The sequence below is a fragment of the Micromesistius poutassou genome (genome assembly GCF_964030765.1).
Source record: "Micromesistius poutassou genome assembly, chromosome: 1".
Lineage (NCBI taxonomy): Eukaryota > Metazoa > Chordata > Actinopteri > Gadiformes > Gadidae > Micromesistius > Micromesistius poutassou.
Genome location: NC_140271.1, coordinates 17,708,391 through 17,775,756, shown reverse-complemented (window position 1 = coordinate 17,775,756; position 67,366 = coordinate 17,708,391).

The window sequence follows — 67,366 nt, the reverse complement described above, 5'->3', positions numbered from 1 at the left end:
GCTGGAGGCACGGAGGCCGGGACTGGGGGTGTGGAACGTTGTAGGGGGAGGCCTGGTCCGTGTGTGTCTGGGTCTGGGGGCTGGCCAAGTACGGGTCACGGTCCTGGTCTCCTGGGGCCTGGACCTGGGGGCCCTGTGTGGAGGTGGTGCTGTGGAGTCTGCTGGAGGCATGGAGGTCGGGACTGGGGGTGTGGAACATTGTAGGGGGAGGCCTGGTCCGTGTGGGTCTGGGGGCTGGCCCAGTACGGGTCCCGGTCCTGGTCCCCTGGGGCCTGGACCTGGGGGCCCTCATGTGGGGGTGTTTGTGGGGGGTCTGCTGGTCCATGCCTGCCTAACCCTAACCCTGGCCCAGTACGGGTCCCGGTCCTGGTCCCCTGGGGCCTGGACCTGGGGGCCCTCATGTGGGGGTGTTGCTGGGCCCTCATGTGGGGGTGTTGCTGGGGGGTCTGCTGGAGGCATGGAGGCCGGGACTGGGGGTGTGTGTCTGGGTCTGGGGGCTGGCTCAGAACGGGTCCCGGTCCTGGTCCCCTGGGGCCTGGACCTGGAGGCCCTCATGTGGGGGTGTTGCTGGGGGGTCTGCTGGAGGCATGGAGGCCGGGACTGGGGGTGTGGAACGTTGTAGGGGGAGGCCTGGTCCGTGCCTGCCTAACCCTAATCCTGGCACAGTACGGGTCCCGGTCCTGGTCCCCTGGGGCCTGGACCTGGAGGCCCTCATGTGGGGGTGTTGCTGGGGGGTCTGCTGGAGGCATGGAGGCCGGGACTGGGGGTGTGGAACGTTGTAGGGGGAGGCCTGGTCCGTGCCTGCCTAACCCTAATCCTGGCACAGTACGGGTCCCGGTCCTGGTCCCCTGGGGCCTGGACCTGGGGGCCCTCATCTGAGGGTGTTGCTGGGGGGTCTGCTGGAGGCATGCAGGCCGGGACTGGGGGTGTGGAACGTTGTAGGGGGAGGCCTGGTCCGTGTGTGTCTGGGTCTGGGGGCTGGCCAAGTACGGGTCCCGGTCCTGGTCCCCTGGGGCCTGGAACTGGGGGCCCTCATGTGGGGGTGTTGCTGGGGGGTCTACTGGAGGCATGGAGGCCGGGACTGGGGGTGTGGAACGTTTTACGGGGAGGCCTGGTCCGTGTGTGTCTGGGTCTGGGGGCTGGCCAAGTACGGGCCACGGTCCTGGTCTCCTGGGGCCTGGACCTGGGGGCCCTGTGTGGAGGTGGTGGTGGGGGTTCTGCTGGAGGCATGGAGGTCGGGACTAGGGGTGTGGAACGTTGTAGGGGGAGGCCTGGACCATGTGTGTCTGGGTCTGGGGGCTGGCCCAGTACGGGTCCCGGTCCTGGCTCCCTGGGGCCTGGACCTGGGGGCCCTCATGTGGGGGTGTTGCTGGGGGGTCTTCTGGAGGCATGGAGGCCGGGACTGGGGGTGGGGAACGTTTTACGGGGAGGCCTGGTCCGTGTGTGTCTGGGTCTGGGGGCTGGCCAAGTACGGGCCACGGTCCTGGTCTCCTGGGGCCTGGACCTGGGGGCCCTGTGTGGAGGTGGTGGTGGGGGTTCTGCTGGAGGCATGGAGGTCGGGACTAGGGGTGTGGAACGTTGTAGGGGGAGGCCTGGACCATGTGTGTCTGGGTCTGGGGGCTGGCCCAGTACGGGTCCCGGTCCTGGCTCCCTGGGGCCTGGACCTGGGGGCCCTCATGTGGGGGTGTTGCTGGGGGGTCTTCTGGAGGCATGGAGGCCGGGACTGGGGGTGGGGAACGTTGTAGGGGGAGGCCTGGTCCGTGCCTGCCTAACCCTAACCCTGGCCTAGTACGGGTCCCGGTCCAGGTCCCCTGGGGCCTGGACCTGGGGGCCCTCATGTGGGGGTGTTGCTGGGGGGTCTGCTGGAGGCATGGAGGCCGGGACTGGGGGTGTGTGTCTGGGTCTGGGGGCTGGCCCAGAACGGGTCCCGGTCCTGGTCCCCTGGGGCCTGGACCTTGGGGCGCTCATGTGGGGGTGTTGCTGGGGGTTCTGCTGGAGGCATGGAGGCCGGGACTGGGGGTGTGGAACGTTGTAGAGGGAGGCCTGGTCCGTGTGTGTCTGGGTCTGGGGGCTGGCCAAGTACGGGTCACGGTCCTGGTCTCCTGGGGCCTGGACCTGGGGGCCCTGTGTGGAGGTGGTACTGGGGGGTCTGCTGGAGGCATGGAGGTCGGGACTGGGGGTGTGGAACGTTGTAGGGGGAGGCCTGGTGCGTGCCTGCCTAACCCTAACCCTGGCCCAGTACAAGTCCCGGTCCTGGTCCCCTGGGGCCTGGACCTGAGGGCCCTGTGTGGAGGTGGTGCTGGGGGGTCTGCTGGAGGCATGGAGGTCGGGACTGGGGGTGTGGAACGTCTGCGGTGGCATGGAGGCCAGGACTGGGGTTGTGGAACGTTTTGGGGGAGGCCTAGTCCGTGTGTGTCTGGGTCTGGGGGCTGGCCAAGTTCGGGTCACGGTCCTGGTCTCCTGGGGCCTGGACCTTGGGGCCATGTCAGGAGGTGGTGCTGGGGGGTCTGCTGGAGGCATGGAGGTCGGGACTGGGGGTGTGGAACGTTGTAGGGGGAAGCCTGGACCGTGTGTGTCTGGGTCTGGGGGCTGGCCAAGTACGGGTCACGGTCCTGGTCTCCTGGGGCCTGGACCTGGGGGCCCTGTGTGGAGGTGGTGCTGTGGAGTCTGCTGGAGGCATGGAAGTCGGGACTGGGGGTGTGGAACGTTGTAGGGGGAGGCCTGGACCGTGTGTGTCTGGGTCTAAGGGCTGGCCCAGTACGGGTCCGGTCCTGGTCCCCTGGGGCCTGGACCTGGGGGCCCTCATGTGGGCTTTTTGCTGGGGGGTCTGCTGGAGGCATGGAGGCCGGGACTGGGGGTGTGGAACGTTGTAAGGGGAGGCCTGGTCCGTGCCTGCCTAACCCTAACCCTGGCCCAGTACGGGTCCCGGTCCTGGTCCACTGGGGCCTTGACCTGGGGGCCCTCATGTGGGGGTGTTGCTGGGGGGTCTGCTGGAGGCATGGAGGCCGGGACTGGGGGTGTGTGTCTGGGTCTGGGGGCTGGCTCAGAACGGGTCCCGGTCCTGGTCCCCTGGGGCCTGGACCTGGAGGCCCTCATGTGGGGGTGTTGCTGGGGGGTCTGCTGGAGGCATGGAGGCCGGGACTGGGGGTGTGGAACGTTGTAGGGGGAGGCCTGGTCCGTGCCTGCCTAACCCTAATCCTGGCACAGTACGGGTCCCGGTCCTGGTCCCCTGGGGCCTGGACCTGGGGGCCCTCATCTGAGGGTGTTGCTGGGGGGTCTGCTGGAGGCATGCAGGCCGGGACTGGGGGTGTGGAACGTTGTAGGGGGAGGCCTGGTCCGTGTGTGTCTGGGTCTGGGGGCTGGCCAAGTACGGGTCCCGGTCCTGGTCCCCTGGGGCCTGGAACTGGGGGCCCTCATGTGGGGGTGTTGCTGGGGGGTCTACTGGAGGCATGGAGGCCGGGACTGGGGGTGTGGAACGTTTTACGGGGAGGCCTGGTCCGTGTGTGTCTGGGTCTGGGGGCTGGCCAAGTAGGGGCCACGGTCCTGGTCTCCTGGGGCCTGGACCTGGGGGCCCTGTGTGGAGGTGGTGGTGGGGGTTCTGCTGGAGGCATGGAGGTCGGGACTAGGGGTGTGGAACGTTGTAGGGGGAGGCCTGGACCATGTGTGTCTGGGTCTGGGGGCTGGCCCAGTACGGGTCCCGGTCCTGGCTCCCTGGGGCCTGGACCTGGGGGCCCTCATGTGGGGGTGTTGCTGGGGGGTCTTCTGGAGGCATGGAGGCCGGGACTGGGGGTGGGGAACGTTGTAGGGGGAGGCCTGGTCCGTGCCTGCCTAACCCTAACCCTGGCCTAGTACGGGTCCCGGTCCAGGTCCCCTGGGGCCTGGACCTGGGGGCCCTCATGTGGGGGTGTTGCTGGGGGGTCTGCTGGAGGCATGGAGGCCGGGACTGGGGGTGTGTGTCTGGGTCTGGGGGCTGGCCCAGAACGGGTCCCGGTCCTGGTCCCCTGGGGCCTGGACCTTGCGGCGCTCATGTGGGGGTGTTGCTGGGGGTTCTGCTGGAGGCATGGAGGCCGGGACTGGGGGTGTGGAACGTTGTAGAGGGAGGCCTGGTCCGTGTGTGTCTGGGTCTGGGGGCTGGCCAAGTACGGGTCACGGTCCTGGTCTCCTGGGGCCTGGACCTGGGGGCCCTGTGTGGAGGTGGTACTGGGGGGTCTGCTGGAGGCATGGAGGTCGGGACTGGGGGTGTGGAACGTTGTAGGGGGAGGCCTGGTGCGTGCCTGCCTAACCCTAACCCTGGCCCAGTACAAGTCCCGGTCCTGGTCCCCTGGGGCCTGGACCTGAGGGCCCTGTGTGGAGGTGGTGCTGGGGGGTCTGCTGGAGGCATGGAGGTCGGGACTGGGGGTGTGGAACGTCTGCGGTGGCATGGAGGCCAGGACTGGGGTTGTGGAACGTTTTGGGGGAGGCCTAGTCCGTGTGTGTCTGGGTCTGGGGGCTGGCCAAGTTCGGGTCACGGTCCTGGTCTCCTGGGGCCTGGACCTTGGGGCCATGTCAGGAGGTGGTGCTGGGGGGTCTGCTGGAGGCATGGAGGTCGGGACTGGGGGTGTGGAACGTTGTAGGGGGAAGCCTGGACCGTGTGTGTCTGGGTCTGGGGGCTGGCCAAGTACGGGTCACGGTCCTGGTCTCCTGGGGCCTGGACCTGGGGGCCCTGTGTGGAGGTGGTGCTGTGGAGTCTGCTGGAGGCATGGAAGTCGGGACTGGGGGTGTGGAACGTTGTAGGGGGAGGCCTGGACCGTGTGTGTCTGGGTCTAAGGGCTGGCCCAGTACGGGTCCGGTCCTGGTCCCCTGGGGCCTGGACCTGGGGGCCCTCATGTGGGCTTTTTGCTGGGGGGTCTGCTGGAGGCATGGAGGCCGGGACTGGGGGTGTGGAACGTTGTAAGGGGAGGCCTGGTCCGTGCCTGCCTAACCCTAACCCTGGCCCAGTACGGGTCCCGGTCCTGGTCCACTGGGGCCTTGACCTGGGGGCCCTCATGTGGGGGTGTTGCTGGGGGGTCTGCTGGAGGCACGGAGGCCGGTACTGGGGGTGTGGAACGTTGTAGGGGGAGGCCTGGTCCGTGTGTGTCTGGGTCTGGGGGCTGGCCAAGTACGGGTCACGGTCCTGGTCTCCTGGGGCCTGGACCTGGGGGCCCTGTGTGGAGGTGGTGCTGTGGAGTCTGCTGGAGGCATGGAGGCCGGGACTGGGGGTGTGGAACGTTGTAAGGGGAGGCCTGGTCCGTGCCTGCCTAACCCTAACCCTGGCCCAGTACGGGTCCCGGTCCTGGTCCACTGGGGCCTGGACCTGGGGGCCCTCATGTGGGGGTGTTGCTGGGGGGTCTGCTGGAGGCATGGAGGCCGGGACTGGGGGTGTGGAACGTTGTAGGGGGAGGCCTGGTCCGTGCCTGCCTAACCCTAACCCTGGCACAGTACGGGTCCCGGTCCTGGTCCCCTGGGGCCTGGACCTGGGGGCCCTCATGTGGGCGTGTTGCTGGGGGGTCTGCTGGAGGCATGGAGGCCGGGACTGGGGGTTGTGTGTCTGGGTCTGGGGGCTGGCCCAGAACGGGTCCCGGTCCTGGTCCCCTGGGACATGGACCTGGGGGCCCTCATGTGGGGGTGTTGCTGGGGGGTCTGCTGGAGCCATGGAGGCCGGGACTTGGGGTGTGGAACGTCTGCTGGAGGCATGGAGGCCAGGTCTGTGGGTGTGGAACTTTGTAGGGGGAGGCCTGGTCCGTGTGTCACTGGGTCTGGGGGCTGGCCCAGTACGGGTCACGGTCCGGGTCTACTGGGGCCTGGACCTGGGGGCCCTGCATGGACGTGGTGCTGGGGGGTCTTCTGGAGGCATGGAGGTCGGGACTGGGGGTGTGGAACGTCTGCTGGAGGCATGGAGGCCAGGACTGGGGGTGTGGAACGTTTTGGGGGAGGCCTGGTCCGTGTGTGTCTGGGTCTGGGGGCTGGCCAAGTACGGGTCCCGGTCCTGGTCCCCTGGGGCCTGGACCTGGGGGCCCTCATGTGGGGGTGTTGCTGGGGGGTCTTCTGGAGGCATGGAGGCCGGGACTGGGGGTGTGGAACGTTGTAGGGGGAGGCCTGGTCCGTGCCTGCCTAACCCTAACCCTGGCCTAGTACGGGTCCCGGTCCGGGTCCCCTGGGGCCTGGACCTGGGGGCCCTCATGTGGGGGTGTTGCTGGGGGGTCTGCTGGAGGCATGGAGGTCGGGACTGGGGGTGTGTGTCTGGGTCTGGGGGCTGGCCCAGAACGGGTCCCGGTCCTGGTCCCCTGGGGCCTGGACCTGGGGGCCCTCATCTGGGGGTGTTGCTGGGGGGTCTGCTGGAGGCAGGGAGGCCGGGACTGGGGGTGTGGAACGTTGTAGGGGGAGGCCTGGTCCGTGCCTTCCTAACCCTAACCCTGGCCCAGTACAAGTCCCGGTCCTGGTCCCCTGGGGCCTGGACCTGGGGGCCCTGTGTGGAGGTGGTGCTGGGGGGTCTGCTGGAGGCATAGAGGTCGGGACTCGGGGTGTGGAACGTCTTCTGGAGGCATGGAGGTCGGGACTGGGGGTGTGGAACGTTGTAGGGGGAGGCCTGGACCGTGTGTGTCTGGTTCTGGGGGCTGGCCAAGTACGGGTCACGGTCCTTTTCTCCTGGGGCCTGGACCTTGGGGCCCTGTGAGGAGGTGGTGCTGGGGGGTCTGCTGGAGGCATGGAGGTCGGGACTGGGGGTGTGGAACGTTGTAGGGGGAGGCCTGGTCCGTGTGTGTCTGGGTCTGGGGGCTGGCCCAGTACGGGTCCCGGTCCTGGTCCCCTGGGGCCCGGACCTGGGGGCCCTCATGTGGGGGTGTTTGTGGGGGGTCTGCTGGTCCGTGCCTGCCTAACCCTAACCCTGGCCCAGTACGGGTCCCGGTCCTGGTCCCCTGGGGCCTGGACCTTGGGTGCCCTCATGTGGGGGTGTTGCTGGGCCCTCATGTGGGGGTGTTGCTGGGGGGTCTGCTGGAGGCATGGAGGCCGGGACTGGGGGTGTGGAATGTTGTAGGCGGAGGCCTGGTCCGTGTGTGTCTGGGTCTGGGGGCTGGCCAAGTACGGGTCACGGTCCTGGTCTCCTGGGGCCTGGATCTGGGGGCCCTGTGTGGAGGTGGTGGTGGGGGTTCTGCTGGAGGCATGGAGGTCGGGAATAGGGGTGTGGAACGTTGTAGGGGGAGGCCTGGTCCGTGTGTGTCTGGGTCTGGGGGCTGGCCAAGTACGGGTCACGGTCCTGGTCTCCTGGGGCCTGGACCTGGGGGCCCTCATCTGGGGGTGTTGCTGGGGGGTCTGCTGGAGGCATAGAGGCCGGAACTGGGGGTGTGGAACGTTGTAGAGGGAGGCCTGGTCCGTGCCTGCCTAACCCTAACCCTGGCCCAGTACAAGTCCCGGTCCTGGTCCCCTGGGGCCTGGACCTGGGGGCCCTGTGAGGAGGTGGTGCTGGGGGGTCTGCTGGAGTCATGGAGGTCGGGACTGGGGGTGTGGAACGTTGTAGGGGGAGGCCTGGTCCGTGTGGGTCTGGGGGCTGGCCCAGTACGGGTCCCGGTCCTGGTCCCCTGGGGCCTGGTCCCCGTGTGTCTGGGTCTGGGGGCTGGCCCAGTACGGGTCCCGGTCCTGGTCCCCTGGGGCCCGGACCTGGGGGCCCTCATGTGGGGGTGTTTGTGGGGGAGGTGGTGCTGGGGGGTCTGCTGGAGTCATGGAGGTCGAGACTGGGGGTGTGGAACGTTGTAGGGGGAGGCCTGGTCCGTGTGGGTCTGGGGGCTGGCCCAGTACGGGTCCCGGTCCTGGTCCCCTGGGGGCTGGCCCAGTACGGGTCCCGGTCCTGGTCCCCTGGGGGCTGGCCCAGTACGGGTCCCGGTCCTGGTCCCCTGGGGCCTGGTCCCCGTGTGTCTGGGTCTGGGGGCTGGCCCAGTACGGGTCCCGGTCCTGGTCCCCTGGGGCCCGGACCTGGGGGCCCTCATGTGGGGGTGTTTGTGGGGGGTCTGCTGGTCCGTGCCTGCCTAACCCTAACCCTGGCCCAGTACGGGTCCCGGTCCTGGTCCCCTGGGGCCTGGACCTGGGGGCCCTCATGTGGGGGTGTTGCTGGGCCCTCATGTGGGGGTGTTGCTGGGGGGTCTGCTGGAGGCAAGGAGGCCGGGACTGGGGGTGTGGAATGTTGTAGGCGGAGGCCTGGTCCGTGTGTGTCTGGGTCTGGGGGCTGGCCAAGTACGGGTCACGGTCCTGGTCTCCTGGGGCCTGGATCTGGGGGCCCTGTGTGGAGATGGTGGTGGGGGTTCTGCTGGAGGCATGGAGGTCGGGAATAGGGGTGTGGAACGTTGTAGGGGGAGGCCTGGTCCGTGTGTGTCTGGGTCTGGGGGCTGGCCAAGTACGGGTCACGGTCCTGGTCTCCTGGGGCCTGGACCTGGGGGCCCTCATCTGGGGGTGTTGCTGGGGGGTCTGCTGGAGGCATAGAGGCCGGAACTGGGGGTGTGGAACGTTGTAGAGGGAGGCCTGGTCCGTGCCTGCCTAACCCTAACCCTGGCCCAGTACAAGTCCCGGTCCTGGTCCCCTGGGGCCTGGACCTGGGGGCCCTGTGAGGAGGTGGTGCTGGGGGGTCTGCTGGAGTCATGGAGGTCCGGACTGGGGGTGTGGAACGTTGTAGGGGGAGGCCTGGTCCGTGTGGGTCTGGGGGCTGGCCCAGTACGGGTCCCGGTCCTGGTCCCCTGGGGCCTGGACCTGGGGGCCCTCATGTGGGGGTGTTTGTGGGGGGTCTGCTGGTCCGTGCCTGCCTAACCCTAACCCTGGCCCAGAACGGGTCCCGGTCCTGGTCCCCTGGGGCCTGGACCTGGGGGCCCTCATGTGGGGGTGTTGCTGGGGGGTCTGCTGGAGGCATGGAGGCCGGGACTGGGGTTGTGGAACGTTTTGGGGGAGGCCAAGTCCGTGTGTGTCTGGGTCTGGGGGCTGGCCAAGTACGGGTCCCGGTCCTGGTCCCCTGGGGCCTGGACCTGGGGACCCTCATGTGGGGGTGTTTGTGGGGGGTCTGCTGGACCGTGCCTGCCTAACCCTAACCCTGGCCCAGTACGGGTCCCGGTCCTGGTCCCCTGGGGCCTGGACCTGGGGGCCCTCATGTGGGTGTGTTGATGGGCCCTCATGTGGGGGTGTTGCTGGGGGGTCTGCTGGAGGCATGGAGGCCGGGACTGGGGGTGTGTGTCTGGGTCTGGGGGCTGGCCCAGAACGGGTCCCGGTCCTGGTCCCCTGGGGCCTGGACCTGGAGGCCCTCATGTGGGGGTGTTGCTGGGGGGTCTGCTGGAGGCATGGAGGCCGGGACTGGGGGTGTGGAACGTTGTAGGGGGAGGCCTGGTCCGTGCCTGCCTAACCCTAATCCTGGGACAGTACGGGTCCCGGTCCTGGTCCCCTGGGGCCTGGACCTGGGGGCCCTCATCTGGGGGTGTTGCTGGGGGGTCTGCTGGAGGCATGCAGGCCGGGACTGGGGGTGTGGAACGTTGTAGGGGGAGGCCTGGTCCGTGTGTGTCTGGGTCTGGGGGCTGGCCAAGTACGGGTCCCGGTCCTGGTCCCCTGGGGCCTGGAACTGGGGGCCCTCATGTGGGGGTGTTGCTGGGGGGTCTACTGGAGGCATGGAGGTCGGGACTGGGGGTGTGGAACGTCTGCTGGAGGCATGGAGGCCAGGTCTGGGGGTGTGGAACGTTGTAGGGGGAGGCCTGGTCCGTGTGTGTCTGGGTCTGGGGGCTGGCCAAGTACGGGTCACGGTCCTGGTCTCCTGGGGCCTGGACCTTGGGGCCCTGTGAGGAGGTGGTGCTGGGGGATCTGCTGGAGGCATGGAGGTCGGGACTGGGGGTGTGGAACGTTGTAGGGGGAGGCCTGGACCGTGTGTGAATTGGTCTGGGGGCAGGCCCAGTACGGGTCACGGTCCGGGTCTACGGGGGCCTGGACCTGGGGGCCCTGCGTGGACGTGGTGCTGGGGGGTCTTCTGGAGGCATGGAGGTCGGGACTGGGGGTGTGGAACGTTGTAGGGGGAGGCCTGGACCGTGTGTGTCTGGGTCTGGGGGCTGGCCAAGTACGGGTCACGGTCCTTTTCTCCTGGGGCCTGGACCTTGGGGCCCTGTGAGGAGGTGGTGCTGGGGGGTCTGCTGGAGGCATGGAGGTCGGGACTGGGGGTGTGGAACGTTGTAGGGGGAGGCCTGGTCCGTGTGTGTCTGGGTCTGGGGGCTGGCCCAGTACGGGTCCCGGTCCTGGTCCCCTGGGGCCTGGACCAGGGGGCCCTCATGTGGGGGTGTTTGTGGGGGGTCTGCTGGTCCGTGCCTGCCTAACCCTAACCCTGGCCCAGTACGGGTCCCGGTCCTGGTCCCCTGGGGCCTGGACCTGGTGGCCCTCAAGTGGGGGTGTTGCTGGGCCCTCATGTGGGGGTGTTGCTGGGGGGTCTGCTGGAGGCATGGAGGCCGGGACTGGGGGTGTGTGTCTGGGTCTGGGGGCTGGCCCAGTACGGGTCCCGGTCCTGGTCCCCTGGGGCCCGGACCTGGGGGCCCTCATGTGGGGGTGTTTGTGGGGGGTCTGCTGGTCCGTGCCTGCCTAACCCTAACCCTGGCCCAGTACGGGTCCCGGTCCTGGTCCCCTGGGGCCTGGACCTGGGGGCCCTCATGTGGGGGTGTTGCTGGGCCCTCATGTGGGGGTGTTGCTGGGGGGTCTGCTGGAGGCATGGAGGCCGGGACTGGGGGTGTGGAATGTTGTAGGCGGAGGCCTGGTCCGTGCCTGCCTAACCCTAACCCTGGCCCAGTACAAGTCCCGGTCCTGGTCCCCTGGGGCCTGGACCTGAGGGCCCTGTGTGGAGGTGGTGCTGGGCGGTCTGCTGGAGGCATGGAGGTCGGGACTGGGGGTGTGGAACGTCTGCTGGAGGCATGGAGGCCAGGTCTGGGGGTGTGGAACTTTGTAGGGGGAGGCCTGGTCCGTGTGTGTCTGGGTCTGGCGGCTGGCCAATTACGGGTCACGGTCCTGGTCTCCTGGGGCCTGGACCTTGGGGCCCTGTGAGGAGGTGGTGCTGGGGGGTCTGCTGGAGGCATGGAGGTCGGGATTGGGGGTGTGGAACGTTGTAGGGGGAGGCCTGGTCCGTGTGTGTCTGGGTCTGGGGGCTGGCCCAGTACGGGTCCCGGTCCTGGTCCCCTGGGGCCTGGACCTGGGGGCCCTCATGTGGGGGTGTTTCTGGGGGGTCTGCTGGAGGCATGGAGACCGGGACTGGGGGTGTGGAACGTTGAAGGGGGAGGCCTGGTCCGTGTGTGTCTGGGTCTGGGGGCTGGCCAAGTACGGGTCACGGTCCTGGTCCCCTGGGGCCTGGACCTGGGGGCCCTCATGTGGGAGTGTTGTTGGGGGGTCTGCTGGAGGCATGGAGACCGGGACTGGGGGTGTGGAACGTTGTAGGGGGAGGCCTGGTCCGTGTGTGTCTGGGTCTGGGGGCTGGCCAAGTACGGGTCACGGTCCTGGTCTCCTGGGGCCTGGACCTGGGGGCCCTGTGTGGAGGTGTTGCTGGGGGGTCTGCTGGAGGCATGGAGGTCGGGACTGGGGGTGTGGAACGTTGTAGGGGGAGGCCTGGTCTGTGCCTGCCTAACCCTAACCCTGGCCCAGTACAAGTCCCGGTCCTGGTCCCCTGGGGCCTGGACCTGAGGGCCCTGTGTGGAGGTGGTGCTGGGGGGTCTGCTGGAGGCATGGAGGTCGGGACTGGGGGTGTGGAACGTCTGCTGGAGGCATGGAGGCCAGGTCTGGGGGTGTGGAACGTTGTAGGGGGAGGCCTGGTCCGTGTGTGAATGGGTCTGGGGGCTGGCCCAGTACGGGTCCCGGTCCTGGTCCCCTGGGGCCTGGACCTGGGGGCCCTCATGTGGGGGTGTTGCTGGGGGGTCTGCTGGAGGCATGGAGGCCGGGACTGGGGGTGTGGAACGTTGTAGGGGGAGGCCTGGTCCGTGTGTGTCTGGGTCTGGGGGCTGGCCAAGTACGGGTCACGGTCCTGGTCTCCTGGGGCCTGGACCTGGGGGCCCTGTGTGGAGGTGGTGCTGGGGGGTCTGCTGGAGGCATGGAGGTCGGGACTGGGGGTGTGGAACGTTGTAGGGGGAGGCCTGGGCCGTGTGTGTCTGGGTCTGGGGGCTGGCCAAGTACGGGTCCCGGTCCTGGTCCCCTGGGGCCTGGACCTGGGGGCCCTCATGTGGGGGTGTTTGTGGGGGGTCTGCTGGTCCGTGCCTGCCTAACCCTAACCCTGGCCCAGTACGGGTCCTGGTCCTGGTCCCCTGGGGCCTGGACCTGGGGGCCCTCATGTGGGGTTGTTGCTGCGCCCTCATGTGGGGGTGTTGCTGGGGGGTCTGCTGAAGGCATGGAGGCCGGGAATGGGGGTGTGTGTCTGGGTCTGGGGGCTGGCCCAGAACGGGTCCCGGTCCTGGTCCCCTGGGGCCTGGTCCTGGGGGCCCTCATGTGGGGGTGTTGCTGGGGGGTCTGCTGGAGGCATGGAGGACGGGACTGTGGGTGTGGAATGTTGTAGGGGGAGGCCTGGTCCGTGCCTGCCTAACCCTAAACCTGGCCCAGTACGGGTCCCGGTCCTGGTCCCGTGGGGCCTGGACCTGGGGGCCCTCATCTAGGGGTGTTGCTGGGGGGTCTGCTGGAGGCATGGAGGCCGGGACTGGGGGTGTGGAACGTTGTAGGGGGAGGCCTGGTCCGTGTGTGTCTGGGTCTGGGGGCTTGCCCAGTACGGGTCCCGGTCCTGGTCCCCTGGGGCCTGGACCTGGGGGCCCTCATGTGGGGGTGTTGCTGGGGGGTCTACTGGAGGCATGGAGGCCGGGACTGGGGGTGTGGAACGTTTTACGGGGAGGCCTGGTCCGTGTGTGTCTGGGTCTGGGGGCTGGCCAAGTACGGGTCAAGGTCCTGGTCTCCTGGGGCCTGGACCTGGGGGCCCTGTGTGGAGGTGTTGCTGGGGGGTCTGCTGGAGGCATGGAGGTCGGGACTGGGGGTGTGGAACGTTGTAGGGGGAGGCCTGGTCCGTGCCTGCCTAACCCTAACCCTGGCCCAGTACAAGTCCCGGTCCTGGTCCCCTGGGGCCTGGACCTGAGGGCCCTGTGTGGAGGTGGTGCTGGGGGGTCTGCTGGAGGCATGGGGTTTGGAACGTCTGCTGGAGGCATGGAGGCCAGGTCTGGGGGTGTGGAACATTGTAGGGGGAGGCCTGGTCCGTGTGTGTCTGGGTCTGGGGGCTGGCCAAGTACGGGTCACGGTCCTGGTCTCCTGGGGCCTGGACCTTGGGGCCCTGTGAGGAGGTGGTGCTGGGGGATCTGCTGGAGGCATGGAGGTCGGGACTGGGGGTGTGGAACGTTGTAGGGGGAGGCCTGGACCGTTTTTGAATGGGTCTGGGGGCTGGCCCAGTACGGGTCCCGGTCCTGGTCCCCTGGGGCCTGGACCTGGGGGCCCTCATGTGGGGGTGTTGCTGGGGGGTCTGCTGGAGGCATGGAGGCCGGGACTGGGGTTGTGGAACGTTGTAGGGGGAGGCCTGGTCCGTGCCTGCCTAACCCTAACCCTGGCCCAGTGCGGGTCCCGGTCCTGGTCCCCTGGGGCCTGGACCTGGGGGCCCTCATGTGGGCGTGTTGCTGGGGGGTCTGCTGGAGGCATGGAGGCCGGGACTGGGGGTTGTGTCTCTGGGTCTGGGGGCTGGCCCAGAACGGGTCCCGGTCCTGGTCCCCTGGGACATGGACCTGGGGGCCCTCATGTGGGGGTGTTGCTGGGGGGACTGCTGGAGCCATGGAGGCCGGGACTGGGGGTGTGGAACGTTGTAGGGGGAGGCCTGGTCCGTGCCTGCCTAACCCTAACCCTTGCCCAGTACGGGTCCCGGTCCTGGTCCCCTGGGGCCTGGACCTGGGGGCCCTCATCTGGGGGTGTTGCTGGGGGGTCTGCTGGAGGCATGGAGGCCGGGACTGGGGGTGTGGAACGTTGTAGGGGGAGGCCTGGTCCGTGCCTTCCTAACCCTACCCCTGGCCCAGTACAATTCCCGGTCCTGGTCCCCTGGGGCCTGGACCTGGGGGCCCTGTGTGGAGGTGGTGCTGGGGGGTCTGCTGGAGGCATGGAGGTCGGGACTCGGGGTGTGGAACGTCTGCTGGAGGCATGGAGGCCAGGTCTGGGGGTGTGGAACGTTGTAGGGGGAGGCCTGGTCCGTGTGTCACTGGGTCTGGGGGTTGGCCCAGTACGGGTCACGGTCCGGGTCTACTGGGGCCTGGACCTGGGGGCCCTGCGTGGACGTGGTGCTGGGGGGTCTTCTGGAGGCATGGAGGTCGGGACTGGGGGTGTGGAACGTTGTAGGGGGAGGCCTGGACCGTGTGTGTCTGGGTCTGGGGGTTGGCCAAGTACGGGTCACGGTCCTTTTCTCCTGGGGCCTGGACCTTGGGGCCCTGTGAGGAGGTGGTGCTTGGGGGTCTTCTGGAGGCATGGAGGTCGAGACTGGGGGTGTGGAACGTTGTAGGGGGAGGCCTGGTCCGTGTGTGTCTGGGTCTGGGGGCTGGCCCAGTACGGGTCCCGGTCCTGGTCCCCTGGGGCCTGGACCAGGGGGCCCTCATGTGGGGGTGTTTGTGGGGGGTCTGCTGGTCCGTGCCTGCCTAACCCTAACCCTGGCCCAGTACGGGTCCAGGTCCTGGTCCCCTGGGGCCTGGACCTGGTGGCCCTCATGTGGGGGTGTTGCTGGGCCCTCATGTGGGGGTGTTGCTGGGGGGTCTGCTGGAGGCATGGAGGCCGGGACTGGGGGTGTGTGTCTGGGTCTGGGGGCTGGCCCAGTACGGGTCCCGGTCCTGGTCCCCTGGGGCCCGGACCTGGGGGCCCTCATGTGGGGGTGTTTGTGGAGGGTCTGCTGGTCCGTGCCTGCCTAACCCTAACCCTGGCCCAGTACGGGTCCCGGTCCTGGTCCCCTGGGGCCTGGACCTGGGGGCCCTCATGTGGGGGTGTTGCTGGGGGGTCTGCTGGAGGCATGGAGACCGGGACTGGGGGTGTGGAACGTTGTAGGGGGAGGCCTGGTCCGTGTGTGTCTGGGTCTGGGGGCTGGCCAAGTACGGGTCACGGTCCTGGTCTCCTGGGGCCTGGACCTGGGGGCCCTGTGTGGAGGTGTTGCTGGGGGGTCTGCTGGAGGCATGGAGGTCGGGACTGGGGGTGTGGAACGTCTGCTGGAGGCATGGAGGCCAGGTCTGGGGGTGTGGAACGTTGTAGGGGGAGGCCTGGTCCGTGTGTGTCTGGGTCTGGGGGCTGGCCAAGTACGGGTCACGGTCCTGGTCTCCTGGGGCCTGGACCTTGGGGCCCTGTGAGGAGGTGGTGCTGGGGGATCTGCTGGAGGCATGGAGGTCGGGACTGGGGGTGTGGAACGTTGTAGGGGGAGGCCTGGACCGTGTGTGTCTGGGTCTGGGGGCTGGCCAAGTACGGGTCACGGTCCTTTTCTCCTGGGGCCTGGACCTTGGGGCCCTCATGTGGGGGTGTTGCTGGGGGGTCTGCTGGAGGCATGGAGGCCGGGACTGGGGGTGTGGAACGTTGTAGGGGGAGGCCTGGTCCGTGCCTGCCTAACCCTAACCCTGGCCCAGTACAAGTCCCGGTCTTGGTCCCCTGGGGCCTGGACCTGGGGGCCCTGTGAGGAGGTGGTGCTGGGGGGTCTGCTGGAGGCATTGAGGTCGGGACTGGGGGTGTGGAACGTCTGCTGGAGGCATGGAGGCCGGGACTGGGGGTGTGGAACGTTTTGGGGGAGGCCTGGTCCGTGTGTGTCTGGGGGCTGGCCAAGTACGGGTCATGGTCCTGGTTTCCTGGGTCCTGGACCTGGGGGCCCTCTTTGGAGGTGGTGCTCTGGAGTCTGCTGGAGGCATGGAGGCCGGGACTGGGGGTGTGGAACGTTGTAGGGGGAGGCCTGGTCCGTGTTTGTCTGGGTCTGGGGGCTGGCCATGTACGGGTCACGGTCCTGGTCTCCTGGGGCCTGGACCTGGGGGCCCTGTCTGGAGGTGGTGCTGGGGGGTCTGCTGGAGGCATGGAGGTCGGGACTGGGGATGTGGAACGTTGTAGGGGGAGGCCTGGTCCGTGTTTGTCTGGGTCTGGGGGCTGGCCAAGTACGGGTCACGGTCCTGGTCTCTTGGGGCCTGGACCTGGGGGCCCTGTGTGAAGGTGGTGCTGGGGGGTCTGCTGGAGGCATGGAGTTTGGGACTGGGGGTGTGGAACGTTGTAGGAGGAGGCCGGGACCGTGTGTGTCTGGGTCTGGGGGCTGGCCAAGTACGGGTCCCGGTCCTGGTCCCCTGGGGCCTGGACCTGGGGGCCCTCATCTGGGGGTGTTGCTGGGGGGTCTGCTGGAGGTATAGAGGCCGGAACTGGGGGTGTGGAACGTTGTAGAGGGAGGCCTGGTCCGTGCCTGCCTAACCCTAACCCTGGCCCAGTACAAGTCCCGGTCCTGGTCCCCTGGGGCCTGGACCTGGGGGCCCTGTGAGGAGGTGGTGCTGGGGGGTCTGCTGGAGTCATGGAGGTCGGGACTGGGGGTGTGGAACATTGTAGGGGGCGGCCTGGTCCGTGTGGGTCTGGGGGCTGGCCCAGTACGGGTCCCGGTCCTGGTCCCCTGGGGCCTGGACCTGGGGGCCCTCATGTGGGGGTGTTTGTGGGGGGTCTGCTGGTCCGTGCCTGCCTAACCCTAACCATGGCCCAGTACGGGTCCCGGTCCTGGTCCCCTGGGGCCTGGACCTGGGGGCCCTCATGTGGGGGTGTTGCTGGGCCCTCATGTGGGGGTGTTGCTGGGGGGTCTGCTGGAGGCATGGAGGCCGGGACTGGGGGTGTGTGTCTGGGTCTGGGGGCTGGCCCAGAACGGGTCCCGGTCCTGGTCCCCTGGGGCCTGGACCTGGAGGCCCTCATGTGGGGGTGTTGCTGGGGGGTCTGCTGGAGGCATGGAGGCCGGGACTGGGGGTGTGGAACATTGTAGGGGGAGGCCTGGTCCGTGTGTGTCTGGGTCTGGGGGCTGGCCAAGTACGGGTCACGGTCCTGGTCTCCTGGGGCCTGGACCTTGGGGCCATGTCAGGAGCTGGTGCTGGGGGGTCTGCTGGAGGCATGGAGGTCGGGACTGGGGGTGTGGAACGTTGTAGTTGGAGGCCTGGACCGTGTGTGTCTGGGTCTGGGGGCTGGCCAAGTACGGGTCAAGGTCCTGGTCTCCTGGGGCCTGGACCTGGGGGCCCTGTGTGGAGGTGGTGCTGGGGGGTCTGCGGGAGGCATGGAGGTCGGGACTGGGGGTGTGGAACATTGTAGGGGGAGGCCTGGTCCGTGTGTGTCTGGGTCTGGGGGCTGGCCAAGTACGGGTCACGGTCCTGGTCTCCTGGGGCCTGGACTTGGGGGCCTTGTGGAGGTGGTGCTGGGGGGTCTGCTGGAGGCATGGAGGTCGGGACTGGGGGTGTGGAACGTTGTAGGGGGAGGCCTGGACCGTGTGTGTCTGGGTCTGGGGGCTGGCCCAGTACGGGTCCCGGTCCTGGTCCCGTGGGGCCTGGACCTGGGGGCCCTCATGTGGGGGTGTTGCTGGGGGGTCTGCTGGAGGCATGGAGGCCGGGACTGGGGGTATGGAACGTTGTAGGGGGAGGCCTGGTCAGTGCCTGCCTAACCCTAACCCTGGCCCAGTACGGGTCCGGTCCTGGTCCCCTGGGGCCTGGACCTGGGGGCCCTGTGAGGAGGTGGTGCTGGGGGGTCTGCTGGAGGCATGGAGGTCGGGACTGTGGGTGTGGAACGTTGTAGGGGGAGGCCTGATCCGTGTGTGTCTGGGTCTGGGGGCTGGCCCAGTACGGGTCCCGGTCCTGGTCCCCTGGGGCCTGGACCAGGGGGCCCTCATGTGGGGGTGTTTGTGGGGGGTCTGCTGGTCCGTGCCTGCCTAACCCTAACCCTGGCCCAGTACGGGTCCTGGTCCCCTGGGGCCTGGACCTGGTGGCCCTCATGTGGGGGTGTTGCTGGGCCCTCATGTGGGGGTGTTGCTGGGGGGTCTGCTGGAGGCATGGAGGCCGGGACTGGGGGTGTGTGTCTGGGTCTGGGGGCTGGCCCAGTACGGGTCCCGGTCCTTGTCCCCTGGGGCCCGGACCTGGGGGCCCTCATGTGGGGGTGTTTGTGGGGGGTCTGCTGGTCCGTGCCTGCCTAACCCTAACCCTGGCCCAGTACGGGTCCCGGTCCTGGTCCCCTGGGGCCTGGACCTGGGGGCCCTCATGTGGGGGTGTTGCTGGGCCCTCATGTGGGGGTGTTGCTGGGGGGTCTGCTGGAGGCATGGAGGCCGGAACTGGGGGTGTGGAACGTTGTAGTGGGAGGCCTGGTCCGTGCCTGCCTAACCCTAACCCTGGCTCAGTACAAGTCCCGGTCCTGGTCCCCTGGGGCCTGGACTTGGGGGCCCTGTGAGGAGGTGGTGCTGGGGGGTCTGCTGGAGGCATGGAGGTCGGGACTGGGGGTGTGGAACGTCTGCTGGAGGCATGGAGGCCAGGACTGGGGGTGTGGAACGTTTTGGGGGAGGCCTGGTCCGTGTTTGTCTGGGTCTGGGGGCTGGCCAAATACGGGTCACGGTCCTGGTCTCCTGGGGCCTGGACCTGGGGGCGCTCATCTGGGGGTATTGCTGGGGGGTCTGCTGGAGGCATGGAGGCCGGGACTGGGGGTATGGAACGTTGTAGGGGGAGGCCTGGTCCGTGCCTGCCTAACCCTAACCCTGGCCCAGTACGGGTCCTGGTCCTGGTCCCCTGGGGCCTGGACCTGGGGGCCCTCATGTTGTGTTGTTGCTGGGCCCTCATGTGGGGGTGTTGCTGGGGGGTCTGCTTAAGGCATGGAGGCCGGGAATGGGGGTGTGTGTTGGGGTCTGGGGGGTGGCCCAGAACGGGTCCCGGTCCTGGTCATCTGGGGCCTGGACCTGGGGGCCCTCATGTGGGGGTGTTGCTGGGGGGTCTGCTGGAGGCATGGAGGTCGGGACTGGGGGTGTGGAACGTTGTAGGGGGAGGCCTGGACCGTGTGTGTCTGGGTCTGGGGGCTGGCCCAGTACGGGTCCCGGTCCTGGTCCCGTGGGGCCTGGACCTGGGGGCCCTCATGTGGGGGTGTTGCTGGGGGGTCTGCTGGAGGCATGGAGGCCGGGACTGGGGGTATCGAACGTTGTAGGGGGAGGCCTGGTCCGTGCCTGCCTAACCCTAACCCTGGCCCAGTACGGGTCCCGGTCCTGGTCCCCTGGGGCCTGGACCTGGGGGCCCTCATGTGGGGGTGTTGCTGGGGGGTCTGCTGGAGGCATGGAGGCCGGGACTGGGGGTGTGGAACGTTGTAGGGGGAGGCCTGGTCCGTGTGTGTCTGGGTCTGGGGGCTGGCCAAGTACGGGTCACGGTCCTGGTCTCCTGGGGCCTGGACCTGGACCTGGGGGCCCTGTGTGGAGGTGGTGCTGGGGGGTCTGCTGGAGGCATGGAGGTCGGGACTGGGGGTGTGGAACGTTGTAGGGGGAGGCCTGGTCCGTGTTTGTCTGGGTCTGGGGGCTGGCCAAGTACGGGTCACGGTCCTGGTCTCCTGGGGCCTGGACCTGGGGGCCCTGTGTGAAGGTGGTGCTGGGGGGTCTGCTGGAGGCATGGAGTTCGGGACTGGGGGTGTGGAACGTTGTAGGAGGAGGCCTGGACCGTGTGTGTCTGGGTCTGGGGGCTGGCCCAGTACGGGTCCCGGTCCTGGTCCCCTGGGGCCTGGACCTGGGGGCCCTCATCTGGGGGTGTTGCTGGGGGGTCTGCTGGAGGCATAGAGGCCGGAACTGGGGGTGTGGAACGTTGTAGAGGGAGGCCTGGTCCGTGCCTGCCTAACCCCAACCCTGGCCCAGTACAAGTCCCGGTCCTGGTCCCCTGGGGCCTGGACCTGGGGGCCCTGTGAGGAGGTGGTGCTGGGGGGTCTGCTGGAGTCATGGAGGTCGGGACTGGGGGTGTGGAACGTTGTAGGGGGAGGCCTGGTCCGTGTGGGTATGGGGGCTGGCCCAGTACGGGTCCCGGTCCCTGTCCCCTGGGGCCTGGACCTGGGGGCCCTCATGTGGGGGTGTTTGTGGGGGGTCTGCTGGTCCATGCCTGCCTAACCCTAACCCTGGCCCAGTACGGGTCCCGGTCCTGGTCCCCTGGGGCCTGGACCTGGGGGCCCTCATGTGGGGGTGTTGCTGGGCCCTCATGTGGGGGTGTTGCTGGGGGGTCTGCTGGAGGCATGGAGGCCGGGACTGGGGGTGTGTGTCTGGGTCTGGGGGCTGGCCCAGAACGGGTCCCGGTCCTGGTCCCCTGGGGCCTGGACCTGGAGGCCCTCATGTGGGGGTGTTGCTGGGGGGTCTGCTGGAGGCATGGAGGCCGGGACTGGGGGTGTGGAACGTTGTAGGGGGAGGCCTGGTCCGTGCCTGCCTAACCCTAATCCTGGCACAGTACGGGTCCCGGTCCTGGTCCCCTGGGGCCTGGACCTGGGGGCCCTCATCTGGGGTTGTTGCTGGGGGGTCTGCTGGAGGCATGCAGGCCGGGACTGGGGGTGTGGAATGTTGTAGGCTGAGGCCTGGTCCGTGTGTGTCTGGGTCTGGGGGCTGGCCAAGTACGGGTCCCGGTCCTGGTCCCCTGGGGCCTGGAACTGGGGGCCCTCATGTGGGGGTGTTGCTGGGGGGTCTACTGGAGGCATGGAGGTCGGGACTGGGGGTGTGGAACGTCTGCTGGAGGCATGGAGGCCAGGTCTGGGGGTGTGGAACGTTGTAGGGGGAGGCCTGGTCCGTGTGTGTCTGGGTCTGGGGGCTGGCCAAGTACGGGTCACGGTCCTGGTTTCCTGGGGCCTGGACCTTGGGGCCCTGTGAGGAGGTGGTGCTGGGGGATCTGCTGGAGGCATGGAGGTCGGGACTGGGGGTGTGGAACGTTGTAGGGGGAGGCCTGGACCGTGTGTGAATGGGTCTGGGGGCAGGCCCAGTACGGGTCCCGGTCCTGGTCCCCTGGGGCCTGGACCTGGGGGCCCTCATGTGGGGGTGTTGCTGGGGGGTCTGCTGGAGGCATGGAGGCCGGGACTGGGGGTGTGGAACGTTGTAGGGGGAGGCCTGGTCCGTGTGTGTCTGGGTCTGGGGGCTGGCCCAGTACGGGTCCCGGTCCTGGTCCCCTGGGGCCTGGACCTGGGGGCCCTCATGTGGGGGTGTTGCTGGGGGGTCTGCTGGAGGCATGGAGGCCGGGACTGGGGTTGTGGAACGTTGTAGGGGGAGGCCTGGTCCGTGCCTGCCTAACCCTAGCCTGGCCCAGTACAAGTCCCGGTCTTGGTCCCCTGGGGCCTGGACCTGGGGGCCCTGTGAGGAGGTGGTGCTGGGGGGTCTGCTGGAGGCATTGAGGTCGGGACTGGGGGTGTGGAACGTCTGCTGGAGGCATGGAGGCCGGGACTGGGGGTGTGGAACGTTTTGGGGGAGGCCTGGTCCGTGTGTGTCTGGGGGCTGGCCAAGTACGGGTCATGGTCCTGGTTTCCTGGGTCCTGGACCTGGGGGCCCTCTTTGGAGGTGGTGCTGTGGAGTCTGCTGGAGGCATGGAGGCCGGGACTGGGGGTGTGGAACGTTGTAGGGGGAGGCCTGGTCCGTGTTTGTCTGGGTCTGTGGGCTGGCCAAGTACGGGTCACGGTCCTGGTCTCCTGGGGCCTGGACCTGGGGGCCCTGTGTGGAGGTGGTGCTGGGGGGTCTGCTGGAGGCATTGAGGTCGGGACTGGGGGTGTGGAACGTTGTAGGGGGAGGCCTGGTCCGTGTTTGTCTGGGTCTGGGGGCTGGCCAAGTACGGGTCACGGTCCTGGTCTCCTGGGGCCTGGACCTGGGGGCCCTGTGTGAAGGTGGTGCTGGGGGGTCTGCTGGAGGCATGGAGGCCGGGACTGGGGGTGTGGAACGTTGTAGGGGGAGGCCTGGTCCGTGTTTGTCTGGGTCTGGGGGCTGGCCAAGTACGGGTCACGGTCCTGGTCTCCTGGGGCCTGGACCTGGGGGCCCTGTGTGGAGGTGGTGCTGGGGGGTCTGCTGGAGGCATGGAGGTCGGGACTGGGGGTGTGGAACGTTGTAGGGGGAGGCCTGGTCCGTGTTTGTCTGGGTCTGGGGGCTGGCCAAGTACGGGTCACGGTCCTGGTCTCTTGGGGCCTGGACCTGGGGGCCCTGTGTGAAGGTGGTGCTGGGGGGTCTGCTGGAGGCATGGAGTTTGGGACTGGGGGTGTGGAACGTTGTAGGAGGAGGCCTGGACCGTGTGTGTCTGGGTCTGGGGGCTGGCCCAGTACGGGTCCCGGTCCTGGTCCCCTGGGGCCTGGACCTGGGGGCCCTCATCTGGGGGTGTTGCTGGGGGGTCTGCTGGAGGCATAGAGGCCGGAACTGGGGGTGTGGAACGCTGTAGAGGGAGGCCTGGTCCGTGCCTGCCTAACCCTAACCCTGGCCCAGTACAAGTCCCGGTCCTGGTCCCCTGGGGCCTGGACCTGGGGGCCCTGTGAGGAGGTGGTGCTGGGGGGTCTGCTGGAGTCATGGAGGTCGGGACTGGGGGTGTGGAACGTTGTAGGGGGAGGCCTGGTCCGTGTGGGTCTGGGGGCTGGCCCAGTACGGGTCCCGGTCCTGGTCCCCTGGGGCCTGGACCTGGGGGCCCTCATGTGGGGGTGTTTGTGGGGGGTCTGCTGGTCCGTGCCTGCCTAACCCTAACCCTGGCCCAGTACGGGTCCCGGTCCTGGTCCCCTGGGGCCTGGACCAGGGGGCCCTCATGTGGGGGTGTTGCTGGGCCCTCATGTGGGGGTGTTGCTGGGGGGTCTGCTGGAGGCATGGAGGCCGGGACTGGGGGTGTGTGTCTGGGTCTGGGGGCTGGCCCAGAACGGGTCCCGGTCCTGGTCCCCTGGGGCCTGGACCTGGAGGCCCTCATGTGGGGGTGTTGCTGGGGGGTCTGCTGGAGGCATGGAGGCCGGGACTGGGGGTGTGGAACGTTGTAGGGGGAGGCCTGGTCCGTGCCTGCCTAACCCTAATCCTGGCACAGTACGGGTCCCGGTCCTGGTCCCCTGGGGCCCGGACCTGGGGGCCCTCATCTGGGGTTGTTGCTGGGGGGTCTGCTGGAGGCATGCAGGCCGGGACTGGAGGTGTGGAACGTTGTAGGCGGAGGCCTGGTCCGTGTGTGTCTGGGTCTGTGGGCTGGCCAAGTACGGGTCCCGGTCCTGGTCCCCTGGGGCCTGGAACTGGGGGCCCTCATGTGGGGGTGTTGCTGGGGGGTCTACTGGAGGCATGGAGGTCGGGACTGGGGGTGTGGAACGTCTGCTGGAGGCATGGAGGCCAGGTCTGGGGGTGTGGAACGTTGTAGGGGGAGGCCTGGTCCGTGTGTGTCTGGGTCTGGGGGCTGGCCAAGTACGGGTCACGGTCCTGGTCTCCTGGGGCCTGGACCTTGGGGCCCTGTGAGGAGGTGGTGCTGGGGGATCTGCTAGAGGCATGGAGGTTGGGACTGGGGGTGTGGAACGTTGTAGCGGGAGGCCTGGACCGTGTGTGAATGGGTCTGGGGGCAGGCCCAGTACGGGTCCCGGTCCTGGTCCCCTGGGGCCTGGACCTGGGGGCCCTCATGTGGGGGTGTTGCTGGGGGGTCTGCTGGAGGCATGGAGGCCGGGACTGGGGGTGTGGAACGTTGTAGGGGGAGGCCTGGTCCGTGTGTGTCTGGGTCTGGGGGCTGGCCAAGTACGGGTCACGGTCCTGGTCTCCTGGGGCCTGGACCTGGGGGCCCTGTGTGGAGGTGGTGCTGGGGGGTCTGCTGGAGGGTCCCGGTCCTGGTCCCCTGGGGCCTGGACCTGGGGGCCCTCATGTGGGGGTGTTGCTGGGGGGTCTGCTGGAGGCATGGAGGCCGGGACTGGGGTTGTGGAACGTTGTAGGGGGAGGCCTGGTCCGTGCCTGCCTAACCCTAGCCTGGCCCAGTACAAGTCCCGGTCTTGGTCCCCTGGGGCCTGGACCTGGGGGCCCTGTGAGGAGGTGGTGCTGGGGAGTCTGCTGGAGGCATTGAGGTCGGGACTGGGGGTGTGGAACGTCTGCTGGAGGCATGGAGGCCGGGACTGGGGGTGTGGAACGTTTTGGGGGAGGCCTGGTCCGTGTGTGTCTGGGGGCTGGCCAAGTACGGGTCATGGTCCTGGTTTCCTGGGTCCTGGACCTGGGGGCCCTCTTTGGAGGTGGTGCTGTGGAGTCTGCTGGAGGCATGGAGGCCGGGACTGGGGGTGTGGAACGTTGTAGGGGGAGGCCTGGTCCGTGTTTGTCTGGGTCTGGGGGCTGGCCAAGTACGGGTCATGGTCCTGGTCTCCTGGGTCCTGGACCTGGGGGCCCTGTGTGAAGGTGGTGCTGGGGGGTCTGCTGGAGGCATGGAGGCCGGGACTGGGGGTGTGGAACGTTGTAGGGGGAGGCCTGGTCCGTGTTTGTCTGGGTCTGGGGGCTGGCCAAGTACGGGTCACGGTCCTGGTCTCCTGGGGCCTGGACCTGGGGGCCCTGTGTGGAGGTGGTGCTGGGGGGTCTGCTGGAGGCATGGAGGTCGGGACTGGGGGTGTGGAACGTTGTAGGGGGAGGCCTGGTCCGTGTTTGTCTGGGTCTGGGGGCTGGCCAAGTACGGGTCACGGTCCTGGTCTCTTGGGGCCTGGACCTGGGGGCCCTGTGTGAAGGTGGTGCTGGGGGGTCTGCTGGAGGCATGGAGTTTGGGACTGGGGGTGTGGAACGTTGTAGGAGGAGGCCTGGACCGTGTGTGTCTGGGTCTGGGGGCTGGCCCAGTACGGGTCCCGGTCCTGGTCCCCTGGGGCCTGGACCTGGGGGCCCTCATCTGGGGGTGTTGCTGGGGGGTCTGCTGGAGGCATAGAGGCCGGAACTGGGGGTGTGGAACGCTGTAGAGGGAGGCCTGGTCCGTGCCTGCCTAACCCTAACCCTGGCCCAGTACAAGTCCCGGTCCTGGTCCCCTGGGGCCTGGACCTGGGGGCCCTGTGAGGAGGTGGTGCTGGGGGGTCTGCTGGAGTCATGGAGGTCGGGACTGGGGGTGTGGAACGTTGTAGGGGGAGGCCTGGTCCGTGTGGGTCTGGGGGCTGGCCCAGTACGGGTCCCGGTCCTGGTCCCCTGGGGCCTGGACCTGGGGGCCCTCATGTGGGGGTGTTTGTGGGGGGTCTGCTGGTCCGTGCCTGCCTAACCCTAACCCTGGCCCAGTACGGGTCCCGGTCCTGGTCCCCTGGGGCCTGGACCAGGGGGCCCTCATGTGGGGGTGTTGCTGGGCCCTCATGTGGGGGTGTTGCTGGGGGGTCTGCTGGAGGCATGGAGGCCGGGACTGGGGGTGTGTGTCTGGGTCTGGGGGCTGGCCCAGAACGGGTCCCGGTCCTGGTCCCCTGGGGCCTGGACCTGGAGGCCCTCATGTGGGGGTGTTGCTGGGGGGTCTGCTGGAGGCATGGAGGCCGGGACTGGGGGTGTGGAACGTTGTAGGGGGAGGCCTGGTCCGTGCCTGCCTAACCCTAATCCTGGCACAGTACGGGTCCCGGTCCTGGTCCCCTGGGGCCCGGACCTGGGGGCCCTCATCTGGGGTAGTTGCTGGGGGGTCTGCTGGAGGCATGCAGGCCGGGACTGGGGGTGTGGAACGTTGTAGGCGGAGGCCTGGTCCGTGTGTGTCTGGGTCTGTGGGCTGGCCAAGTACGGGTCCCGGTCCTGGTCCCCTGGGGCCTGGAACTGGGGGCCCTCATGTGGGGGTGTTGCTGGGGGGTCTACTGGAGGCATGGAGGTCGGGACTGGGGGTGTGGAACGTCTGCTGGAGGCATGGAGGCCAGGTCTGGGGGTGTGGAACGTTGTAGGGGGAGGCCTGGTCCGTGTGTGTCTGGGTCTGGGGGCTGGCCAAGTACGGGTCACGGTCCTGGTCTCCTGGGGCCTGGACCTTGGGGCCCTGTGAGGAGGTGGTGCTGGGGGATCTGCTAGAGGCATGGAGGTTGGGACTGGGGGTGTGGAACATTGTAGGGGGAGGCCTGGACCGTGTGTGAATGGGTCTGGGGGCAGGCCCAGTACGGGTCCCGGTCCTGGTCCCCTGGGGCCTGGACCTGGGGGCCCTCATGTGGGGGTGTTGCTGGGGGGTCTGCTGGAGGCATGGAGGCCGGGACTGGGGATGTGGAACGTTGTAGGGGGAGGCCTGGTCCGTGTGTGTCTGGGTCTGGGGGCTGGCCAAGTACGGGTCACGGTCCTGGTCTCCTGGGGCCTGGACCTGGGGGCCCTGTGTGGAGGTGGTGCTGGGGGGTCTGCTGGAGGAATGGAGGTCGGGACTGGGGGTGTGGAACATTGTAGGGGGAGGCCTGGGCCGTGTGTGTCTGGGTCTGGGGGCTGGCCAAGTACGGGTCCCGGTCCTGGTCCCCTGGGGCCTGGACCTGGGGGCCCTCATGTGGGGGTGTTTGTGGGGGGTCTGCTGGTCCGTGCCTGCCTAACCCTAACCCTGGCCCAGTACGGGTCCTGGTCTTGGTCCCCTGGGGCCTGGACCTGGGGGCCCTCATGTGGGGTTGTTGCTGGGCCCTCATGTGGGGGTGTTGCTGGGGGGTCTCCTGAAGGCATGGAGGCCGGGAATGGGGGTGTGTGCCTGGGTCTGGGGGCTGGCCCAGAACGGGTCCCGGTCCTGGTCCCCTGGGGCCTGGTCCTGGGGGCCCTCATGTGGGGGTGTTGCTGGGGGGTCTGCTGGAGGCATGGAGGCCGGGACTGGGGGTGTGGAACGTTGTAGGGGGAGGCCTGGTCCGTGCCTGCCTAACCCTAACCCTGGCCCAGTACAAGTCCCGGTCTTGGTCCCCTGGGGCCTGTACCTGGGGGCCCTGTGAGGAGGTGGTGCTGGGTGGTCTGCTGGAGGCATTGAGGTCGGGACTGGGGGTGTGGAACGTCTGCTGGAGGCATGGAGGCCGGGACTGGGGGTGTGGAACGTTTTGGGGGAGGCCTGGTCCGTGTGTGTCTGGGGGCTGGCCAAGTACGGGTCATGGTCCTGGTTTCCTGGGTCCTGGACCTGGGGGCCCTCTTTGGAGGTGGTGCTGTGGAGTCTGCTGGAGGCATGGAGGCCGGGACTGGGGGTGTGGAACGTTGTAGGGGGAGGCCTGGTCCGTGTTTGTCTGGGTCTGTGGGCTGGCCAAGTACGGGTCACGGTCCTGGTCTCCTGGGGCCTGGACCTGGGGGCCCTGTGTGGAGGTGGTGCTGGGGGGTCTGCTGGAGGCATGGAGGTCGGGACTGGGGGTGTGGAACGTTGTAGGGGGAGGCCTGGTCCGTGTTTGTCTGGGTCTGGGGGCTGGCCAAGTACGGGTCACGGTCCTGGTCTCCTGGGGCCTGGACCTGGGGGCCCTGTGTGAAGGTGGTGCTGGGGGGTCTGCTGGAGGCATGGAGGCCGGGACTGGGGGTGTGGAACGTTGTAGGGGGAGGCCTGGTCCGTGTTTGTCTGGGTCTGGGGGCTGGCCATGTACGGGTCACGGTCCTGGTCTCCTGGGGCCTGGACCTGGGGGCCCTGTGTGGAGGTGGTGCTGGGGGGTCTGCTGGAGGCATGGAGGTCGGGACTGGGGATGTGGAACGTTGTAGGGGGAGGCCTGGTCCGTGTTTGTCTGGGTCTGGGGGCTGGCCAAGTACGGGTCACGGTCCTGGTCTCTTGGGGCCTGGACCTGGGGGCCCTGTGTGAAGGTGGTGCTGGGGGGTCTGCTGGAGGCATGGAGTTTGGGACTGGGGGTGTGGAACGTTGTAGGAGGAGGCCTGGACCGTGTGTGTCTGGGTCTGGGGGCTGGCCCAGTACGGGTCCCGGTCCTGGTCCCCTGGGGCCTGGACCTGGGGGCCCTCATCTGGGGGTGTTGCTGGGGGGTCTGCTGGAGGCATAGAGGCCGGAACTGGGGGTGTGGAACGTTGTAGAGGGAGGCCTGGTCCGTGCCTGCCTAACCCTAACCCTGGCCCAGTACAAGTCCCGGTCCTGGTCCCCTGGGGCCTGGACCTGGGGGCCCTGTGAGGAGGTGGTGCTGGGGGGTCTGCTGGAGTCATGGAGGTCGGGACTGGGGGTGTGGAACTTTGTAGGGGGAGGCCTGGTCCGTGTGGGTCTGGGGGCTGGCCCAGTACGGGTCCCGGTCCTGGTCCCCTGGGGCCTGGACCTGGGGGCCCTCATGTGGGGGTGTTTGTGGGGGGTCTGCTGGTCCGTGCCTGCCTAACCCTAACCCTGGCCCAGTACGGGTCCCGGTCCTGGTCCCCTGGGGCCTGGACCTGGAGGCCCTCATGTGGGGGTGTTGCTGGGGGGTCTGCTGGAGGCATGGAGGCCGGGACTGGGGGTGTGGAACGTTGTAGGGGGAGGCCTGGTCCGTGCCTGCCTAACCCTAATCCTGGCACAGTACGGGTCCCGGTCCTGGTCCCCTGGGGCCTGGACCTGGGGGCCCTCATCTGGGGTTGTTGCTGGGGGGTCTGCTGGAGGCATGCAGGCCGGGACTGGGGGTGTGGAACGTTGTAGGCGGAGGCCTGGTCCGTGTGTGTCTGGGTCTGGGGGCTGGCCAAGTACGGGTCCCGGTCCTGGTCCCCTGGGGCCTGGAACTGGGGGCCCTCATGTGGGGTTGTTGCTGGGCCCTCATGTGGGGGTGTTGCTGGGGGGTCTGCTGAAGGCATGGAGGCCGGGAATGGGGGTGTGTGCCTGGGTCTGGGGGCTGGCCCAGAACGGGTCCCGGTCCTGGTCCCCTGGGGCCTGGTCCTGGGGGCCCTCATGTGGGGGTGTTGCTGGTGGGTCTGCTGGAGGCATGGAGGACGGGACTGTGGGTGTGGAATGTTGTAGGGGGAGGCCTGGTCCGTGCCTGCCTAACCCTAACCCTGGCCCAGTACGGGTCCCGGTCCTGGTCCCCTGGGGCCTGGACCTGGGGGCCCTCATCTAGGGGTGTTGCTGGGGGGTCTGCTGGAGGCATGGAGGCCGGGACTGGGGGTGTGGAACGTTGTAGGGGGAGGCCTGGTCCGTGTGTGTCTGGGTCTGGGGGCTTGCCCAGTACGGGTCCCGGTCCTGGTCCCCTGGGGCCTGGACCTGGGGGCCCTCATGTGGGGGTGTTGCTGGGGGGTCTACTGGAGGCATGGAGGCCGGGACTGGGGGTGTGGAACGTTTTACGGGGAGGCCTGGTCCGTGTGTGTCTGGGTCTGGGGGCTGGCCAAGTACGGGTCAAGGTCCTGGTCTCCTGGGGCCTGGACCTGGGGGCCCTGTGTGGAGGTGGTGCTGGGGGGTCTGCGGGAGGCATGGAGGTCGGGACTGGGGGTGTGGAACATTGTAGGGTGAGGCCTGGTCCGTGTGTGTCTGGGTCTGGGGGCTGGCCAAGTACGGGTCACGGTCCTGGTCTCCTGGGGCCTGGACTTGGGGGCCTTGTGGAGGTGGTGCTGGGGGGTCTGCTGGAGGCATGGAGGTCGGGACTGGGGGTGTGGAACGTTGTAGGGGGAGGCCTGATCCGTGTGTGTCTGGGTCTGGGGGCTGGCCCAGTACGGGTCCCGGTCCTGGTCCCCTGGGGCCTGGACCAGGGGGCCCTCATGTGGGGGTGTTTGTGGGGGGTCTGCTGGTCCGTGCCTGCCTAACCCTAACCCTGGCCCAGTACGGGTCCTGGTCCCCTGGGGCCTGGACCTGGTGGCCCTCATGTGGGGGTGTTGCTGGGCCCTCATGTGGGGGTGTTGCTGGGGGGTCTGCAGGAGGCATGGAGGCCGGGACTGGGGGTGTGGAACGTTGTAGGGGGAGGCCTGATCCGTGTGTGTCTGGGTCTGGGGGCTGGCCCAGTACGGGTCCCGGTCCTGGTCCCCTGGGGCCTGGACCAGGGGGCCCTCATGTGGGGGTGTTTGTGGGGGGTCTGCTGGTCCGTGCCTGCCTAACCCTAACCCTGGCCCAGTACGGGTCCTGGTCCCCTGGGGCCTGGACCTGGTGGCCCTCATGTGGGGGTGTTGCTGGGCCCTCATGTGGGGGTGTTGCTGGGGGGTCTGCAGGAGGCATGGAGGCCGGGACTGGGGGTGTGTGTCTGGGTCTGGGGGCTGGCCCAGTACGGGTCCCGGTCCTGGTCCCCTGGGGCCCGGACCTGGGGGCCCTCATGTGGGGGTGTTTGTGGGGGGTCTGCTGGTCCGTGCCTGCCTAACCCTAACCCTGGCCCAGTACGGGTCCCGGTCCTGGTCCCCTGGGGCTGGACCTGGGGGCCCTCATGTGGGGGTGTTGCTGGGCCCTCATGTGGGGGTGTTGCTGGGGGGTCTGCTGGAGGCATGGAGGCCGGAACTGTGGGTGTGGAACGTTGTAGGGGGAGGCCTGGTCCGTGCCTGCCTAACCCTAACCCTGGCTCAGTACAAGTCCCGGTCCTGGTCCCCTGGGGCCTGGACCTGGGGGCCCTGTGAGGAGGTGGTGCTGGGGGGCTGCTGGAGGCATGGAGGTCGGGACTGGGGGTGTGGAACGTCTGCTGGAGGCATGGAGGCCAGGACTGGGGGTGTGGAACGTTTTGGGGGAGGCCTGGTCCGTGTTTGTCTGGGTCTGGGGGCTGGCCAAGTACGGGTCACGGTCATGGTCTCCTGGGGCCTGGACCTGGGGGCGCTCATCTGGGGGTGTTGCTGGGGGGTCTGCTGGAGGCATGGAGGCCGGGACTGGGGGTATGGAACGTTGTAGGGGGAGGCCTGGTCCGTGCCTGCCTAACCCTAACCCTGGCCCAGTACGGGTCCTGGTCCTGGTCCCCTGGGGGCTGGACCTGGGGGCCCTCATGTTGTGTTCTTGCTGGGCCCTCATGTGGGGGTTTTGCTGGGGGGTCTGCTTAAGGCATGGAGGCCGGGAATGGGGGTGTGTGTTGGGGTCTGGGGGGTGGCCCAGAACGGGTCCCGGTCCTGGTCCCCTGGGGCCTGGACCTGGGGGCCCTCATGTGGGGGTGTTGCTGGGGGGTCTGCTGGAGGCATGGAGGTCGGGACTGGGGGTGTGGAACGTTGTAGGGGGAGGCCTGGACCGTGTGTGTCTGGGTCTGGGGGCTGGCCCAGTACGGGTCCCGGTCCTGGTCCCGTGGGGCCTGGACCTGGGGGCCCTCATGTGGGGGTGTTGCTGGGGGGTCTGCTGGAGGCATGGAGGCCGGGACTGGGGGTATGGAACGTTGTAGGGGGAGGCCTGGTCCGTGCCTGCCTAACCCTAACCCTGGCCCAGTACGGGTCCCGGTCCTGGTCCCCTGGGGCCTGGACCTGGGGGCCCTCATCTGGGGGTGTTGCTGGGGGGTCTGCTGGAGGCATGGAGGCCGGAACTGGGGGTGTGGAACGTTGTAGGGGGAGGCCTGGTCCGTGCCTGCCTAACCCGAACCCTGGCTCAGTACAAGTCCCGGTCCTGGTCCCCTGGGGCCTGGACCTGGGGGCCCTGTGAGGAGGTGGTGCTGGGGGGTCTGCTGGAGGCATGGAGGTCGGGACTGGGGGTGTGGAACGTTGTAGGGGGAAGCCTGGACCGTGTGTGTCTGGGTCTGGGGGCTGGCCAAGTACGGGTCACGGTCCTGGTCTCCTGGGGCCTGGACCTGGGGGGCTGTGGAGTCTGCTGGAGACATGGAAGTCGGGACTGGGGTGTGGAACGTTGTAGGGGGAGGCCTGGACCGTGTGTGTCTGGGTCTGAGGGCTGGCCCAGTACGGGTCCGGTCCTGGTCCCCTGGGGCCTGGACCTGGGGGCCCTCATGTGGGGGTGTTGCTGGGGGGTCTGCTGGAGGCATGGAGGCCGGGACTGGGGGTGTGGAACGTTGTAGGGGGAGGCCTGGTCCGTGCCTGCCTAACCCTAATCCTGGCCCAGTACGGGTCCCGGTCCTGGTCCCCTGGGGCCTGGACCTGGGGGCCCTCATCTGGGGGTGTTGCTGGGGGGTCTGCTGGAGGCATGGAGGCCGGAACTGGGGGTGTGGAACGTTGTAGGGGGAGGCCTGGTCCGTGCCTGCCTAACCCTAACCCTGGCCCAGTACAAGTCCCGGTCTTGGTCCCCTGGGGCCTGGACCTGGGGGCCCTGTGAGGAGGTGGTGCTGGGGGGTCTGCTGGAGGCATCGAGGTCGGGACTGGGGGTGTGGAACGTCTGCTGGAGGCATGGAGGCCGGGACTGGGGGTGTGGAACGTTTTGGGGGAGGCCTGGTCCGTGTGTGTCTGGGGGCTGGCCAAGTACGGGTCATGGTCCTGGTTTCCTGGGTCCTGGACCTGGGGGCCCTCTTTGGAGGTGGTGCTGTGGAGTCTGCTGGAGGCATGGAGGCCGGGACTGGGGGTGTGGAACGTTGTAGGGGGAGGCCTGGTCCGTGTTTGTCTGGGTCTGGGGGCTGGCCAAGTACGGGTCACGGTCCTGGTCTCCTGGGGCCTGGACCTGGGGGCGCTCATCTGGGGGTGTTGCTGGGGGGTCTGCTGGAGGCATGGAGGCCGGGACTGGGGGTATGGAACGTTGTAGGGGGAGGCCTGGTCCGTGCCTGCCTAACCCTAACCCTGGCCCAGTACGGGTCCTGGTCCTGGTCCCCTGGGGCCTGGACCTGGGGGCCCTCATGTTGTGTTGTTGCTGGGCCCTCATGTGGGGGTGTTGCTGGGGGGTCTGCTTAAGGCATGGAGGCCGGGAATGGGGGTGTGTGTCTGGGTCTGGGGGGTGGCCCAGAACGGGTCCCGGTCCTGGTCCCCTGGGGCCTGGACCTGGGGGCCCTCATGTGGGGGTGTTGCTGGGGGGTCTGCTGGAGGCATGGAGGTCGGGACTGGGGGTGTGGAACGTTGTAGGGGGAGGCCTGGAACGTGTGTGTCTGGGTCTGGGGGCTGGCCCAGTACGGGTCCCGGTCCTGGTCCCGTGGGGCCTGGACCTGGGGGCCCTCATGTGGGGGTGTTGCTGGGGGGTCTGCTGGAGGCATGGAGGCCGGAACTGGGGGTGTGGAACGTTGTAGGGGGAGGCCTGGTCCGTGCCTGCCTAACCCGAACCCTGGCTCAGTACAAGTCCCGGTCCTGGTCCCCTGGGGCCTGGACCTGGGGGCCCTGTGAGGAGGTGGTGCTGGGGGGTCTGCTGGAGGCATGGAGGTCGGGACTGGGGGTGTGGAACGTTGTAGGGGGAAGCCTGGACCGTGTGTGTCTGGGTCTGGGGGCTGGCCAAGTACGGGTCACGGTCCTGGTCTCCTGGGGCCTGGACCTGGGGGGCTGTGGAGTCTGCTGGAGACATGGAAGTCGGGACTGGGGTGTGGAACGTTGTAGGGGGAGGCCTGGACCGTGTGTGTCTGGGTCTGAGGGCTGGCCCAGTACGGGTCCGGTCCTGGTCCCCTGGGGCCTGGACCTGGGGGCCCTCATGTGGGGGTGTTGCTGGGGGGTCTGCTGGAGGCATGGAGGCCGGGACTGGGGGTGTGGAACGTTGTAGGGGGAGGCCTGGTCCGTGCCTGCCTAACCCTAATCCTGGCCCAGTACGGGTCCCGGTCCTGGTCCCCTGGGGCCTGGACCTGGGGGCCCTCATCTGGGGGTGTTGCTGGGGGGTCTGCTGGAGGCATGGAGGCCGGAACTGGGGGTGTGGAACGTTGTAGGGGGAGGCCTGGTCCGTGCCTGCCTAACCCTAACCCTGGCCCAGTACAAGTCCCGGTCTTGGTCCCCTGGGGCCTGGACCTGGGGGCCCTGTGAGGAGGTGGTGCTGGGGGGTCTGCTGGAGGCATCGAGGTCGGGACTGGGGGTGTGGAACGTCTGCTGGAGGCATGGAGGCCGGGACTGGGGGTGTGGAACGTTTTGGGGGAGGCCTGGTCCGTGTGTGTCTGGGGGCTGGCCAAGTACGGGTCATGGTCCTGGTTTCCTGGGTCCTGGACCTGGGGGCCCTCTTTGCAGGTGGTGCTGTGGAGTCTGATGGAGGCATGGAGGCCGGGACTGGGGGTGTGGAACGTTGTAGGGGGAGGCCTGGTCCGTGTTTGTCTGGGTCTGGTGGCTGGCCAAGTACGGGTCACGGTCCTGGTCTCCTGGGGCCTGGACCTGGGGGCCCTGTGTGAAGGTGGTGCTGGGGGGTCTGCTGGAGGCATGGAGTTCGGGACTGGGGGTGTGGAACGTTGTAGGAGGAGGCCTGGACCGTGTGTGTCTGGGTCTGGGGGCTGGCCCAGTACGGGTCCCGGTCCTGGTCCCCTGGGGCCTGGACCTGGGGGCGCTCATCTGGGGGTGTTGCTGGGGGGTCTGCTGGAGGCATAGAGGCCGGAACTGGGGGTGTGGAACGTTGTAGAGGGAGGCCTGGTCCGTGCCTGCCTAACCCTAACCCTGGCCCAGTGCGGGTCCCGGTCCTGGTCCCCTGGGGCCTGGACCTGGGGGCCCTCATGTGGGCGTGTTGCTGGGGGGTCTGCTGGAGGCATGGAGGCCGGGACTGGGGGTTGTGTCTCTGGGTCTGGGGGCTGGCCCAGAACGGGTCCCGGTCCTGGTCCCCTGGGACATGGACCTGGGGGCCCTCATGTGGGGGTGTTGCTGGGGGGTCTGCTGGAGGCATGGAGACCGGGACTGGGGGTGTGGAACGTTGTAGGGGGAGGCCTGGTCCGTGTGTGTCTGGGTCTGGGGGCTGGCCAAGTACGGGTCACGGTCCTGGTCTCCTGGGGCCTGGACCTGGGGGCCCTGTGTGGAGGTGTTGCTGGGGGGTCTGCTGGAGGCATGGAGGTCGGGACTGGGGGTGTGGAACGTTGTAGGGGGAGGCCTGGTCCGTGTGTGTCTGGGTCTGGGGGCTGGCCAAGTACGGGTCACGGTCCTGGTCTCCTGGGGCCTGGACCTGGGGGCCCTGTTTGGAGGTGGTGCTGGGGGGTCTGTTGGAGGCATGGAGGTCGGGACTGGGGGTGTGGAACGTTGTAGGGGGAGGCCTGGACCGTGTGTGTCTGAGTCTGGGGGCTGGCCCAGTACGGGTCCGGTCCTGGTCCCCTGGGGCCTGGACCTGGGGGCCCTCATGTGGGGGTGTTGCTGGGGGGTCTGCTGGAGGCATGGAGGCCGGGACTGGGGGTGTGGAACGTTGTAAGGGGAGGCCTGGTCCCTGCCTGCCTAACCCTAACCCTGGCCCAGTACGGGTCCCGGTCCTGGTCCACTGGGGCCTGGACCTGGGGGCCCTCATGTGGGGGTGTTGCTGGGGGGTCTGCTGGAGGCATGGAGGCCGGGACTGGGGGAGTGGAACGTTGTAGGGGGAGGCCTGGTCCGTGCCTGCCTAACCCTAACCCTGGCCCAGTGCGGGTCCCGGTCCTGGTCCCCTGGTGCCTGGACCTGGGGGCCCTCATGTGGGCGTGTTGCTGGGGGGTCTGCTGGAGGCATGGAGGCCGGGACTGGGGGTTGTGTCTCTGGGTCTGGGGGCTGGCCCAGAACGGGTCCCGGTCCTGGTCTCCTGGGGCCTGGACCTGGGTGCCCTGTGTGGAGGTGTTGCTGGGGGGTCTGCTGGAGGCATGGAGGTCGGGACTGGGGGTGTGGAACGTCTGCTGGAGGCATGGAGGCCAGGTCTGGGGGTGTGGAACGTTGTAGGGGGAGGCCTGGTCCGTGTGTGTCTGGGTCTGGGGGCTGGCCAAGTACGGGTCACGGTCCGGGTCTCCTGGGGCCTGGACCTTGGGGCCCTGTGAGGAGGTGGTGCTGGGGGATCTGCTGGAGGCATGGAGGTCGGGACTGGGGGTGTGGAACGTTGTGGGGGGAGGCCTGGACCGTGTGTGAATGGGTCTGGGGGCTGGCCCAGTACGGGTCCCGGTCCTGGTCCCCTGGGGCCTGGACCTGGGGGCCCTCATGTGGGGGTGTTGCTGGGGGGTCTGCTGGAGGCATGGAGGCCGGGATTGGGGGTGTGGAACGTTGTAGGGGGAGGCCTGGGCCGTGTGTGTCTGGGTCTGGGGGCTGGCCAAGTACGGGTCCCGGTCCTGGTCCCCTGGGGCCTGGACCTGGGGGCCCTCATTTGGGGGTGTTTGTGGGGGGTCTGCTGGTCCGTGCCTGCCTAACCCTAACCCTGGCCCAGTACGGGTCCTGGTCCTGGTCCCCTGGGGCCTGGACCTGGGGGCCCTCATGTGGGGTTGTTGCTGGGCCCTCATGTGGGGGTGTTGCTGGGGGGTCTGCTGAAGGCATGGAGGCCGGGAATGGGGGTGTGTGTCTGGGTCTGGGGGCTGGCCCAGAACGGGTCCCGGTCCTGGTCCCCTGGAGCCTGGTCCTGGGGGCCCTCATGTGGGGGTGTTGCTGGGGGGTCTGCTGGAGGCATGGAGGACGGGACTGTGGGTGTGGAATGTTGTAGGGGGAGGCCTGGTCCGTGCCTGCCTAACCCTAACCCTGGCCCAGTACGGCTCCCGGTCCTGGTCCCGTGGGGCCTGGACCTGGGGGCCCTCATGTGGGGGTGTTGCTGGGGGGTCTGCTGGAGGCATGGAGGCCGGGACTGGGGGTATGGAACGTTGTAGGGGGAGGCCTGGTCCGTGCCTGCCTAACCCTAACCCTGGCCCAGTACGGGTCCTGGTCCTGGTCCCCTGGGGCCTGGACCTGGGGGCCCTCATGTTGTGTTGTTGCTGGGCCCTCATGTGGGGGTGTTGCTGGGGGGTCTGCTTAAGGCATGGAGGCCGGGAATGGGGGTGTGTGTCTGGGTCTGGGGGGTGGCCCAGAACGGGTCCCGGTCCTGGTCCCCTGTGGCCTGGACCTGGGGGCCCTCATGTGGGGGTGTTGCTGGGGGGTCTGCTGGAGGCATGGAGGTCGGGACTGGGGGTGTGGAACGTTGTAGGGGGAGGCCTGGACCGTGTGTGTCTGGGTCTGGGGGCTGGCCCAGTACGGGTCCCGGTCCTGGTCCCGTGGGGCCTGGACCTGGGGGCCCTCATGTGGGGGTGTTGCTGGGGGGTCTGCTGGAGGCATGGAGGCCGGGACTGGGGGTATGGAACGTTGTAGGGGGAGGCCTGGTCCGTGCCTGCCTAACCCTAACCCTGGCCCAGTACGGGTCCCGGTCCTGGTCCCCTGGGGCCTGGACCTGGGGGCCCTCATCTGGGGGTGTTGCTGGGGGGTCTGCTGGAGGCATGGAGGCCGGAACTGGGGGTGTGGAACGTTGTAGGGGGAGGCCTGGTCCGTGCCTGCCTAACCCGAACCCTGGCTCAGTACAAGTCCCGGTCCTGGTCCCCTGGGGCCTGGACCTGGGGGCCCTGTGAGGAGGTGGTGCTGGGGGGTCTGCTGGAGGCATGGAGGTCGGGACTGGGGGTGTGGAACGTCTGCTGGAGGCATGGAGGCCAGGACTGGGGGTGTGGAACGTTTTGGGGGAGGCCTAGTCCGTGTGTGTCTGGGTCTGGGGGCTGGCCAAGTACGGGTCACGGTCCTGGTCTCCTGGGGCCTGGACCTGGGGGGCTGTGGAGTCTGCTGGAGGCATGGAAGTCGGGACTGGGGGTGTGGAACGTTGTAGGGGGAGGCCTGGACCGTGTGTGTCTGGGTCTGAGGGCTGGCCCAGTACGTGTCCGGTCCTGGTCCCCTGGGGCCAGGACCTGGGGGCCCTCATGTGGGGGTGTTGCTGGGGGGTCTGCTGGAGGCATGGAGGCCGGGACTGGGGGTGTGGAATGTTGTAAGGGGAGGCCTGGTCCGTGCCAGCCTAACCCTAACCCTGGCCCAGTACGGGTCCCGGTCCTGGTCCACTGGGGCCTGGACCTGGGGGCCCTCATGTGGGGGTGTTGCTGGGGGCCTGCTGGAGGCATGGAGGCCGGGAATGGGGGTTGTGGAACGTTGTAAGGGGAGGCCTGGTCCGTGTGTGTCTGGGTCTGGGGGCTGGCCAAGTACGGGTCACGGTCCTGGTCTCCTGGGGCCTGGACCTTGGGGCCCTGTGAGGAGGTGGTGCTGGGGGGTCTGCTGGAGGCATGGAGGTCGGGACTGGGGGTGTGGAACGTTGTAGGGGGAGGCCTGGTCCGTGTGTGTCTGGGTCTGGGGGCTGGCCAAGTACGGGTCACGGTCCTGGTCTCCTGGGGCCTGGACCTGGGGGCCCTGTGTGGAGGTGGTGCTGTGGAGTCTGCTGGAGGCATGGAGGCCAGGACTGGGGGTGTGGAACGTTGTAGGGGGAGGCCTGGTCCGTGTGTGTCTGGGTCTGGGGGCTGGCCAAGTACGGGTCACTGGTCCTGGTCTCCTGGGGCCTGGACCTGGGGGCCCTGTGTGGTGCTGGGGGGTCTGCTGGAGGCATGGAGGTCGGGACTGGGGGTGTGGAACGTTGAAGGGGGAGGCCTGGTCCGTGTGTGTCTGGGTCTGGGGGCTGGCCCAGTACGGGTCCCGGTCCTGGTCCCCTGGGGCCTGGACCTGGGGGCCCTCATGTGGGGGTGTTGCTGGGGGGTCTGCTGGAGGCATGGAGACCGGGACTGGGGGTGTGGAACGTTGTAGGGGGAGGCCTGGTCCGTGTGTGTCTGGGTCTGGGTGCTGGCCAAGTACGGGTCCCGGTCCTGGTCCCGTGGGGCCTGGACCTGGGGGACCTCATCTGGGGGTGTTGCAGGGGGGTCTGCTGGAGGCATGGAGGCCGGAACTGGGGGTGTGGAACATTGTAGGGGGAGGCCTGGTCCGTGCCTGCCTAACCCTAACCCTGGCTCAGTACAAGTCCCGGTCCTGGTCCCCTGGGGCCTGGACCTGGGGGCCCTGTGAGGAGGTGGTGCTGGGGGGTCTGCTGGAGGCATGGAGGTCGGGACTGGGGGTGTGGAACGTCTGCTGGAGGCATGGAGGCCAGGACTGGGGGTGTGGAACGTTTTGGGGGAGGCCTAGTCCGTGTGTGTCTGGGTCTGGGGGCTGGCCAAGTTCGGGTCACGGTCCTGGTCTCCTGGGGCCTGGACCTTGGGGCCATGTCAGGAGGTGGTGCTGGGGGGTCTGCTGGAGGCATGGAGGTCGGGACTGGGGGTGTGGAACGTTGTAGGGGGAAGCCTGGACCGTGTGTGTCTGGGTCTGGGGGCTGGCCAAGTACGGGTCACGGTCCTGGTCTCCTGGGGCCTGGACCTGGGGGCCCTGTGTGGAGGTGGTGCTGTGGAGTCTGCTGGAGGCATGGAAGTCGGGACTGGGGGTGTGGAACGTTGTAGGGGGAGGCCTGGACCGTGTGTGTCTGGGTCTGAGGGCTGGCCCAGTACGGGTCCCGGTCCTGGTCCCCTGGGGCCTGGACCTGGGGGCCCTCATCTGGGGGTGTTGCTGGGGGGTCTGCTGGAGGCATGGAGGCTGGAACTGGGGGTGTGGAACGTTGTAGGGGGAGGCCTGGTCCGTGCCTGCCTAACCCTAACCCTGGCCCAGTACAAGTCCCGGTCCTGGTCCCCTGGGGCCTGGACCTGGGGGCCCTGTGAGGAGGTGGTGCTGGGGGGTCTGCTGGAGGCATGGAGGTCGGGACTGGGGGTGTGGAACGTCTGCTGGAGGCATGGAGGCCGGGTCTGGGGGTGTGGAACGTTGTAGGGGGAGGCCTGGTCCGTGCCTGCCTAACCCTAACCCTGGCCCAGTACGGGTCCCGGTCCTGGTCCCCTGGGGCCTGGACTTGGGGGCCCTCATCTGGGGGTGTTGCTGGGGGGTCTGCTGGAGGCATGGAGTGCGGGACTGGGGGTGTGGAACGTTGTAGGGGGAGGCCTGGTCCGTGTGTGTCTGGGTCTGGGGGCTGGCCCAGTACGGGTCCCGGTCCTGGTCCCCTTGGGCTTGGACCTGGGGGCCCTCATGTGGGGGTGTTGCTGGGGGGTCTGCTGATGGCATGGAGGCCGGGACTGGGGGTGTGGAACGTTGTAGGGGGAGGCCTGGTCCGTGTGTGTCTGGGTCTAGGGGCTGGCCCAGTACGGGTCCCGGTCCTGGTCCCCTGGGGCCTGGACCTGGGGGCACTCATGTGAGGGTGTTGCTGGGGGGTCTGCTGGAGGCATGCAGGCCGGGACTGGGGGTGTGGAACGTTGTAGGGGGAGGCCTGGTCCGTGCCTGCCTAACCCTAACCCTGGCCCAGTACAAGTCCCGGTCTTGGTCCCCTGGGGCCTGGACCTGGTGGCCCTGTGAGGAGGTGGTGCTGGGGGGTCTGCTGGAGGCATTGAGGTCGGGACTGGGGGTGTGGAACGTTGTAGGAGGAGGCCTGGACCGTGTGTGTCTGGGTCTGGGGGCTGGCCAAGTACGGGTCATGGTCCTGGTTTCCTGGGTCCTGGACCTGGGGGCCCTCTTTGGAGGTGGTGCTGTGGAGTCTGCTGGAGGCATGGAGGCCGGGACTGGGGGTGTGGAACGTTGTAGGGGGAGGCCTGGTCCGTGTTTGTCTGGGTCTGGGGGCTGGCCAAGTACGGGTCACGGTCCTGGTCTCCTGGGGCCTGGACCTGGGGGCCCTGTGTGGAGGTGGTGCTGGGGGGTCTGCTGGAGGCATGGAGGTCGGGACTGGGGGTGTGGTACGTTGTAGGGGGAGGCCTGGTCCGTGTTTGTCTGGGTCTGGTGGCTGGCCAAGTACGGGTCACGGTCCTGGTCTCCTGGGGCCTGGACCTGGGGGCCCTGTGTGAAGGTGGTGCTGGGGGGTCTGCTGGAGGCATGGAGTTCGGGACTGGGGGTGTGGAACGTTGTAGGAGGAGGCCTGGACCGTGTGTGTCTGGGTCTGGGGGCTGGCCCAGTACGGGTCCCGGTCCTGGTCCCCTGGGACATGGACCTGGGGGCCCTCATGTGGGGTTTTTGCTGGGGGGTCTGCTGGAGGCATGGAGGCCGGGACTGGGGGTGTGGAACGTTGTAAGGGGAGGCCTGGTCCGTGCCTGCCTAACCCTAACCCTGGCCCAGTACGGGTCCCGGTCCTGGTCCACTGGGGCCTGGACCTGGGGTCCCTCATGTGGGGGTGTTGCTGGGGGGTCTGCTGGAGGCACGGAGGCCGGGACTGGGGGTGTGGAACGTTGTAGGGGGAGGCCTGGTCCGTGTGTGTCTGGGTCTGGGGGCTGGCCAAGTACGGGTCACGGTCCTGGTCTCCTGGGGCCTGGACCTGGGGGCCCTGTGTGGAGGTGGTGCTGTGGAGTCTGCTGGAGGCATGGAGGTCGGGACTGGGGGTGTGGAACGTCTGCTGGAGGCATGGAGGCCAGGACTGGGGGTGTGGAACGTTTTGGGGGAGGCCTGGTCCGTGTGTGTCTGGGTCTGGGGGCTGGCCAAGTACGGGTCACAGTCCTGGTCTCCTGGGGTCTGGACCTTGGGGCCATGTCAGGAGGTGGTGCTGGGGGGTGTGCTGGAGGCATGGAGGTCGGGACTGGGGGTGTGGAACGTTGCAGGGGGAGGCCTGGACCGTGTGTGTCTGGGTCTGAGAGCTGGCCCAGTACGGGTCCGGTCCTGGTCCCCTGGGGCCTGGACCTGGGGGCCCTCATGTGGGGGTGTTGCTGGGCGGTCTGCTGGAGGCATGGAGGCCGGGACTGGGGGTGTGGAACGTTCTAAGGGGAGGCCTGGTCCGTGCCTGCCTAACCCTAACCCTGGCCCAGTACGGGTCCTGGTCCTGGTTCACTGGGGCCTGGACCTGGGGGCCCTCATGTGGGGGTGTTGCTGGGGGGTCTGCTGGAGGCATGGAGGCCGGGACTGGGGGTGTGGAACGTTGTAGGGGGAGGCCTGGTCCGTGTGTGTCTGGGTCTGGGGGCTGGCCAAGTACGGGTCACGCTCCTGGTCTCCTGGGGCCTGGACCTGGGGGCCCTGTGTGGAGGTGGTGCTGTGGAGTCTGATGGAGGCATGGAGGTCGGGACTGGGGGTGTGGAACGTTGTAGGGGGAGGCCTGGTCCGTGTGGGTCTGGGGGCTGGCCCAGTACGGGTCCCGGTTCTGGTCCCCTGGGGCCTGGACCTGGGGGCCCTCATGTGGGGGTGTTTGTGGGGGGTCTGCTGGTCCGTGCCTGCCTAACCCTAACCCTGGCCCAGTACGGGTCCCGGTCCTGTTCCCCTGGGGCCTGGACCTGGGGGCCCTCATGTGGGGGTGTTGCTGGGCCCTCATGTGGGGGTGTTGCTGGGGGGTCTGCTGGAGGCATGGAGGCCGGGACTGGGGGTGTGTGTCTGGGTCTGGGGGCTGGACCAGAACGGGTCCCGGTCCTGGTCCTCTGGGGCTTGGACCTGGGGGCCCTCATGTGGGGGTGTTGCTGGGGGTCTGCTGGAGGCATTGAGGCCGGGTCTGGGGGTGTGGAACGTTGTAGGGGGAGGCCTGGTCCGTGCCTGCCTAACCCTAACCCTGGCCCAGTACGGGTCCCGGTCCTGGTCCCCTGGGGCCTGGACTTGGGGGCCCTCATCTGGGGTTGTTGCTGGGGGGTCTGCTGGAGGCATGGAGGCCGGGACTGGGGGTGTGGAACGTTGTAGGGGGAGGCCTGGTCCGTGTGTGTCTGGGTCTGGGGGCTGGCCCAGTACGGGTCCCGGTCCTGGTCCCCTTGGGCTTGGACCTGGGGGCCCTCATGTGGGGGTGTTGCTGGGGGGTCTGCTGATGGCATGGAGGCCGGGACTGGGGGTGTGGAACGTTGTAGGGGGAGGCCTGGTCCGTGTGTGTCTGGGTCTAGGGGCTGGCCCAGTACGGGTCCCGGTCCTGGTCCCCTGGGGCCTGGACCTGGGGGCACTCATGTGGGGGTGTTGCTGGGGGGTCTGCTGGAGGCATGCAGGCCGGGACTGGGGGTGTGGAACGTTGTAGGGGGAGGCCTGGTCCGTGCCTGCCTAACCCTAACCCTGGCCCAGTACAAGTCCCGGTCTTGGTCCCCTGGGGCCTGGACCTGGGGGCCCTGTGAGGAGGTGGTGCTGGGGGGTCTGCTGGAGGCATTGAGGTCGGGACTGGGGGTGTGGAACGTCTGCTGGAGGCATGGAGGCCGGGACTGGGGGTGTGGAACGTTTTGGGGGAGGCCTGGTCCGTGTGTGTCTGGGGGCTGGCCAAGTACGGGTCATGGTCCTGGTTTCCTGGGTCCTGGACCTGGGGGCCCTAATTGGAGGTGGTGCTGTGGAGTCTGCTGGAGGCATGGAGGCCGGGACTGGGGGTGTGGAACGTTGTAGGGGGAGGCCTGGTCCGTGTTTGTCTGGGTCTGGGGGCTGGCCAAGTACGGGTCACGGTCCTGGTCTCCTGGGGCCTGGACCTGGGGGCCCTGTGTGGAGGTGCTGCTGGGGGGTCTGCTGGAGGCATGGAGGTCGGGACTGGGGGTGTGGAACGTTGTAGGGGGAGGCCTGGTCCGTGTTTGTCTAGGTCTGGTGGCTGGCCAAGTACGGGTCACGGTCCTGGTCTCCTGGGGCCTGGACCTGGGGGCCCTGTGTGAAGGTGGTGCTGGGGGGTCTGCTGGAGGCATGGAGTTCGGGACTGGGGGTGTGGAACGTTGTAGGAGGAGGCCTGGACCGTGTGTGTCTGGGTCTGGGGGCTGGCCCAGTACGGGTCCCGGTCCTGGTCCCCTGGGACATGGACCTGGGGGCCCTCATGTGGGGTTTTTGCTGGGGGGTATGCTGGAGGCATGGAGGCCGGGACTGGGGGTGTGGAACGTTGTAAGGGGAGGCCTGGTCCGTGCCTGCCTAACCCTAACCCTGGCCCAGTACGGGTCCCGGTCCTGGTCCACTGGGGTCTGGACCTGGGGGCCCTCATGTGGGGGTGTTGCTGGGGGGTCTGCTGGAGGCACGGAGGCCGGGACTGGGGGTGTGGAACGTTGTAGGGGGAGGCCTGGTCCGTGTGTGTCTGGGTCTGGGGGCTGGCCAAGTACGGGTCACGGTCCTGGTCTCCTGGGGCCTGGACCTGGGGGCCCTGTGTGGAGGTGGTGCTGTGGAGTCTGCTGGAGGCATGGAGGTCGGGACTGGGGGTGTGGAACATTGTAGGGGGAGGCCTGGTCCGTGTGGGTCTGGGGGCTGGCCCAGTACGGGTCCCGGTCCTGGTCCCCTGGGGCCTGGACCTGGGGGCCCTCATGTGGGGGTGTTTGTGGGGGGTCTGCTGGTCCATGCCTGCCTAACCCTAACCCTGGCCCAGTACGGGTCCCGGTCCTGGTCCCCTGGGGCCTGGACCTGGGGGCCCTCATGTGGGGGTGTTGCTGGGCCCTCATGTGGGGGTGTTGCTGGGGGGTCTGCTGGAGGCATGGAGGCCGGGACTGGGGGTGTGTGTCTGGGTCTGGGGGCTGGCTCAGAACGGGTCCCGGTCCTGGTCCCCTGGGGCCTGGACCTGGAGGCCCTCATGTGGGGGTGTTGCTGGGGGGTCTGCTGGAGGCATGGAGGCCGGGACTGGGGGTGTGGAACGTTGTAGGGGGAGGCCTGGTCCGTGCCTGCCTAACCCTAATCCTGGCACAGTACGGGTCCCGGTCCTGGTCCCCTGGGGCTTGGACCTGGGGGCCCTCATCTGAGGGTGTTGCTGGGGGGTCTGCTGGAGGCATGCAGGCCGGGACTGGGGGTGTGGAACGTTGTAGGGGGAGGCCTGGTCCGTGTGTGTCTGGGTCTGGGGGCTGGCCAAGTACGGGTCCCGGTCCTGGTCCCCTGGGGCCTGGAACTGGGGGCCCTCATGTGGGGGTGTTGCTGGGGGGTCTACTGGAGGCATGGAGGCCGGGACTGGGGGTGTGGAACGTTTTACGGGGAGGCCTGGTCCGTGTGTGTCTGGGTCTGGGGGCTGGCCAAGTACGGGCCACGGTCCTGGTCTCCTGGGGCCTGGACCTGGGGGCCCTGTGTGGAGGTGGTGGTGGGGGTTCTGCTGGAGGCATGGAGGTCGGGACTAGGGGTGTGGAACGTTGTAGGGGGAGGCCTGGACCATGTGTGTCTGGGTCTGGGGGCTGGCCCAGTACGGGTCCCGGTCCTGGCTCCCTGGGGCCTGGACCTGGGGGCCCTCATGTGGGGGTGTTGCTGGGGGGTCTTCTGGAGGCATGGAGGCCGGGACTGGGGGTGGGGAACGTTGTAGGGGGAGGCCTGGTCCGTGCCTGCCTAACCCTAACCCTGGCCTAGTACGGGTCCCGGTCCAGGTCCCCTGGGGCCTGGACCTGGGGGCCCTCATGTGGGGGTGTTGCTGGGGGGTCTGCTGGAGGCATGGAGGCCGGGACTGGGGGTGTGTGTCTGGGTCTGGGGGCTGGCCCAGAACGGGTCCCGGTCCTGGTCCCCTGGGGCCTGGACCTTGGGGCGCTCATGTGGGGGTGTTGCTGGGGGTTCTGCTGGAGGCATGGAGGCCGGGACTGGGGGTGTGGAACGTTGTAGAGGGAGGCCTGGTCCGTGTGTGTCTGGGTCTGGGGGCTGGCCAAGTACGGGTCACGGTCCTGGTCTCCTGGGGCCTGGACCTGGGGGCCCTGTGTGGAGGTGGTACTGGGGGGTCTGCTGGAGGCATGGAGGTCGGGACTGGGGGTGTGGAACGTTGTAGGGGGAGGCCTGGTGCGTGCCTGCCTAACCCTAACCCTGGCCCAGTACAAGTCCCGGTCCTGGTCCCCTGGGGCCTGGACCTGAGGGCCCTGTGTGGAGGTGGTGCTGGGGGGTCTGCTGGAGGCATGGAGGTCGGGACTGGGGGTGTGGAACGTCTGCGGTGGCATGGAGGCCAGGACTGGGGTTGTGGAACGTTTTGGGGGAGGCCTAGTCCGTGTGTGTCTGGGTCTGGGGGCTGGCCAAGTTCGGGTCACGGTCCTGGTCTCCTGGGGCCTGGACCTTGGGGCCATGTCAGGAGGTGGTGCTGGGGGGTCTGCTGGAGGCATGGAGGTCGGGACTGGGGGTGTGGAACGTTGTAGGGGGAAGCCTGGACCGTGTGTGTCTGGGTCTGGGGGCTGGCCAAGTACGGGTCACGGTCCTGGTCTCCTGGGGCCTGGACCTGGGGGCCCTGTGTGGAGGTGGTGCTGTGGAGTCTGCTGGAGGCATGGAAGTCGGGACTGGGGGTGTGGAACGTTGTAGGGGGAGGCCTGGACCGTGTGTGTCTGGGTCTAAGGGCTGGCCCAGTACGGGTCCCGGTCCTGGTCCCCTGGGGCCTGGACCTGGGGGCCCTCATCTGGGGGTGTTGCTGGGGGGTCTGCTGGAGGCATGGAGGCTGGAACTGGGGGTGTGGAACGTTGTAGGGGGAGGCCTGGTCCGTGCCTGCCTAACCCTAACCCTGGCCCAGTACAAGTCCCGGTCCTGGTCCCCTGGGGCCTGGACCTGGGGGCCCTGTGAGGAGGTGGTGCTGGGGGTCTGCTGGAGGCATGGAGGTCGGGACTGGGGGTGTGGAACGTCTGCTGGAGGCATGGAGGCCAGGACTGGGGGTGTGGAACGTTTTGGGGGAGGCCTGGTCCGTGTGTGTCTGGGTCAGGGGGCTGGCCAAGTACGGGTCACGGTCCTGGTCTCCTGGGGCCTGGACCTTGGGGCCATGTCAGGAGGTGGTGCTGGGGGGTGTGCTGGAGGCATGGAGGTCGGGACTGGGGGTGTGGAACGTTGTAGGGGAAGGCCTGGACCGTGTGTGTCTGGGTCTGGGGGCTGGCCAAGTACGGGTCACGGTCCTGGTCTCCTTTGGCCTGGACCTTGGGGCCCTGTGTGGAGGTGGTGCTGTGGAGTCTGCTGGAGGCATGGAGGCTGGGACTGGGGGTGTGGAACGTTGTAGGGGGAGGCCTGGTCCATGTGTCTGGGTCTGGGGGCTGGCCAAGTACGGGTCACGGTCCTGGTCTCCTGGGGCCTGGACCTGGGGGCCCTGTGTGGAGTTGGTGCTGGGGGGTCTGCTGGAGGCATGGAGGTCGGGACTGGGGGTGTGGAACGTTTTGGGGGAGGCCTGGTCCGTGTGTGTCTGGGTCTGGGGGCTGGCCAAGTACGGGTCACAGTCCTGGTCTCCTGGGGTCTGGACCTTGGGGCCATGTCAGGAGGTGGTGCTGGGGGGTGTGCTGGAGGCATGGAGGTCGGGACTGGGGGTGTGGAACGTTGCAGGGGGAGGCCTGGACCGTGTGTGTCTGGGTCTGAGAGCTGGCCCAGTACGGAACCGGTCCTGGTCCCCTGGGGCCTGGACCTGGGGGCCCTCATGTGGGGGTGTTGCTGGGGGGTCTGCTGGAGGCATGGAGGCCGGGACTGGGGGTGTGGAATGTTGTAAGGGGAGGCCTGGTCCGTGCCTGCCTAACCCTAACCCTGGCCCAGTACGGGTCCCGGTCCTGGTTCACTGGGGCCTGGACCTGGGGGCCCTCATGTGGGGGTGTTGCTGGGGGGTCTGCTGGAGGCATGGAGGCCGGGACTGGGGGTGTTGAACGTTGTAGGGGGAGGCCTGGTCCGTGTGTGTCTGGGTCTGGGGGCTGGCCAAGTACGGGTCACGCTCCTGATCTCCTGGGGCCTGGACCTGGAGGCCCTGTGTGGAGGTGGTGCTGTGGAGTCTGATGGAGGCATGGAGGTCGGGACTGGGGGTGTGGAACGTTGTAGGGGGAGGCCTGGTCCGTGTGGGTCTGGGGGCTGGCCCAGTACGGGTCCCGGTTCTGGTCCCCTGGGGCCTGGACCTGGGGGCCCTCATGTGGGGGTGTTTGTGGGGGGTCTGCTGGTCCGTGCCTGCCTAACCCTAACCCTGGCCCAGTACGGGTCCCGGTCCTGGTCCCCTGGGGCCTGGACCTGGGGGCCCTCATGTGGGGGTGTTGCTGGGCCCTCATGTGGGGGTGTTGCTGGGGGGTCTGCTGGAGGCATGGAGGCCGGGACTGGGGGTGTGTGTCTGGGTCTGGGGGCTGGCCCAGAACGGGTCCCGGTCCTGGTCCTCTGGGGCTTGGACCTGGGGGCCCTCATGTGGGGGTGTTGCTGGGGGTCTGCTGGAGGCATGGAGGCCGGGTCTGGGGGTGTGGAACGTTGTAGGGGGAGGCCTGGTCCGTGCCTGCCTAACCCTAACCCTGGCCCAGTACGGGTCCCGGTCCTGGTCCCCTGGGGCCTGGACCTGGGGGCCCTCATCTGGGGGTGTTGCTGGGGGGTCTGCTGGAGGCATGGAGGCCGGGACTGGGGGTGTGGAACGTTGTAGTGGGAGGCCTGCTCCGTGTGTGTCTGGGTCTGGGGGCTGGCCCAGTACGGGTCCCGGTCCTGGTCCCCTGGGGCTTGGACCTGGGGGCCCTCATGTGGGGGTGTTGCTGGGGGGTCTGCTGATGGCATGGAGGCCGGGACTGGGGGTGTGGAACGTTGTAGGGGGAGGCCTGGTCCGTGTGTGTCTGGGTCTGGGGGCTGGCCCAGTACGGGTCCCGGTCCTGGTCCCCTGGGGCCTGGACCTGGGGGCACTCATGTGGGGGTGTTGCTGGGGGGTCTGCTGGAGGCATGCAGGCCGGGACTGGGGGTGTGGAACGTTGTAGGGGGAGGCCTGGTCCGTGCCTGCCTAACCCTAACCCTGGCCCAGTACAAGTCCCGGTCTTGGTCCCCTGGGGCCTGGACCTGGGGGCCCTGTGAGGAGGTGGTGCTGGGGGGTCTGCTGGAGGCATTGAGGTCGGGACTGGGGGTGTGGAACGTCTGCTGGAGGCATGGAGGCCGGGACTGGGGGTGTGGAACGTTTTGGGGAAGGCCTGGTCCGTGTGTGTCTGGGGGCTGGCCAAGTACGGGTCATGGTCCTGGTTTCCTGGGTCCTGGACCTGGGGGCCCTCTTTGGAGGTGGTGCTGTGGAGTCTGCTGGAGGCATGGAGGCCGGGACTGGGGGTGTGGAACGTTGTAGGGGGAAGCCTGGACCGTGTGTGTCTGGGTCTGGGGGCTGGCCAAGTACGGGTCACGGTCCTGGTCTCCTGGGGCCTGGACCTGGGGGTTCTGTGTGGAGGTGGTGCTGTGGAGTCTGCTGGAGGCATGGAAGTCGGGACTGGGGGTGTGGAACGTTGTAGGGGGAGGCCTGGTCCGTGCCTGCCTAACCCTAACCCTGGCCCAGTGCGGGTCCCGGTCCTGGTCCCCTGGTGCCTGGACCTGGGGGCCCTCATGTGGGCGTGTTGCTGGGGGGTCTGCTGGAGGCATGGAGGCCGGGACTGGGGGTGTGGAACGTTGTAGGGGGAGGCCTGGTCCGTGTGTGTCTGGGTCTGGGGGCTGGCCCAGTACGGGTCACGGTCCTGGTCTCCTGGGGCCTGGACCTGGGGGTTCTGTGTGGAGGTGGTGCTGTGGAGTCTGCTGGAGGCATGGAAGTCGGGACTGGGGGTGTGGAACGTTGTAGGGGGAGGCCTGGACCGTGTGTGTCTGGGTCTGAGGGCTGGCCCAGTACGGGTCCCGGTCCTGGTCCCCTGGGGCCTGGACCTGGGGGCCCTCATCTGGGGGTGTTGCTGGGGGGTCTGCTGGAGGCATGGAGGCTGGAACTGGGGGTGTGGAACGTTGTAGGGGGAGGCCTGGTCCGTGCCTGCCTAACCCTAACCCTGGCCCAGTACAAGTCCCGGTCCTGGTCCCCTGGGGCCTGGACCTGGGGGCCCTATGAGGAGGTGGTGCTGGGGGGTCTGCTGGAGGCATGGAGGTCGGGACTGGGGGTGTGGAACGTCTGCTGGAGGCATGGAGGCCAGGACTGGGGGTGTGGAACGTTTTGGGGGAGGCCTGGTCCGTGTGTGTCTGGGTCAGGGGGCTGGCCAAGTACGGGTCACGGTCCTGGTCTCCTGGGGCCTGGACCTTGGGGCCATGTCAGGAGGTGGTGCTGGGGGGTGTGCTGGAGGTATGGAGGTCGGGACTGGGGGTGTGGAACGTTGTAGGGGAAGGCCTGGACCGTGTGTGTCTGGGTCTGGGGGCTGGCCAAGTACGGGTCACGGTCCTGGTCTCCTGGGGCCTGGACCTGGGGGCCCTGTGTGGAGTTGGTGCTGGGGGGTCTGCTGGAGGCATGGAGGTCGGGACTGGGGGTGTGGAACGTCTGCTGGAGGCATGGAGGCCAGGACTGGTGGTGTGGAACGTTTTGGGGGAGGCCTGGTCCGTGTGTGTCTGGGTCTGGGGGCTGGCCAAGTACGGGTCACAGTCCTGGTCTCCTGGGGTCTGGACCAGGGGGCCCTCATCTGGGGGTGTTGCTGGGGGGTCTGCTGGAGGCATGGAGGCCGGGACTGGGGGTGTGGAACGTTGTAGGGGGAGGCCTGGTCCGTGCCTGCCTAACCCTAACCCTGGCCCAGTACGGGTCCCGGTCCTGGTCCCCTGGGGCCTGGACCTGGGGGCCCTCATCTGGGGGTGTTGCTGGGGGGTCTGCTGGAGGCATGGAGGCCGGGACTGGGAGTGTGGAACGTTGTAGGGGGAGGCCTGGTCCGTGTGTGTCTGGGTCTGGGGGCTGGCCCAGTACGGGTCCCGGTCCTGGTCCCCTGGGGCCTGGACCTGGGGGCCCTCATGTGGGGGTGTTGCTGGGGGGTCTGCTGGAGGCATGGAGGCCGGGACTGGGGGTGTGGAACGTTGTAGGGGGAGGCCTGGTCCGTGCCTGCCTAACCCTAACCCTGGCCCAGTACAAGTCCCGGTCTTGGTCCCCTGGGGCCTGGACCTGGGGGCCCTGTGAGGAGGTGGTGCTGGGGGGTCTGCTGGAGGCATTGAGGTCGGGACTGGGGGTGTGGAACGTCTGCTGGAGGCATGGAAGCCGGGACTGGGGGTGTGGAACGTTTTGGGGGAGGCCTGGTCCGTGTGTGTCTGGGGGCTGGCCAAGTACGGGTCATGGTCCTGGTTTCCTGGGTCCTGGACCTGGGGGCCCTCTTTGGAGGTTGTGCTGTGGAGTCTGCTGGAGGCATGGAGGCCGGGACTGGGGGTGTGGAACGTTGTAGGGGGAGGCCTGGTCCGTGTTTGTCTGGGTCTGGGGGCTGGCCAAGTACGGGTCACGGTCCTGGTCTCCTGGGGCCTGGACCTGGGGGCCCTGTGTGGAGGTGGTGCTGGGGGGTCTCCTGGAGGCATGGAGTTCGGGACTGGGGGTGTGGAACATTGTAGGAGGAGGCCTGGACCGTGTGTGTCTGGGTCTGGGGGCTGGCCCAGTACGGGTCCCGGTCCTGGTCCCCTGGGACATGGACCTGGGGGCCCTCATGTGGGGTTTTTGCTGGGGGGTCTGCTGGAGGCATGGAGGCCGGGACTGGGGGTGTGGAACGTTGTAAGGGGAGGCCTGGTCCGTGCCTGCCTAACCATAACCCTGGCCCAGTACGGGTCCCGGTCCTGGTCCACTGGGGCCTGGACCTGGGGGCCCTCATGTGGGGGTGTTGCTGGGGGGTCTGCTGGAGGCACGGAGGCCGGGACTGGGGGTGTGGAACGTTGTAGGGGGAGGCCTGGTCCGTGTGTGTCTGGGTCTGGGGGCTGGCCAAGTACGGGTCACGGTCCTGGTCTCCTGGGGCCTGGACCTGGGGGCCCTATGTGGAGGTGGTGCTGTGGAGTCTGCTGGAGGCATGGAGGTCGGGACTGGGGGTGTGGAACGTTGTAGGGGGAGGCCTGGTCCGTGTGGGTCTGGGGGCTGGCCCAGTACGGGTCCCGGTCCTGGTCCCCTGGGGCCTGGACCTGGGGGCCCTCATGTGGGGGTGTTTGTGGGGGGTCTGCTGGTCCGTGCCTGCCTAACCCTAACCCTGGCCCAGTACGGGTCCCGGTCCTGGTCCCCTGGGGCCTGGACCTGGGGGCCCTCATGTGGGGGTGTTGCTGGGCCCTCATGTGGGGGTGTTGCTGGGGGGTCTGCTGGAGGCATGGAGGCCGGGACTGGGGGTGTGTGTCTGGGTCTGGGGGCTGGCCCAGAACGGGTCCCGGTCCTGGTCCCCTGGGGCCTGGACCTGGGGGCCCTCATGTGGGGGTGTTGCTGGGGGGTCTGCTGGAGGCATGGAGGCCGGGACTGGTGGTGTGGAACGTTGTAGGGGGAGGCCTGGTCCGTGCCTGCCTAACCCTAACCCTGGCCCAGTACAAGTCCCGGTCCTGGTCCCCTGGGGCCTGGACCTGGGGGCCCTGTGAGGAGGTGGTGCTGGGGGGTCTGCTGGAGGCATGGAGGTCGGGACTGGGGGTGTGGAACGTCTGCTGGAGGCATGGAGGCCAGGACTGGGGGTGTGGAACGTTTTGGGGGAGGCCTGGTCCGTGTGTGTCTGGGTCAGGGGGCTGGCCAAGTACGGGTCACGGTCCTGGTCTCCTGGGGCCTGGACCTTGGGGCCATGTCAGGAGGTGGTGCTGGGGGGTGTGCTGGAGGCATGGAGGTCTGGACTGGGGGTGTGGAACGTTGTAGGGGAAGGCCTGGACCGTGTGTGTCTGGGTCTGGGGGCTGGCCAAGTACGGGTCACGGTCCTGGTCTCCTGGGGCCTGGACCTGGGGGCCCTGTGTGGAGGTGGTGCTGTGGAGTCTGCTGGAGGCATGGAGGCCGGGACTGGGGGTGTGGAACATTGTAGGGGGAGGCCTGGTCCATGTGTGTCTGGGTCTGGGGGCTGGCCAAGTACGGGTCACGGTCCTGGTCTCCTGGGGCCTGGACCTGGGGGCCCTGTGTGGAGTTGGTGCTGGGGGGTCTGCCTGAGGCATGGAGGTCGGGACTGGGGGTATGGAACGTCTGCTGGAGGCATGGAGGCCAGGACTGGGGGTGTGGAACGTTTTGGGGGAGGCCTGGTCCGTGTGTGTCTGGGTCTGGGGGCTGGCCAAGTACGGGTCACGGTCCTGGTCTCCTGGGGCCTGGACCTGGGGGCCCTCATGTGGGGGTGTTGCTGGGGGGTCTGCTGGAGGCATGGAGGCCGGGACTGGGGGTGTGGAACGTTGTAAGGGGAGGCCTGGTCCGTGCCTGCCTAACCCTAACCCTGGCCCAGTACGGGTCCCGGTCCTGGTCCACTGGGGCCTGGACCTGGGGCCCTCATGTGGGGGTGTTGCTGGGGGGTCTGCTGGAGGCATGGAGGCCAGGTCTGTGGGTGTGGAACGTTGTAGGGGGAGGCCTGGTCCGTGTGTCACTGGGTCTGGGGGCTGGCCCAGTACGGGTCACGGTCCGGGTCTACTGGGGCCTGGACCTGGGGGCCCTGCATGGACGTGGTGCTGGGGGGTCTTCTGGAGGCATGGAGGTCGGGACTGGGGGTGTGGAACGTTGTAGGGGGAGGCCTGGACCGTGTGTGTCTGGGTCTGGGGGCTGGCCAATTACGGGTCACGGTCCTGGTCTCCTGGGGCCTGGACCTTGAGGCCCTGTGAGGAGGTGGTGCTGGGGGGTCTGCTGGAGGCATGGAGGTCGGGACTGGGGGTGTGGAACGTTGTAGGGGGAGGCCTGGTCCGTGTGTGTCTGGGTCTGGGGGCTGGCCCAGTAAGGGTCCCGGTCCTGGTCCCCTGGGGCCTGGACCAGGGGGCCCTCATGTGGGGGTGTTTGTGGGGGGTCTGCTGGTCCGTGCCTGCCTAACCCTAACCCTGGCCCAGTACGGGTCCAGGTCCTGGTCCCCTGGGGCCTGGACCTGGTGGCCCTCATGTGGGGGTGTTCCTGGGCCCTCATGTGGGGGTGTTGCTGGGGGGTCTGCTGGAGGCATGGAGGCCGGGACTGGGGGTGTGTGTCTGGGTCTGGGGGCTGGCCCAGTACGGGTCCCGGTCCTGGTCCCCTGGGGCCTGGACCTGGGAGCCCTCATGTGGGGGTGTTTGTGGGGGGTCTGCTGGTCCGTGCCTGCCTAACCCTAACCCTGGCCCAGTACGGGTCCCGGTCCTGGTCCCCTGGGGCCTGGACCTGGGGGCCCTCATGTGGGGGTGTTGCTGGGCCCTCATGTGGGGGTGTTGCTGGGGGGTCTGCTGGAGGCATGGAGGCCGGGACTGGGGGTGTGGAACGTTGTAGGGGGAGGCCTGGTCCGTGCCTGCCTAACCCTAACCCTGGCCCAGTACGGGTCCCGGTCCTGGTCCCCTGGGGCCTGGACCTGGGGGCCCTCATTTGGGGGTGTTGCTGGGGGGTCTGCTGGAGGCATGGAGGCCGGGACTGGGGGTGTGGAACGTTGTAGGTGGAGGCCTGGTCTGTGCCTGCCTAACCCTAAACCTGGCCCAGTACGGGTCCCGGTCCTGGTCCCCTGGGGCCTGGACCTGGGGGCCCTCATCTGGGGGTGTTGCTGGGGGGTCTGCTGTAGGCATGGAGGCCGGAACTGGGGGTGTGGAACGTTGTAGGGGGAGGCCTGGTCCGTGCCTGCCTAACCCTAACCCTGGCCCAGTACAAGTCCCGGTCCTGGTCCCCTGGGGCCTGGACCTGGGGGCCCTGTGAGGAGGTGGTGCTGGGGGGTCTGCTGGAGGCATGGAGGTCAGGACTGGGGGTGTGGAACGTCTGCTGGAGGCATGGAGGCCAGGACTGGGGGTGTGGAACGTTTTGGGGGAGGCCTGGTCCGTGTGTGTCTGGGTCTGGGGGCTGGCCAAGTACGGGTCACGGTCCTGGTCTCCTGGGGCCTGGACCTGGGGGCCCTCTGTGGAAGTGGTGCTGTGGAGTCTGCTGGAGGCATGGAGGCCGGGACTGGGGGTGTGGAACGTTGTAGGGGGAGGCCTGGTCCGTGTGTGTCTGGGTCTGGGGGCAGGCCAAGTACGGGTCACGGTCCTGGTCTCCTGGGGCCTGGACCTGGGGGCCCTGTTTGGAGGTGGTGCTGAGGGGTCTGCTGGAGGCATGGAGGTCGGGACTGGGGGTGTGGAACGTTGTAGGGGGAGGCCTGGGCCGTGTGTGTCTGGGTCTGGGGGCTGGCCCAGTACGGGTCCGGTCCTGGTCCCCTGGGGCCTGGACCTGGGTGCCCTCATGTGGGGGTGTTGCTGGGGGGTCTGCTGGAGGCATGGAGGCTGGGACTGGGGGTGTGGAACGTTGTAAGGGGAGGCCTGGTCCGTGCCTTCCTAACCCTAACCCTGGCCCAGTACGGGTCCCGGTCCTGGTCCACTGGGGCCTGGACCTGGGGGCCCTCATGTGGGGGTGTTGCTGGGGGGTCTGCTGGAGGCATGGAGGCCGGGACTGGGGGTGTGGAACGTTGTAGGGGGAGGCCTGGTCCGTGCCTGCCTAACCCTAACCCTGGCACAGTACGGGTCCCGGTCCTGGTCCCCTGGGGCCTGGACCTGGGGGCCCTCATGTGGGCGTGTTGCTGGGGGGTCTGCTGGAGCCATGGAGGCCGGAACTGGGGGTTGTGTGTCTGGGTCTGGGGGCTGGCCCAGAACAGGTCCCGGTCCTGGGCCCTCATGTGGGGGTGTTGCTGGGGGGTCTGCTGGAGCCATGGAGGCCGGGACTGGGGGTGTGGAACGTTGTAGGGGGAGGCCTGGTCCGTGCCTGCCTAACCCTATCCCTGGCCCAGTACGGGTCCCGGTCCTGGTCCCCTGGGGCCTGGACCTGGGGGCCCTCATCTGGGGGTGTTGCTGGGGGGTCTGCTGGAGGCATGGAGGCCGGGACTGGGGGTGTGGAACGTTGTAGGGGGAGGCCTGGTCCGTGCCTTCCTAACCCTAACCCTGGCCCAGTACAAGTCCCGGTCCTGGTCCCCTGGGGCCTGGACCTGGGGGCCCTGTGTGGAGGTGGTGCTGGGGGGTCTGCTGGAGCCATGGAGGTCGGGACTCGGGGTGTGGAACGTCTGCTGGAGGCATGGAGGCCAGGTCTGTGGGTGTGGAACGTTGTAGGGGGAGGCCTGGTCCGTGTGTCACTGGGTCTGGGGGCTGGCCCAGTACGGGTCACGGTCCGGGACTACTGGGGCCTGGACCTGGGGGCCCTGCATGGACGTGGTGCTGGGGGGTCTTCTGGAGGCATGGAGGTCGGGACTGGGGGTGTGGAACGTTGTAGGGGGAGGCCTGGACCGTGTGTGTCTGGGTCTGGGGGCTGGCCAAGTACGGGTCACGGTCCTGGTCTCCTGGGGCCTGGACCTTGGGGCCCTGTGAGGAGGTGGTGCTGGGGGGTCTGCTGGAGGCATGGAGGTCGGGACTGGGGGTGTGGAACGTTGTAGGGGGAGGCCTGGTCCGTGTGTGTCTGGGTCTGGGGGCTGGCCCAGTACGGGTCCCGGTCCTGGTCCCCTGGGGCCTGGACCAGGGGGCCCTCATGTGGGGGTGTTTGTGGGGGGTCTGCTGGTCCGTGCCTGCCTAACCCTAACCCTGGCCCAGTATGGGTCCAGGTCCTGGTCCCCTGGGGCCTGGACCTGGTGGCCCTCATGTGGGGGTGTTGCTGGGCCCTCATGTGGGGGTGTTGCTGGGGGGTCTGCTGGAGGCATGGAGGCCGGGACTGGGGGTGTGTGTCTGGGTCTGGGGGCTGGCCCAGTACGGGTCCCGGTCCTGGTCCCCTGGGGCCTGGACCTGGGGGCCCTCATGTGGGGGTGTTTGTGGGGGGTCTGCTGGTCCGTGCCTGCCTAACCCTAACCCTGGCCCAGTACGGGTCCCGGTCCTGGTCCCCTGGGGCCTGGACCTGGGGGCCCTCATGTGGGGGTGTTGCTGGGCCCTCATGTGGGGGTGTTGCTGGGGGGTCTGCTGGAGGCATGGAGGCCGGGACTGGGGCTGTGGAACGTTGTAGGGGGAGGCCTGGTCGGTGCCTGCCTAACCCTAACCCTGGCCCAGTACGGGTCCCGGTCCTGGTCCCCTGGGGCCTGGACCTGGGGGCCCTCATGTGGGGGTGTTGCTGGGCCCTCATGTGGGGGTGTTGCTGGGGGGTCTGCTGGAGGCATGGAGGCCGGGACTGGGGGTGTGGAACGTTGTAGGGGGAGGCCTGGTCGGTGCCTGCCTAACCCTAACCCTGGCCCAGAACGGGTCCCGGTCCTGGTCCCCTGGGGCCTGGACCTGGGGGCCCTCATTTGGGGGTGTTGCTGGGTGGTCTGCTGGAGGCATGGAGGCCGGGACTGGGGGTGTGGAACGTTGTAGGGGGAGGCCTGGTCCTTGTGTGTCTGGGTCTGGGGGCTGGCCCAGTACGGGTCCCGGTCCTGGTCCTCCTGGGGCCTGGACCTGGGGGCCATCATGTGGGGGTCTTGCTGGGGGGTCTGCTGGAGGCATGGAGGCCGGGACTGGGGGTGTGGAACGTTTTAGGGGGAGGCCTGGTCCGTGTGTGTCTGGGTCTGGGGGCTGGCCAAGTACGGGTCACGGTCCTGGTATCCAGGGGCCTGGACCTGGGGGACCTGTTTGGAGGTGGTGCTGGGGGGTCTTCTGGAGGCATGGAGGTCGGGACTGGGGTTGTCGAACCTTGTAGGGGGAGGCCTGGTCCGTGTGTGTCTGGGTCTGGGGGCTGGCCCAGTACGGGTCCCGGTCCTGGTCCCCTGGGGCCTGGACCTGGGGGCCCTCATCTGGGGTTGTTGCTGGGGGTTCTGCTGGAGGCATTGAGGCCAGGACTGGGGGTGTGGAACGTTGTAGGGGGAGGCCTGGTCCGTGTGTGTCTGGGTCTGGGGGCTGGCCAAGTACGGGTCACGGTCCTGGTCTCCTGGGGCCTGGACCTGGGGGCCCTGTGTGGAGGTGGTGCTGTGGAGTCTGCTGGAGGCATGGAGGCCGGGATGGGGGTGTGGAACGTTGTAGGGGGAGGCCTGGTCCGTGTGTGTCTGGGTCTGGGGGCTGGCCAAGTACGGGTCACGGTCCTGGTCTCCTGGGGCCTGGACCTTGGGGCCCTGTGTGGAGGTGGTGCTGGGGGGTCTGCTGGAGGCATGGAGGTCGGGACTGGGGTTGTGGAACGTTGTAGGGGGAGGCCTGGACCTTGTGTGTCTGGGTCTGAGGGCTGGCCCAGTACGGGTCCGGTCCTGGTCCCCTGGGGCCTGGACCTGGGGGCCCTCATGTGTGGGTGTTGCTGGGGGGTCTGCTGGAGGCATGGAGGCCGGGACTGGGGGTGTGGAACGTTGTAAGGGGAGGCCTGGTCCGTGCCTGCCTAACCCTAACCCTGGCCCAATACGGGTCCCGGTCCTGGTCCACTGGGGCCTGGACCTGGGGGCCCTCATGTGGGGGTGTTGCTGGGGGGTCTGCTGGAGGCATGGAGGCCGGGACTGGGGGTGTGGAACGTTGTAGGGGGAGGCCTGGTCCGTGTGTGTCTGGGTCTGGGGGCTGGCCAAGTACGGGTCACGGTCCTGGTCTCCTGGGGCCTGGACCTGGGGGCCCTGTGTGGAGGTGGTGCTGTGGAGTCTGCTGGAGGCATTGAGGTCGGGACTGGGGGTGTGGAACGTTGTAGGGGGAGGCCTGGTCCGTGTGGGTCTGGGGGCTGGCCCAATACGGGTCCCGGTCCTGGTCCCCTGGGGCCTGGACCTGGGGGAACTCATGTGGGGGTGTTGCTGGGGGGTCTGCTGGAGGCATGGAGGCCGGGACTGGGGGTGTGGAACGTTGTAGGGGGAGGCCTGGTCCGTGTGTGTCTGGGTCTGGGGGCTGGCCAAGTACGGGTCACGCTCCTGGTATCCAGGGGCCTGGACCTGGGGGACCTGTTTGGAGGTGGTGCTGGGTGGTCTTCTGGAGGCATGGAGGTCGGGACTGGGGGTGTCGAACCTTGTAGGGGGAGGCCTGGTCCGTGTGTGTCTGGGTCTGGGGGCTGGCCCAGTACGGGTCCCGGTCCTGGTCCCCTGGGGCCTGGACCTGGGGGCCCTCATCTGGGGGTGTTGCTGGGGGGTCTGCTGGAGGCATGGAGGCCTGGACTGGGGGTGTGGAACGTTGTAGGGGGAGGCCTGGTCCGTGTGTGTCTGGGTCTGGGGGCTGGCCAAGTACGGGTCACGGTCCTGGTCCCCTGGGGCCTGGACCTGGGGGCCATGTGTGGAGGTGGTACTGGGGGGTCTGCTGGAAGCATGGAGGTCGGGACTGGGGGTGTGGAACGTTGTAGGGGGAGGCCTGGACTGTGTGTGTCTGGGTCTGGGGGCTGGCCCAGTACGGGTCCCGGTCCTGGTCCCCTTGGGCCTGGACTTGGGGGCCCTCATGTGGGGGTGTTGCTGGGGGGTCTGCTGGAGGCATGGAGGCCGGGACTGGGGGTGTGGAACGTTGTAGGGGGAGGCCTGGTCTGTGCCTGCCTAACCCTAAACCTGGCCCAGTACGGGTCCCGGTCCTGGTCCCCTGGGGCCTGGACCTGGGGGCCCTTATCTGGGGGTGTTGCTGGGGGGTCTGCTGGAGGCATGGAGGTCGGGACTGGGGGTGTGGAACGTTGTAGGGGGAGGCCTGGTGCGTGTGTGTCTGGGTCTGGGGGCTGGCCAAGTACGGGTCACGGTCCTGGTCTCCTGGGGCCTGGACCTGGGGGCCCTGCATGGACGTGGTGCTGGGGGGTCTTCTGGTGGCATGGAGGTCGGGACTGGGGGTGTGGAACGTTGTAGGGGGAGGCCTGGACCGTGTGTGTCTGGGTCTGGGGGCTGGCCAAGTACGGGTCACGGTCCTGGTCTCCTGGGGCCTGGACCTTGGGGCCCTGTGAGGAGGTGGTGCTGGGGGGTCTGCTGGAGGCATGGAGGTCGGGACTGGGGGTGTGGAACGTTGTAGGGGGAGGCCTGGTCCGTGTGTGTCTGGGTCTGGGGGCTGGCCCAGTACGGGTCCCGGTCCTGGTCCCCTGGGGCCTGGACCAGGGGGCCCTCATGTGGGGGTGTTTGTGGGGGGTCTGCTGGTCCGTGCCTGCCTAACCCTAACCCTGGCCCAGTACGGGTCCAGGTCCTGGTCCCCTGGGGCCTGGACCTGGTGGCCCTCATGTGGGGGTGTTGCTGGGCCCTCATGTGGGGGTGTTGCTGGGGGGTCTGCTGGAGGCATGGAGGCCGGGACTGGGGGTGTGTGTCTGGGTCTGGGGGCTGGCCCAGTACGGGTCCCGGTCCTGGTCCCCTGGGGCCTGGACCTGGGGGCCCTCATGTGGGGGTGTTTGTGGGGGGTCTGCTGGTCCGTGCCTGCCTAACCCTAACCCTGGCCCAGTACGGGTCCCGGTCCTGGTCCCCTGGGGCCTGGACCTGGGGGCCCTCATGTGGGGGTGTTGCTGGGCCCTCATGTGGGGGTGTTGCTGGGGGGTCTGCTGGAGGCATGGAGGCCGGGACTGGGGGTGTGGAACGTTGTAGGGGGAGGCCTGGTCCGTGCCTGCCTAACCCTAACCCTGGCCCAGTACGGGTCCCGGTCCTGGTCCCCTGGGGCCTGGACCTGGGGGCCCTCATTTGGGGGTGTTGCTGGGGGGTCTGCTGGAGGCATGGAGGCTAGGTCTGGGGGTGTGGAACGTTGTAGGGGGAGGCCTGGTCCGTGTGTGTCTGGGTCTGGCGGCTGGCCCAGTACGGGTCCCGGTCCTGGTCCCCTGGGGCCTGGACCTGGGGGCCATCATGTGGGGGTGTTGCTGGGGGGTCTGCTGGAGGCATGGAGGCCGGGACTGGGGGTGTGGAACGTTGTAGGGGGAGGCCTGGTCCGTGTGTGTCTGGGTCTGGGGGCTGGCCAAGTACGGGTCACGGTCCTGGTCTCCTGGGGCCTGGACCTGGGGGCCCTGTGTGGAGGTGGTGCTGTGGAGTCTGCTGGAGGCATGGAGGCCGGGACTGGGGGTGTGGAACGTTGTAGGGGGAGGCCTGGTCCGTGTGTGTCTGGGTCTGGGGGCTGGCCAAGTACGGGTCACGGTCCTGGTCTCCTGGGGCCTGGACCTTGGGGCCCTGTGTGGAGGTGGTGCTGGGGGGTCTGCTGGAGGCATGGAGGTCGGGACTGGGGTTGTGGAACGTTGTAGGGGGAGGCCTGGACCTTGTGTGTCTGGGTCTGAGGGCTGGCCCAGTACGGGTCCGGTCCTGGTCCCCTGGGGCCTGGACCTGGGGGCCCTCATGTGTGGGTGTTGCTGGGGGGTCTGCTGGAGGCATGGAGGCCGGGACTGGGGGTGTGGAACGTTGTAAGGGGAGGCCTGGTCCGTGCCTGCCTAACCCTAACCCTGGCCCAGTACGGGTCCCGGTCCTGGTCCACTGGGGCCTGGACCTGGGGGCCCTCATGTGGGGGTGTTGCTGGGGGGTCTGCTGGAGGCATGGAGGCCGGGACTGGGGGTGTGGAACGTTGTAGGGGGAGGCCTGGTCCGTGTGTGTCTGGGTCTGGGGGCTGGCCAAGTACGGGTCACGGTCCTGGTCTCCTGGGGCCTGGACCTGGGGGCCCTGTGTGGAGGTGGTGCTGTGGAGTCTGCTGGAGGCATTGAGGTCGGGACTGGGGGTGTGGAACGTTGTAGGGGGAGGCCTGGTCCGTGTGGGTCTGGGGGCTGGCCCAATACGGGTCCCGGTCCTGGTCCCCTGGGGCCTGGACCTGGGGGAACTCATGTGGGGGTGTTGCTGGGGGGTCTGCTGGAGGCATGGAGGCCGGGACTGGGGGTGTGGAACGTTGTAGGGGGAGGCCTGGTCCGTGTGTGTCTGGGTCTGGGGGCTGGCCAAGTACGGGTCACGCTCCTGGTATCCAGGGGCCTGGACCTGGGGGACCTGTTTGGAGGTGGTGCTGGGTGGTCTTCTGGAGGCATGGAGGTCGGGACTGGGGGTGTCGAACCTTGTAGGGGGAGGCCTGGTCCGTGTGTGTCTGGGTCTGGGGGCTTGCCCAGTACGGGTCCCGGTCCTGGTCCCCTGGGGCCTGGACCTGGGGGCCCTCATCTGGGGGTGTTGCTGGGGGGTCTGCTGGAGGCATGGAGGCCGGGACTGGGGGTGTGGAACGTTGTAGGGGGAGGCCTGGTCCGTGTGTGTCTGGGTCTGGGGGCTGGCCAAGTACGGGTCACGGTCCTGGTCCCCTGGGGCCTGGACCTGGGGGCCATGTGTGGAGGTGGTACTGGGGGGTCTGCTGGAAGCATGGAGGTCGGGACTGGGGGTGTGGAACGTTGTAGGGGGAGGCCTGGACTGTGTGTGTCTGGGTCTGGGGGCTGGCCCAGTACGGGTCCCGGTCCTGGTCCCCTTGGGCCTGGACTTGGGGGCCCTCATGTGGGGGTGTTGCTGGGGGGTCTGCTGGAGGCATGGAGGCCGGGACTGGGGGTGTGGAACGTTGTAGGGGGAGGCCTGGTCTGTGCCTGCCTAACCCTAAACCTGGCCCAGTACGGGTCCCGGTCCTGGTCCCCTGGGGCCTGGACCTGGGGGCCCTTATCTGGGGGTGTTGCTGGGGGGTCTGCTGGAGGCATGGAGGCCGGAACTGGGGGTGTGGAACGTTGTAGGGGGAGGCCTGGTCCGTGCCTGCCTAACCCTAACCCTGGCCCAGTACAAGTCCCGGTCCTGGTCCCCTGGGGCCTGGACCTGGGGGCCCTGTGAGGAGGTGGTGCTGGGGGGTCTGCTGGAGGCATCGAGGTCGGGACTGGGGGTGTGGAACGTTGTAGGGGGAGGCCTGGACCTTGTGTGTCTGGTTCTGAGGGCTGGCCCAGTACGGGTCCGGTCCTGGTCCCCTGGGGCCTGGACCTGGGGGCCCTCATGTGGGGGTGTTGCTGGGGGGTCTACTGGAGGCATGGAGGCCGGGACTGGGGGTCTGGAACGTTGTAGGGGGAGGCCTGGTCCGTGCCTGCCTAACCCTAACCCTGGCCCAGTATGGGTCCCGGTCCTGGTCCCCTGGGGCCTGGACCTTGGGGCCCTCATGTGGGGGTGTTGCTGGGGGGTCTGCTGGAGGCAGGGAGGCCGGGACTGGGGGTGTGGAACGTTGTAGAGGGAGGCCTGGTCCGTGTGTGTCTGGGTCTGGGGGCTGGCCAAGTACGGGTCACGGTCCTGGTCTCCTGGGGCCTGGACCTGGGGGCCCCGTGTGGAGGTGGTACTGGGGGGTCTGCTGGAGGCATGGAGGTCGGGACTGGGGGTGTGGAACGTTGTAGGGGGAGGCCTGGTGCGTGCCTGCCTAACCCTAACCCTGGCCCAGTACAAGTCCCGGTCCTGGTCCCCTGGGGCCTGGACCTGAGGGCCCTGTGTGGAGGTGGTGCTGGGGGGTCTGCTGGAGGCATGGAGGTCGGGACTGGGGGTGTGGAACGTCTGCTGGAGGCATGGAGGCTAGGTCTGGGGGTGTGGAACGTTGTAGGGGGAGGCCTGGTCCGTGTGTGTCTGGGTCTGGCGGCTGGCCAAGTACGGGTCACGGTCCTGGTCTCCTGGGGCCTGGACCTTGGGGCCCTGTGAGGAGGTGGTGCTGGGGGGTCTGCTGGAGGCATGGAGGTCGGGACTGGGGGTGTGGAACGTTGTAGGGGGAGGCCTGGTCCGTGTGTGTCTGGGTCTGGGGGCTGGCCCAGTACGGGTCCCGGTCCTGGTCCCCTGGGGCCTGGACCTGGGGGCCCTCATGTGGGGGTGTTGCTGGGGGGTCTGCTGGAGGCATGGAGACCGGGACTGGGGGTGTGGAACGTTGTAGGGGGAAGCCTGGACCGTGTGTGTCTGGGTCTGGGGGCTGGCCCAGTACGGGTCCCGGTCCTGGTCCCCTGGGGCCTGGACCTGGGGGCCCTCATCTGGGAGTGTTGCTGGGGGGTCTGCTGGAGGCATGGAGGCCGGAACTGGGGGTGTGGAACGTTGTAGGGGGAGGCCTGGTCCGTGCCTGCCTAACCCTAACCCTGGCCCAGTACAAGTCCCGGTCCTGGTCCCCTGGGGCCTGGACCTGGGGGCCCTGTGAGGAGTTGGTGCTGGGGGGTCTGCTGGAGGCATGGAGGTCGGGACTGGGGGTGTGGAACGTCTGCTGGAGGCATGGAGGCCAGGACTGGGGGTGTGGAACGTTTTGGGGGAGGCCTGGTCCGTGTGTGTCTGGGTCAGGGGGCTGGCCAAGTACGGGTCACGGTCCTGGTCTCCTGGGGCCTGGACCTTGGGGCCCTGTGTGGAGTTGGTGCTGGGGGGTCTGCTGGAGGCATGGAGGTCGGGACTGGGGGTGTGGAACGTCTGCTGGAGGCATGGAGGCCAGGACTGGGGGTGTGGAACGTTTTGGGGGAGGCCTGGTCCGTGTGTGTCTGGGTCTGGGGGCTGGCCAAGTACGGGTCACGGTCCTGGTCTCCTGGGGCCTGGACCTGGGGGCCCTCATGTGGGGGTGTTGCTGGGGGGTCTGCTGGAGGCATGGAGGCCGGGACTGGGGGTGTGGAACGTTGTAAGGGGAGGCCTGGTCCGTGCCTGCCTAACCCTAACCCTGGCCCAGTACGGGTCCCGGTCCTGGTCCACTGGGGCCTGGACCTGGGGGCCCTCATGTGGGGGTGTTGCTGGGGGGTCTGCTGGAGGCATGGAGGCCAGGTCTGTGGGTGTGGAACGTTGTAGGGGGAGGCCTGGTCCGTGTGTCACTGGGTCTGGGGGCTGGCCCAGTACGGGTCACGGTCCGGGTCTACTGGGGCCTGGACCTGGGGGCCCTGCATGGACGTGGTGCTGGGGGGTCTTCTGGTGGCATGGAGGTCGGGACTGGGGGTGTGGAACCTTGTAGGGGGAGGCCTGGACCGTGTGTGTCTGGGTCTGGGGGCTGGCCAAGTACGGGTCACGGTCCTGGTCTCCTGGGGCCTGGACCTTGGGGCCCTGTGAGGAGGTGGTGCTGGGGGGTCTGCTGGAGGCATGGAGGTCGGGACTGGGGGTGTGGAACGTTGTAGGGGGAGGCCTGGTCCGTGTGTGTCTGGGTCTGGGGGCTGGCCCAGTACGGGTCCCGGTCCTGGTCCCCTGGGGCCTGGACCAGGGGGCCCTCATGTGGGGGTGTTTGTGGGGGGTCTGCTGGTCCGTGCCTGCCTAACCCTAACCCTGGCCCAGTACGGGTCCAGGTCCTGGTCCCCTGGGGCCTGGACCTGGTGGCCCTCATGTGGGGGTGTTGCTGGGCCCTCATGTGGGGGTGTTGCTGGGGGGTCTGCTGGAGGCATGGAGGCCGGGACTGGGGGTGTGTGTCTGGGTCTGGGGGCTGGCCCAGTACGGGTCCCGGTCCTGGTCCCTTGGGGCCTGGACCTGGGGGCCCTCATGTGGGGGTGTTTGTGGGGGGTCTGCTGGTCCGTGCCTGCCTAACCCTAACCCTGGCCCAGTACGGGTCCCGGTCCTGGTCCCCTGGGGCCTGGACCTGGGGGCCCTCATGTGGGGGTGTTGCTGGGCCCTCATGTGGGGGTGTTGCTGGGGGGTCTGCTGGAGGCATGGAGGCCGGGACTGGGGGTGTGGAACGTTGTAGGGGGAGGCCTGGTCCGTGCCTGCCTAACCCTAACCCTGGCCCAGTACGGGTCCCGGTCCTGGTCCCCTGGGGGCTGGACCTGGGGGCCCTCATGTTGTGTTCTTGCTGGGCCCTCATGTGGGGGTGTTGCTGGGGGGTCTGCTTAAGGCATGGAGGCCGGGAATGGGGGTGTGTGTTGGGGTCTGGGGGGTGGCCCAGAACGGGTCCCGGTCCTGGTCCCCTGGGGCCTGGACCTGGGGGCCCTCATGTGGGGGTGTTGCTGGGGGGTCTGCTGGAGGCATGGAGGTCGGGACTGGGGGTGTGGAACGTTGTAGGGGGAGGCCTGGACCGTGTGTGTCTGGGTCTGGGGGCTGGCCCAGTACGGGTCCCGGTCCTGGTCCCGTGGGGCCTGGACCTGGGGGCCCTCATGTGGGGGTGTTGCTGGGGGGTCTGCTGGAGGCATGGAGGCCGGGACTGGGGGTATGGAACGTTGTAGGGGGAGGCCTGGTCCGTGCCTGCCTAACCCTAACCCTGGCCCAGTACGGGTCCCGGTCCTGGTCCCCTGGGGCCTGGACCTGGGGGCCCTCATCTGGGGGTGTTGCTGGGGGGTCTGCTGGAGGCATGGAGGCCGGAACTGGGGGTGTGGAACGTTGTAGGGGGAGGCCTGGTCCGTGCCTGCCTAACCCGAACCCTGGCTCAGTACAAGTCCCGGTCCTGGTCCCCTGGGGCCTGGACCTGGGGGCCCTGTGAGGAGGTGGTGCTGGGGGGTCTGCTGGAGGCATGGAGGTCGGGACTGGGGGTGTGGAACGTTGTAGGGGGAAGCCTGGACCGTGTGTGTCTGGGTCTGGGGGCTGGCCAAGTACGGGTCACGGTCCTGGTCTCCTGGGGCCTGGACCTGGGGGGCTGTGGAGTCTGCTGGAGACATGGAAGTCGGGACTGGGGTGTGGAACGTTGTAGGGGGTGGCCTGGACCGTGTGTGTCTGGGTCTGAGGGCTGGCCCAGTACGGGTCCGGTCCTGGTCCCCTGGGGCCTGGACCTGGGGGCCCTCATGTGGGGGTGTTGCTGGGGGGTCTGCTGGAGGCATGGAGGCCGGGACTGGGGGTGTGGAACGTTGTAGGGGGAGGCCTGGTCCGTGCCTGCCTAACCCTAATCCTGGCCCAGTACGGGTCCCGGTCCTGGTCCCCTGGGGCCTGGACCTGGGGGCCCTCATCTGGGGGTGTTGCTGGGGGGTCTGCTGGAGGCATGGAGGCCGGAACTGGGGGTGTGGAACGTTGTAGGGGGAGGCCTGGTCCGTGCCTGCCTAACCCTAACCCTGGCCCAGTACAAGTCCCGGTCTTGGTCCCCTGGGGCCTGGACCTGGGGGCCCTGTGAGGAGGTGGTGCTGGGGGGTCTGCTGGAGGCATCGAGGTCGGGACTGGGGGTGTGGAACGTCTGCTGGAGGCATGGAGGCCGGGACTGGGGGTGTGGAACGTTTTGGGGGAGGCCTGGTCCGTGTGTGTCTGGGGGCTGGCCAAGTACGGGTCATGGTCCTGGTTTCCTGGGTCCTGGACCTGGGGGCCCTCTTTGGAGGTGGTGCTGTGGAGTCTGATGGAGGCATGGAGGCCGGGACTGGGGGTGTGGAACGTTGTAGGGGGAGGCCTGGTCCGTGTTTGTCTGGGTCTGGTGGCTGGCCAAGTACGGGTCACGGTCCTGGTCTCCTGGGGCCTGGACCTGGGGGCCCTGTGTGAAGGTGGTGCTGGGGGGTCTGCTGGAGGCATGGAGTTCGGGACTGGGGGTGTGGAACGTTGTAGGAGGAGGCCTGGACCGTGTGTGTCTGGGTCTGGGGGCTGGCCCAGTACGGGTCCCGGTCCTGGTCCCCTGGGGCCTGGACCTGGGGGCGCTCATCTGGGGGTGTTGCTGGGGGGTCTGCTGGAGGCATAGAGGCCGGAACTGGGGGTGTGGAACGTTGTAGAGGGAGGCCTGGTCCGTGCCTGCCTAACCCTAACCCTGGCCCAGTGCGGGTCCCGGTCCTGGTCCCCTGGGGCCTGGACCTGGGGGCCCTCATGTGGGCGTGTTGCTGGGGGGTCTGCTGGAGGCATGGAGGCCGGGACTGGGGGTTGTGTCTCTGGGTCTGGGGGCTGGCCCAGAACGGGTCCCGGTCCTGGTCCCCTGGGACATGGACCTGGGGGCCCTCATGTGGGGGTGTTGCTGGGGGGTCTGCTGGAGGCATGGAGACCGGGACTGGGGGTGTGGAACGTTGTAGGGGGAGGCCTGGTCCGTGTGTGTCTGGGTCTGGGGGCTGGCCAAGTACGGGTCACGGTCCTGGTCTCCTGGGGCCTGGACCTGGGGGCCCTGTGTGGAGGTGTTGCTGGGGGGTCTGCTGGAGGCATGGAGGTCGGGACTGGGGGTGTGGAACGTTTTAGGGGGAGGCCTGGTCCGTGTGTGTCTGGGTCTGGGGGCTGGCCAAGTACGGGTCACGGTCCTGGTCTCCTGGGGCCTGGACCTGGGGGCCCTGTTTGGAGGTGGTGCTGGGGGGTCTGTTGGAGGCATGGAGGTCGGGACTGGGGGTGTGGAACGTTGTAGGGGGAGGCCTGGACCGTGTGTGTCTGAGTCTGGGGGCTGGCCCAGTACGGGTCCGGTCCTGGTCCCCTGGGGCCTGGACCTGGGGGCCCTCATGTGGGGGTGTTGCTGGGGGGTCTGCTGGAGGCATGGAGGCCGGGACTGGGGGTGTGGAACGTTGTAAGGGGAGGCCTGGTCCCTGCCTGCCTAACCCTAACCCTGGCCCAGTACGGGTCCCGGTCCTGGTCCACTGGGGCCTGGACCTGGGGGCCCTCATGTGGGGGTGTTGCTGGGGGGTCTGCTGGAGGCATGGAGGCCGGGACTGGGGGAGTGGAACGTTGTAGGGGG